Raw genomic sequence first — 71916 nt, forward strand, 5'->3', positions numbered from 1 at the left:
CAATCTCTGTCAAATTGTTCTAGGCTAGAGACTTTGTATTTCGATGATTGTCCAAAGTTAGTGTGTTTACCCAGTGGTCTGAGTTCCCTTGTCTCTCTTAAGCATATGAAACTGTATAGCTGCACAGCCTTAGTTAGTCTTCCAGATGATATATTCCATGGGTCTAGTCTCTCTTCCCTTTGTAAATTAATTATCTATGGTTGTTTCAACTTGGTTTGTTTACCTGATGATATGTTCAAGGGTCTTTCCTCCTTGCGTACATTAAGAATTGTATATTGTCATAGGTTAGAAAAGATCCCAACTAGTGTCACAGAATGCACATCTTTGGAAGAACTACAAATATTTGGTTGTAAATCACTAAAGCATCCCATCCCAGATTTGAGTAAATTGCAGGGCCTTGTTAGTTTATTACAACATTTTTTTTTATAAGGTAGTTTCTCGCAAAAAAATTGCTTTAAAAGGTAGTTTCTCAACTGATTGGAGCTGAACTGAACTGAACTGATTGGAGCTGAACTGAACTGAACTAAACTAAATTGAGCTGAAATGAATATTTTATAAGAGAAGGAAATCAGGAGCCGAACTGAACTTAACTGAACTGATTGGAGCTGAACTAAACTGAACTGAACTGATGATTGGAATTGAACTGAACTGAACTGAGCTGAAATAAATATTTTATGAGAGAAGGAAATTAAGAGCTAAACTGAACTGAACTGATTGGAGCTGAACTGAACTGAGCTGAAATAAATATTTTATGAGAGAAAGAAATTAAGAGCTAAACTGAACTAAACTGGTTGGAGCTGAACTGAACTGAACTGAAATTAAATAAATGTGAACAAGCCTTTAGGGGCTTTAGATAATGTTATTTTACTCTTTATATCCATCACATCAACTCTTCATTCTCTCTATCTTGATATTTTTTTTTTATCATACTTAACAAATTTCTATAAATCCTATATTAATTGGCTAATTGTGAATAAATACTACTTTTAATCACTATGCGAAATACATAAGAAACAAAAGGAATTAAGTTTTTTTTTTTTTTTTTTTTGGACATAATAGAGTACATGCAACAAAAGGGTGTTTCTCTAATCTCTACTGAAAAAAAAACTCAACCGAAAAGAAACGCTTAATTTGCTACTGCTACTCTGCTAGTCACTATTATGAAATTGTGATTCACATCTACCCTTACCAACCCAACTAAATAAGTGACTATGACACAGATAAATAACGAATCAGCTATCTTAAAAAGTATTATTATTATTCTATATATGGACATATGCAATAGAAAAAAAAATGTTCTCACTAATCATCTTTAGACTAATTCAATTTCAGGACTCAATTCTAAGTGGGTAGGATGCAGTCCCTTCTCAATTATCGACGAGAAATCATTAAACACGTAGTCCTCGATCCTCCCTACAAGTGCAGCCCAATAGTAAAATCAAATACTTTAGATCTATACCATTATCTCTTAAATATAATAATGGGCGCATGATCAATGTCATTGTTTTGATTGTATCAGCAGAATCTCCAGAGATTTGATGATGATCACGACGCGGGCAAATTAAATTAATTGTAGATTTTTGCTATCAAGAGATTCTTAACTCTTAAGGCGATAACTACCCTGGATTGTAGAATATTAATACTTCGAATAGGTATATTAAGCATCAAATACATTAGTACATTGTATGTTGGATCTTTTACCAAAGTGGCTAATTTTATAAAAGTATTTACCAAAACGACTAATTATAAATTTTAATTCCCAAACTAGCTAATTTATTAACTTTGAAGGAATTTATCTATTTCTTATATTCCTTTGAACTGGTTTGCTTCAAGTTATGGTTTTTTTTTTTGGTTTAATTTTTTTAAAAATTATTTTTTTATATAAATTGTTTTTCTTTGGGAAATTCTAACGCCATAGTTAAAATATCCCATTAATTTGACCAGTAAAATTCAATATAGTATATTTGCAACAATTCTCAAATTTTTTAAAAAAATTTACACAAAATTAACAATCACTCAAAAAATTGATCCAAACTTCCAGTCAAAAAAATAAATATATTTTTTAACACATAAAGATATTAATATATTAAGGTCTAAAGGCCCAAAGTTTCTAATGCATTTAAAGGGAGAAAAAGGTGCATTAGAATAAGATAAAAACCTAAAATTTGGAAAGCAAGTAGGAACAATTAAGTCTTGAATATAAATAACTAGAGTTATACAACTATTAAACATAGAATCATTTTATTTTCTCCGAAAGTGTATTTATAATTGTGCATATACCTCTAAAATAAGTAGTAATAAGATAAATATATAGCTAATAATTTTTTTTTTTGGTTTTAAAAAAAAATCTTTAAGAAAATTAAAATAAAACAAAAAAACAAATTAAAAAAATAATAATAAAGTGAACCAAACCGGTTCAAAGAAAATTAATAAATATATATATTAATTCCTTCAAAATATAAATTAGCTAGTTTGGGAATTAAATTTTATAATTAGTCATTTTGGTAAATACTTTTGTCAAATTAGCCATTTTGGTAAAAGATCATTGTATGTTTGTTTATTACCGTATTTATTAAAAATAAAAATAATAAAAAATAAAAAAAGTACATTACCTCCATTTATATTAATTGCAAATTTGCAACAAAAGAGTTCCATTTGTTAGACATATATAAAAAATTTCTTTATTATAATTACAACAAAAGTGTATCATTTATGAGACATATATAAAAATATTCTTTAGTGTTGTGAAACAGGATAGTATATTTGTTAACAATTTATGATATTTACAATTGAATATATATATGCATCAGCAATGTGATAAAATCATAACTATAAAACCATACGTCATTGTAATCTTATATTTCATAAATCCACGATGTTCACAACATTACCAAATGTATTATATATATATGTTAAGTTAATTTTATACATATAAAGTATCTTTAAGACTGTAAATTCGATCTCTTTAGGTAAATTAAACAACATATTCCTTCTTTCTCATAAAAGATGATACAGATTGATTTCTCACATAATTTAAACTGATTTGTTAGCAAGTATGTCAAATTTGATTGTGTCAATATGATATGATATCAATATTCAAACATTAGTAAAGTTTGAAGTTCTCTTTTTCTTCATCCCAAAACTAAAATGATTCGAACTAATATTAACTAATTAATAATCAAAATAACTTGACTTAAGATCTAACCAAACCAAAAGTCTATTGAATCCATTTTGACCCACAACATAAACCAGGTTAGACCCGAATCCAAACTCACCTAAACTCTATATGGCTTGACCCGAATTTTACTTAACCCAAATTCGATTTGTACCTAACCATACTCGAACTCAACTTTGACTCGAATATAATCAAGCTTGACCCAACTTGATTTGACATGTTAGGATAACATTACCCGTCATCATCCAATTCAAACATCCCAACCTATCGTGACAAGTCAACCCAAATTCCATCCAGGTACCCAATTTGAGACCTCTTATTGATATCTAAGTATCAACAATAATTTACTTACAGAGTAATTACCGAGTGTAATACGACAAAGTTTATGATTATTAAAACATTATATTTCTCTATCTGATGTACATACATCGTAGAAAGATGAAGTTTAAGAAGAGCATTCCTTGTGGTTGGCTAGATACTAAAGTGGACGTTAGCATGTGGACTACAATTTTTATTTTTATTTGCATGCAATTAATTTGTCTGCATGGTGGGTCCGTTTTATTTAATTTTTTTGTTAGGGTTTCCCTTCATTACAATTGTTTAGATCTGAATTTTAGAATATTGATGTTTTTGGTACCTCTTTTTTTGTCATTTTATTCATGCTTGCTTTGTTTTTTATTTTTATAGATCTCTAATTTTGTGAGAGCTTCACTAAGCTGTAAACATGCACTTTAGGTTCTTAGAATAAAAAATTAAGGGGCATAACGGTATTGGAAATTATAATTGGTGTTAGTCATATTTTAATTAGACCAAATTGTGATGATTAATTAATTAGGTAATTTAAAAATCTTGTTTTTATAGGAAGATATTAAGATTAATTTTTAAAAGTAAGATATTGAAGGTAATTAAAAAAGTGATGTATATGTGAATATGTGATATACTAGACATTAATACGAATATAATAAGATCTTAATAATTATATTACTTCTTATAAATTAGTGTTGATTTATGCATGGTCAAAGTTAATTTATTCCTAATACAGAATTAATATGTGATGTTCCTTTGTTGAAGAATAGACCTCTTATATATCACCACTTGTAAGTGTCCCACATTGGTTGAAGAAGAGATAGTAAGCTCTGTTCTTCTGAGGTCGGAGGTTAACAATAAAGTAGAGTAGATTTCAACAAAGTAGTGCAAACTGCATAGCAGAGCTGGGCAGATTTCAACAGAGCTCATTTTATAAGGCTAATTAGGAGCTACTCCTCATATTGGCATATGATTTTAGGATGGAACCTCCTTTGGACCTGTGAAGTTAATTATCTCTCTTGATTTGCGGGACCGGCTCAAACCTGTATTTAACATCCTTCATATTATCCTAATATCAAGAATAGTTTATTATCTTTTTTACATTATAATTGTATAACTCTTCATTTTTCCAGGCTTTACATTTAACAAATCATACATTTCAGTATTACACGAGCTAAAATGTTAATTTATTTATAAAACACAAACAAAGATTGAAATGATATATTTAAACAGTGTAAAAATTTAATCGGACAATTATTTGAATACAACATACTCGCATCTTACATTCTTAGGGCCTGTTCTCATTGACTGAAATGAGCTGAGCTGAACTAAACTGATTAGAGCTGAACTGAACTGATTAGAGGTGAACCGAACTGAACTGAATATTTTATAAGAGAAGAAAATTAGGAGTTGAGCTGAACTTATTAGAGCTGAATTGAACTGAACTGAACTTATTAAACCTTAAGTGAACTGAACTGAAGGAAATTAAAATGAAAATAATCGTATCAGAACACGTGTCACACTCTACACTAGTTTCTTACATAATAGTACATGTCTACATGAATATTTATGGAGTAGAAACGAGAGGGTACATACAAAAAGTCAAATGTCAATATCAAAATGTAATTTCGTTCCTTTTCACCTGACACTCAAAATCACGCAGCAAAATAAACTTTAAACCTTCTAATTTTATTTTTCAATTTTCTGTTTTACCAAAAATAATACAGTAAACCAATAATATTGCAAATAATAAAATTTAGAAAAAGACCATCACATGACAGAGAAAGCGACGCAAAGAAGACTGTTGTTTGCGACAGAAAAAGAAATTCAGAAGAAAGAACAAACTCACACTCAATACTGTTAAGTGTTTCTTAACAGAAATAAAAAAAATTAAATAAATTAATTTTACCTCTTTCTCTCTCTCCCTCCATTAACAAACCTCCATTTTTTCTCAATTGTACAGTAATATTTTCAACACTTCCTACGTTTTTTTTTATAATTATACTACAAATTAATTTATAGTTTATGCAAATTCATTATTTTCATAATTCAATAATTTATCCTTTTTTTTTTAACCTAGATTATTTAATTTTTATCTGATCCGATCTTTGCACATTACTAGTTGTGCAATTCGAAGTTTGTTTTTCCGATTAAATTTCGCCATTTTTCGGAATTTCTGTTGAAGATCGGATTATACTTGGCACAATTTTTGGTGGAGGTAATTTTTTATTTTTTCTTAATTGTTTGTTTGTATGATTAATCTTTGTAATTGAGTGTTGCGAGTTGTAAATTCCACTGAATAAGTTTTGTATTTTTTTCTTTCTAATTTTAGCATTGAAGATGTAGAATTGGTACAAATGGGATCACTTAGGTTATGAATTTTAGTAGGTGGGTTGTTTGAGACTGTGAATTGAAGTGAAAAATTATCTTTCTTTTTTTTTTTTTTCAGGGTAATTTATTAGTAATTTGGGGATTTTGAATTGCCAATTTAGTAATATTATTGATTGAGTGGATTTTAATTTGTGTTTGGAATGAGCAGGTGGCCAAGTAAATTTCTATAGCTGGCGTTGTTGATGCAAATGCCAAATCTCCCATCCCCTGAACCAGGAGAGCTCGTATCGACTTCGCGGCCGAGGTTGATTTTTGTTTACTCTATTGGACCTTTGTTTAGCAAATTAGCATTGTTTTTGTTGATATTCCCTGCTTTCAGATTAATAGTTTTGTTGATAGTGTGATTTGAACGAGTAATGTGACAACTGAATCTGGCCGGTAGGAGCATGTGCTAACTGAGGAAGAATAAGAGGGAAGTAGGTTCTTGAGAGAAAATTGTAATCTCCATGTATAATGTGTTATGTTTGTATGTTAGTTTGGTAATTTATTCCATGCCATGTCTGAAATTCGGGTATCTTGCATACCCTTAGAAAAATAGGTGGAAGTATGAACCTTAGAATGGATAGTTAGAGTTCTTTGAAATTTCTTAGTTGCTGTTGGTGTTTTTTTTTATTTTTATTATTATTATTATTTTTTATCGTAAGGGATGGAGGAGGAAGATTTTTGTGGGTGACTCTACGGAATAATCACTTTTAGCTCATGTAGCCAACCCCACTTATGGGGTTAAGGCTTTGATTAATTGATTGTTGTTGGCGTTATTTTTCATTTATTTACAATTGCTGATTTTTGACAAGGTAATTGCATGATCGATTTCTCAGGGAACCAAATGGAGCAGCACAAATGGATGAAGAAGAAAGTACTATGGCTACAGTTGCTCGACTTGTTGAGCAGCTGCATGCCAACATTTCTTCACCTCATGAGAAGGAACTTATTACAGCACGATTGCTTGGTATTGTTAAAGGGAGGAGGGAGGCAAGGACAATTATTGGCTCCCATGGACAAGCAATGCCATTATTTATATCTATACTCAGGGCTGGCACTCCTGGAGCTAAGGTGAATATTGCAGCAACTCTTAGTGTTCTTTGCAGAGATGAAGACTTAAGGTTAAAGGTGCTCTTAGGCGGGTGTATACCTCCGTTGCTTTTGCTTTTAAAGTCAGATTCAGTTGAGGCTAGGAAGGCAGCCGCAGAAGCAATATATGAAGTATCAGCTGGTGGATTGGCTGATCACGTGGGTGTGAAAATATTTGTCACGGAGGGTGTTGTCCCAACTTTATGGGAACAGCTAAATCCAAAGAATAAGCAGGATAAGGTAGTCGAAGGCTTTGTGACGGGAGCCTTGAGAAATCTTTGTGGTGACAGGGATGGCTACTGGAGAGCTGCACTTGCAGGTGGAGGTGTGGATATCATTGTGGGCCTTCTTTCTTCTGACAATGCAGCCTCTCAATCCAATGCTGCTTCTCTTTTGGCCCGTCTGATGTTAGCATTTAGTGATAGTATACCCAAGGTAATAGAGTCTGGAGCTTTTAAAGCTCTGCTCCGACTCGTTGGTCAGGGAAATGAGGCCTCTGTTCGTGCAAGCGCTGCTGATGCGTTGCAGGCTCTTTCTTTAGAGTCAGATGAAGCTAAGAGAGCCGTTGTTGATGCTGGCGGGGTTCCTATTCTTATTGGTGCAATAGTTGCACCTTCTAAAGAAGGCATGCAAGGGGAGTTTGGTCAGGCTCTTCAAGGGCATGCCACTGTGGCTCTGGCTAATATATGTGGTGGAATGTCTGAATTGATCAAATATCTTGGAGAGCTTGCCCAGTCACCTCGGTTAGCTGCTCCAGTTGCTGACATAATTGGAGCACTGGCCTACTCTTTGATGGTCTTTGAACAGAAATCAGCCAGGGAAGAAGAACCCTTTAATGTGAAGCTGGTAGAAGACATTCTGGTCACATTGCTTAAGCCTCGCGACAATAAGCTAGTCCAGGATCGTTTACTTGAAGCTATGTCTAGTCTCTATGGGAACATTTATCTTTCAAAATGGCTTTCTTATGCAGAGGCAAAGAAGATACTAACTGGCCTGATAACAATGGCTACTCTTGAAGTGCAGGAACACCTGATTGGTTCTCTGACTAGCTTGTGCACAGATGGAGTAGACATCTGGAACGCCATAAAAAAGAGGGAAGGAATTCAGTTGCTGATGTCATTGTTGGGGTTGGCCAGTGAGCAACATCAGGAGCATGCTGCTCAGCTGCTGGTAATTTTAACTGATGAAGTTGATGATAGTAAGTGGGCTATAACTGCAGCGGGAGGTATCCCCCCGCTAGTGCAACTTTTAGAGGTAGGATCTCCAAAGGCAAAGGAGGATGCAGCTCATGTTTTGTGGAATTTGTGCTGCCACAGTGAAGATATTCGTGCATGTGTTGAAAGTGCTGGAGCTGTCCCAGCTTTCCTATGGCTACTGAGGAGTGGTGGACAAAAAGGGCAAGAAGCATCTGCCAAAGCACTAATGAAACTTGTCCGGACAGCTGATTCTGCAACCATCAATCAACTGCTTGCTATGCTTCTGGGTGAATCTCCAAGCTTTAAAGGCCACATAATCAGGGTTCTGGGTCATGTGCTCACTATTGCATCACACAAAGAGCTTGTGCAAAGGGGAAATCTTGCTAACAAAGCACTGAAGTCTCTTGTCCAAGTGCTTAATTCTTCAAATGAAGAGAACCAAGAGGGTGCAGCTTCTGTTCTTGCTGATCTCTTTAGTTCTAGACCTGAGATTTGTGAAAGTCTTGCAACTGATGAGATTATTCAACCTTGCATGAAGCTTTTGACTAGCAAGACACTACTTGTGGCTACCCAGTCAGCTCGAGCCCTTGGTGCATTGGCGCGGCCTACCAGAACAAATACTTCAAACAAGATATCTTGCATATCTGAGGGAGAAGTCAAGCCTCTAATTAAGCTGGCCAAAACTTCCTTAATCAATGCTGCTGAGGCTGCTGTTGCTGCACTTGCCAATCTTCTTTCTGATACTCGGATTGCATCTGTAGCACTAGCCGAAGATGTCGTCTCAGCTCTGACAAGAGTATTGGGAGAAGGTACTGTAGAAGGCAAGAAAAATGCAGCATGTGCCATATACCAATTACTGAAGCACTTTCCAGTTGGGGCTGTGCTAAAAGGGAATTCTCAATGTCGTCTCACTGTGCTTGCTCTTGTTGAATCACTAAATACAATGGATCTGGAGGAGATTGGTGCTGCGGATGCCTTAGAAGTCCTTTCACTTTTGGCTAGAACAAAACAGAGGGCTAATTTTACATACCAACTCTGGTCTACCCTTGCTGAAATCCCTTCAAGCTTAGAACCTCTCATTCATTGCTTAGCTGAAGGGCCTCCTGCAATTCAAGACAAGGTGATAGTAATTCTTTCTAGGCTATGTGGAGATCAACCAGTGGTGCTAGCCGACATGTTGATTGCTAAATCAAAAGCTATTACTTCTCTAGCAATAAGAACAATGAGTTCATCTTGCTTAGAAGTCAAAGTTGGAGGGACTGCATTGCTTACTTGTGTTGCAAAGGAGCACAAAAAGCAGTCAATGGATTCACTTGATTCTTCAGGATATCTAAGACCCTTGATATGCTCTTTAGTTGACATGATAAGGCAAAATTCTGGTTGCTGTTCGTTGGAAATTGAAATAAGAACTCCAAGAGCCTTGAGACAGAGAACATCTTTTCAAGAAGAGGATGAGTGTGAGGTTCCTGATCCAGCCTCTGTATTGGGAGGTACAGCCGCCTTGTGGTTACTTTCCATAATGTCTTCATTTAATGAGGAAAATAAACATGCTGTTATGGAAGCTGGAGGAGTAGAAGTCCTGTCAGAGAAACTCACAAGCTACACTTCCAATCCACAGGTATAACTTGACTTTATGTGTGTGTGTGTGGGGGGGGGGGGGAGTTGCTTTATATATATAAGACAGTTTACTAGTAGTTGAACCTAATTATTATGCATTTTGAGAGTGCCACCGAGATGATCATGCTATGTCCCTAATATAAGTTTTTGTTGCTTCAGGGTAATAACAACTGTTATATCTAACGAATGGTAATCACAAGTTGTTGATGAATTTAAATACTGGACTGGGTGTTTATTTATTTATTTATTAATTTTTCTAATACAGTAAATCAACTGGAGTTCCATGCTATATAAAGATAGACTTGTGAATATTGTATTTATCTTGGTCAATTGTTGTTTATATAGGTTTAGTTTCCAACCAACTCTGTATAGATAATTGTAAGCTTTTGGAGAATAGCTGATGGTCTCATGTCCATAAAGAATGAGATACGTAATGCATTCTTGCTCATTATCATTTTTAGGGCATGGTTGTTTAGACTGTTGGTCTTTTTTTATAAGTATTATAACTCTATATGCACAAGTTAATTAAAAATTACGCTGCTCATGTTTGCCGAGTCCACTTGTTTGATTTTATGCAAAGATTTAGATTCCTCAGAATTCATGCTGCTGGCTTGTTATTGCTGTCATTTGTTATAATAGTTTGATTCTAATTTCTGCAGTTTCACATTAAAGATAAAGTGGTATATCAGTATTCATATAGACACCCTAACCTATCTTCTCATGTCAAATAATTGAAGAACTTCTGTTTGCATTCAAATTGGTTTTTTTTTTTTTTTCTTTTTTTTTTTTTTTTGATTTTGTTATTTTAAGATGCTATGATCTACTTTTAAATCATCACAATCTGTTGATATAAGTCTGATGACAATGATGCTCATATTTAGCTACTTCTTTTACATTGGCAGGCCGAGTTTGAAGATGCCGAGGGTATATGGATTAGTGCTCTGCTTCTCTCTGTATTATTCCAAGATGCTAGTGTTGCTTGTGACCCTGCAGCTGTCTGTGTCATACCTTTGCTTGCACTGATGCTGAAATCTGATGAAATGATTGACAGATTCTTTGCCACTCAGGCAATGGCTAGCCTTGTCAACCATGGAAATAAGGGGATAATGACAACAGTTGCAAACTCAGGTGCAGTTGCTGGCCTAATAACCCTCATTGGTTACGTGGATACAGATATGCCAAACCTTATTGCCTTAACTGAGGAATTTTCTTTGGTAAGGAATCCTGAGAAAGTTGTGCTGGAGCACCTCTTTGCGATAGAAGATGTGAAATTGGGTTCTACTGCACGTAAAGCTATACCATTACTGGTTGATCTTCTGAGACCGATGCCAGATAGACCCAGCGCACCTCCTGTTTCTGTCCACTTATTGACCCTTGTTGCTGACGGTAGTGATACAAATAAACTTATTGTGGCAGAAGCAGGAGCTTTGGAAGCTCTGCCAAAGTATTTGTCATTGGGCCCTCAGGACATCACCGAGGCTTCTATTTCTGAGTTGTTGAGGATATTATTCACCAACTCTGAGCTATTAAAGCATGAAGCTTCTATAAATTCACTCAGTCAGCTAATAGCCGTTCTTCGTTTGGGGTCAAGAATTGCTAGGCTCAGTGCTGCAAGAGCTCTGCATGAACTTTTTAATGCTGAAAACATCAGAGATTCTGAATCAGTCAACCAGGCCATTCAGCCTCTGGTTGACATGCTTGATGCTACATCTCATTCTGAACAAGAGGCTGGTCTTCTTGGACTTCTCAAGTTGACTACAGGAGACACTTTGAAGGCTAATTTGTTGATAGATATTGAAGGCAACCCACTGGAAAGTCTCTGCAGGATTCTGTCCTCTTCTGCGTCATTGGATCTAAAAAAGAAAGCTGCAGACCTGTGTTTTGTTTTGTTCAGCAGTCCAAAAATAAGATCGACGCCAGTTGCCACTGATTGTATACAGCCTCTTATATCACTTATGAGATCTGATACTGATTCAGCTGTGGAATCTGGTGTCTGTGCTTTTGACAAATTGTTAGATGATGACCAACAGGTGAATAATGCATCAGCATATGATGTTGTGGATCTCCTTGTTTCTTTGATTTCCGAGTCTAATTATCGGCTTACTGAGGCCAGCATATGTGCTTTGATTAAGCTGGGGAAGGACCGAACTCCTCGCAAGCAGGATATGGTCAATGGTGGAATTGTTGATAATTGTCTGAAAATTCTCCCTGCTGCTCCTAGCTCTCTTTGCTCAACAATTTCTGAGCTGTTTCGCATCTTGACTAACAGTGGCGCAATTGCTAGAAGCTCAACAGCTCCCAGAATAGTGGAACCACTTTTTAGTGTCCTGCAACGTCCTGATTTCAGTATGTGGGGACAACACAGTGCTCTGCAAGCACTCGTGAATGTCCTGGAGAAACCACAGAGCTTAACAATCTTAGAACTCACTTCTAGTCAAGTTATTGAACCGTTAATATCGTTTTTAGAATCACCGTCTCAAGCAATTCAGCAATTAAGCTCTGAATTATTATGTCACCTTCTTGCCCAAGAGCATTTCCAGCAAGATATAACAACTAAAGGTGCAATTATTCCTCTTGTACAGATTGCAGGAATAGCAAATTTGAACTTACAACAAACAGCTGTCAAGGCACTGGAAAAAATTTCTCTGATTTGGCCAAAAGATATTGCAGATGCTGGAGGTTTATTTGAGCTCTCCAAAGTCATAATTCAGGATGATCCTCAGCCACCTCACTCTTTATGGGAATCAGCAGCACTAATCCTCTCTTATGTTTTAAATGTGAACGTAGAATATTACTTTGAGGTGCCGCTGGTGGTTCTAGTGAAATTGTTGCACTCATCGCAGGAAAGCATTGTCAGTGTAGCTCTTAGTGCTCTCATTATACAAGAAAGAAATGATGTCCGCACTGCTGAATTAATGGCTGAAGCTCGAGCTACAGACGCTCTCCTAGACCTGCTAAGATCACATCAGTGTGAGGAAGCAGCTGGAAAATTACTGGAAGCCTTGTTTAATAATGTGAGAGTTAGAGAGATGAAGGTTACTAAATATGCAATTGCACCTTTATCACAGTATCTCCTTGATCCTCAAACCAGATCGCAACCTGGCAGATTGCTTGCAGCTTTAGCTCTGGGTGACCTCTCACAACATGAAGGGCTTGCTAGAGCAAGTGATTCTGTTTCTGCTTGTCGTGCTCTTATAAGTTTGTTGGAAGACCAACCAACAGAGGAAATGAAAATGGTCGCAATTTGTGCATTGCAGAATTTTGTCATGAACAGTAGGACAAATAGACGTGCTGTTGCAGAAGCAGGTGGCATACTTGTTGTTCAGGAGCAGCTATTATCCGCTAACTCAGATGTTGCCATCCAGGCAGCTTTGTTGATTAGGTTTCTATTCTCAAATCACACACTTCAGGAATACGTATCAAATGAGCTCATAAGATCTCTCACAGGTAACTTCCAATTTAACCATCCATAATTGTATTTGTATACGCTTGTCAGAATCAATCAATATCTCTTATTTAACATTTAGGTGGAGTTCCAACTAATTGTATTTACTTGTTCAATAGCAATTACTTAGAGAACTGAAATAATACGAAAGAAAAGAGAAGAAAGAAAAAAAAAACTACTATAGCCCTGTTTGGCAACAAGAGATTAGTTGTGGTTAGTTGTTAGCTGATTTTATGAGCTGGTTTGACTAGTTACTTGTATTAGTAAATTATTGTTAGCTGATAGCTACTTTATTGCATAAAATGACCAAGGATATACGGACATTTTATTTTTAGTTTGAGCAACCTTGATAAAGGGTAGTAAATTTGATCAACATTAGGATAAAAATGCCATTTCCTCTCAACTACCAAAACCTCTCTCACCAAAAAGCTTCTATTTTTAGGTCTTTCAGAATTAGCTTTTTGGACGCAAAACTCTTATCAATCCTCTCGACCAAACACTCACATTAGAGGTAGCCTCTGTTTTGCCCTAAACCTCTCTTTTTTCCTTAAACCTCTTCTAACTACAATTTGTCTTAAGAGTATTAAAAATTTCCTACAACTTGTCTGAAGAATATTATTGAAAGACATCATTGGTACAAAAATGGGAAATCTGTTGCAAACCTAAGAACTATTTTGCTTCAGTTAAATACAGGATGTAGTGCCTGATCCTTAAATATTGTAATTTTACCTTCCTGGCTCCAACCAAACACTAAATTGTCATGCAATTAAGCTCGTTAGTTATTTGCCCCTCTTCTTCCCTAAATTCGCAAACTTTTATCATAAGAAATACTTCAATTTTTCTGAAATCCTTTATTTGAGATCACTGTAATTTGATTTCTCTAAAATTCTAAAGTTCATGATGTGTGGATAATGGTTCTGCTTTTTATGAAGAATTTAATTCTCTTTTTACTATTGGTGTCTTGCAGCTGCATTGGAGAGAGAATTGTGGTCTTCAGCAACCATCAATGAAGAGGTTTTAAAAACGATAAATAAAATTTTCACCAACTTCCCTAAGCTTCACATATCTGAAGCTGCAACTTTGTGTATTCCCCACTTGGTAGCAGCATTAAAATCAGGAAATGAGGCTGCTCAAGAATCTGTGTTGGACACCCTATGCTTGCTAAAACATTCATGGTCAACCATGTCCATAGATACTGCTAAATCACAAGCTATTGTTGCAGCTGAAGCAATCCCGATCCTACAGATGTTGATGAAAACGTGCCCTCCAAGTTTCCACGAGAGAGCAGACAGCTTGTTGCATTGCTTACCAGGGTGTTTGACTGTCACAATAAACCGTGGTCACAACCTAAAGCAGGCTATGGGAACCACAAATGCTTTTTGTCAATTGATAATAGGCAACGGCCCTTCTCGGCAAACCAAGGTAAACATTTATAACTGTATGAGCCTTAATTAAAGAAGAGGTGACCTTTGAAAAAAAAATTCTGGTTTTGACCACCTCTTATATTTATCAAGTTTTTGTTATGATAGATCTTTGATGTTTTACTGCCATTTTGAAATATGGGAATTTCAGTATTTTTCGAACACCATGGTGATTTTCTTACTATGTGTATGCGGATGTATTAAAATACTGCCTCATTTTTCACTACTAGCAATATCGAGATATCTAAATATTATTGGAGATGGAGAGTGGGAGAGAATGTCATTTTTGCCAGTGTGATTCAGAGAAAAAGAGTGTATTTAAAGCTACCAAAGGTGGATTGATCCGTATTTTCCCTACAAAAGTTGAGAATTATGTGCTAAATTTACGTATTAAAAGTTTCCAACATAGGTAATGTTGCAAGTACTGTGAAATGTGAGAAGTGATTTGTTGCATGTAGAAATGAAATTTATACATTCTTTGTCTCTCGTAAAAAACAAAAATAAATAAATAAAAAGGCATTATAACCCTAAGTAGATTCCAGTGATTGTTTGTTTATCATAAATTTGGCCCCCAGAAGCACAAACTCATTCGAAAATTTTCTCTACTGAGCTTCAAAGAAAATAGGAAATCATTTCCCTTATTTTCTTAGCCCTGTGTCTTTGCAAGTTGTAGCTCTTTCCGTTAAGTATAATCTGTTCCTATCTAAAAAGGCCATTGCATATACATAACACATACCTGCATTCTCTACATGTTGCATAAATTTCATGGAACTGTTTTCTACCGGGTGAGTTTCCTTTAGACAGATAAGCTCATTGTTATGAGATTGTAACTTGCTCCTTGTGCTGGTTTTCAGGTCATGAATCATAGCATATCTCCCGAGTGGAAAGAAGCTTTTACATGGGCATTTGATGTGCCACCGAAAGGACAAAAACTTCACATCATATGTAAAAGCAAGAACACGTTTGGAAAGGTGACAAGCGTTAACACTGACTGCTTTTATTACTAAACCCAAAAAAGTTATATTACCTAGATCTCTTCTTTGACCCAACAATGTTAGACTGCTAGTGTTCAGTCAATGACTGCAACACTAGTTCTGACAAGCGAGGGGCTTCATTTATACAGTAGATCATTCGGATAAAAATTATTTTTGAACTTGTATCTCTTGTTGTTAATTGCGGCCTAGAAGCCATAAATCTGCTCTAATTGTTACTTTCTGATGATATGGTCCTCTTTGCAGGCAACTCTAGGTAGAGTCACTATTCAAATAGATAAGGTAGTGACAGAAGGAGTTTACAGCGGCTTGTTCAACCTTAACCATGATAGCAATAAAGATGGATCCAGAAAACTCGAAATTGAGATTATGTGGTCCAACAGATTGTCCAATGATAGTCTGTAAACAAAAAATCATTAGAGAAGGAAGTTCTATGAAGCAAGTGAAGTTGCAGCAATGCTGCCGGTGAAGTTTTGGTGGTGTGCTGTCCCTGTAAATCCAGAATGTTCCTTGCATTGTATGTACTCTCCTCTAGTCTCCTTTACAGCATACAGTTTTGTAGTGAAGATTTTGATGCCAATATAGAATGTATGATCTTCATCAAATGTTGAGGTGAGAATGATCCATACTTCCTGCAGTATGAGGAACTTTTACGATGTTTCAAGTTGGTTGTACAGCTGAATTATAGATGCTAGGAAATCCATTTCTGGATAAGTTGTCCAGAAATTATATTCTTGAAATCAGAAAGGAGAAAAAAAAAATGTATCACTAGCCTTATAAAGTACTGGCAAATTGGCAATCTGATCTTGCAAAGTTAGAGGTGAGAATTGTCTTGTGTTTGTATCTTACCCCTTGGCAACTTGTTTATGTATAGAAATAGAACGACCATCAATTGGTTGTATTAATTATATGAAGTAAATAGTATCAGAAAGCTGGTCACTGTTGCAATGTATGGTTCACTGTACACTTGGCCAATGAAGGCCATACTTGAATTGTTCAAATGAAAGTACCTGTCCTAATTCCTGTCCATCTTTGCTGTGGAGAAAGTTCACTGATATTTATCGCTCATGTTTATTTCAGCAGAGCTATGGCAAGGCACTTGTCGTCTCGTGGCACCATCAGTGTAAATTCTGATGGCTTCACTTGCCAAGTTGCCATGTGTTAGTGAATTTGGGCATATTATTGCTGATATGGGTTTCTTTTAAGGTGTGGTCCTTGGACTCTCCCTGAGTAGTTTGTACAATAGGTACAATCCCAATCCCCTAAGGTTCAATTGAGCAACAACATTGTTCATTTCTGGGATTTGCACGTTGGAAATGGAAGAAACCTTAAAAAACCTAACATTACTCATTTTAATGCACTGATGACTTTCATTATAAAAAAAAAATTAAAATAAATAAATAAACAGCCATATTTTTGTTTCCTGTGTTCATATTTTACTATTGAGGGAGGTATGGATTAGGAATTTAGGATAGCATAATATCTACCTACCTTGCTCATCTGTAAAACAAACAAGAAATGACGTAAAAGACTAAAGGGGTTTCATGCCAAAATCTCATTTCAAGCTCCCTTTTTGTCCAGAGAAATACTTCGCACAGTACAAAAGATTAAGCGTTTGAGAAGTTGCCTGCACTGATCATAGAGATTTGCAAAAACTTTGTTGTTACATTGCTTGCCTAATATTTCTCCAACTTACAAACTTGAAGCCACAATAATTTACTCAGGTGGACAACAAAATGGACAAAATACATTCCGACCCTTGAAGAGGTACCTTTACATGTCCCTCTCAGCTCTCCTTTACATATTTGTTTTGGAGGGTGGAAGGTTAAGGTTCAAATTACATGTTACACATGAAATCTTGAACCAAATCTGGAGCGAAAATGAAACAACTACTAAGCAGGTCAGATAGCTTTGTGAGTAAGTGCAAATGTACAACGCACATGCTTAGGCAGATAAAGGCAAACATCTCAATTACTTCGTAGGGAAAATCTACTTTGCAGCCGCGACCAATGCAGAACGAGCTTTCGTGAATGAGGCAATGAGAGATCCAAGCTGCAATTTATCGCTACATCCAAAACTTAGTCTATACCTGCAAGCAAAATGAAGTGTTATCAACAAGGTTTCCACCAGATGGCTGTTATGCTCAAAAGATTAATGCAGTACCAAAAATGGAAAAACCTTACAATTGGCAAGACTGCAAGAGGGTCACAGAAATTAAGTGGGAGGGAAAAAATGCTTCCCTCTAGTGAACAAATACTGAAAAACTTTATTAAGGTGCGAATGCAAAATCCATGAACTTGAACAGACCAACAATCAAACTACACCTGCACAACACCTATGTAAGAGAAACTCTTATTTTCCCAAAGAACCACCCAAGTTCAGTTAAGTATGTATTGGGAGGGGGGTTCTTGAAAGACTGCCAACTCTCTTAAAAATTATAATCCTCAAATAATAAGCAATATAAGTCTCTAGTGACCACCTTTCTAGTATAAAACATTTTCTCCGCCTTTTTATGATACTTCAATCTTATACTCTTATCGCTTAACTCTAATCTTCATTTTGTTAATATTGTCCCCTATATGCCTCCACTAGTCAAATGTCCTCAATTTTAATTTTGTTTTTGGGTTTTGGATCATATTTGATAATCTCTAATCTTTGCTCAATCCTCTTCAAAAACTCTTCTCTTCTACAGTTCTACTTGGCCCTAGTTGCTGAATTCATGAATTCTAGAAGTGCAGGTGTTCCTTATGTGAGGCATCTCCCCCAATATCCAGTCATCACACAGTTCTTTTGTCAGAGTCAAACTAGGTTTAAAGATCTGAGTTCTTCGCTTGCGGGATTATTGACAATTTGCTAGCTTCAACTTTTTCATGGTTTTCCATCTTCTTGTCGACTTTCATTACAGTCATCTTTGTTCTGGGTCACTAGTCAATAGTCATTGCTTACATGGGTGGTTAGCCTTCTGTCCCTATCATGACCACAAGTAAAAAAATAAATAAAAAATAAAAAAAAAACCTCTGGTAGGCTTGGGTCTGGGGCTAGGATTCCATTGCCAAGGCAGGAGTAGAGGTCGGTACACAGTGATTTTTAGTGTCCTATAGAAAAAGGCATGCGGGACTTAAGAAAATTCATAAACCCCTCCAAGCACCTAATTAGTCAGCAAACTTGGTCACTAAATTCCAATGCACTTAATAATCCTTTAGGATTGTATTAAGGGCTACAAATCTACAATCACGTAGATTCCATGCTACAATACTTCAGACAATCTTCAATAACCAATCATTCATGTGGGCATTACAATCAACCATTTTAAGAAAACACTAAAAACAAATTAAGTGTCAACTTAAATATACCATGATGCTCATAAGATGTAACAATTATTGAAAAGAAAAAGAAAAACAAAAAAGAAAAAAAAAAAACAAAAAGAAAAGAAAAGAGATGCAACAGCACATACTCTATATCAGCCATATCATTAATCAGTTGAACTCGAACATCTGCCGGCATTTTGATTCTAAAAACAAACCTGGTAACACCACCAATTCAACAAGTTAACTTAGAGCAGATTAGAAGATGGGTGTATAGATTTTAGATAGAACACTTACATTGTTACTTCTCTTATGATGTCCACCAAAGCTAATCCTTTTCGGGTCTTAATTTCAGATATTCCTAAGAATAGTTTAAGGATAACAAACAAACAGAAATGCAGATAAAAAGATAATCAGCTTGGCTTAATAAACACAATAACACACAATTAACTAGGATACGGCTGAAGCTAGTAGCAAAAGTCTCATTGAGAAGCCAATGTGATATTTGTTCAATATCTTTCGGCAGAGGATTTCCAGTGCACAGGTAAACTGCTTCTTCTGTTATTTGCGGTGATGCCATGTGTGTTGACTGCAAGTATTGACAACAAAGAATAGCTTTAAAAAAATGAAAAAATTACAGGTCAACATAGTTGTAGTTTCACCCACAGAACTTTATCTTGTGCCCATTGATGGCAAAAGGAGTACTACTAATCAGCAATTAATGAATAGAAAATTTTCACAAAGGTCACATTAAAAAAAAAATGAGGAATGACGTTGGATAATGTCCCAATTTGAGGCCCAGAAACAAAATTATCACAAGCTGCCTAATAACTATACATTAGAGCCTTGGAGGTAATATCTGTAATCACTGCCAAAAAATCAAAGGAAATTCAAGAGCAGTGGATATTCAGTAACAAACTACTGTTAGACCACTCAAAGAAAATTCTATTTAGTCTAATATAGTCTAATCATCAGACCCGATGCGATTTTGGACTGTCTTTCTAGGCATGATAAAGAAAGTTATTATTTAGGCCACTCATCCTGCAATTTTAAAATTAATTAAAAAGAGGGATACCTGCAAAATGTTCAAAGCCTTTCGCATATCCCCAGTACTCAATCGCACTAGTGCAGCTAAGCCCGACTCCGTTACATCAAGCCTATTTAAGAAAAAAAATATTAAGTGAGATTGTAAGCTTTCTCAATGTAAATATGAAACATCCAAACAATAAAATCATAATCAAAAGAACCATCAAGCAAAAAAATAGTCATAAACCACAACGCGGTCATGTAAAGTTGTAAAGAATATCTTAAAATCAAAAGAATTGCAATGGCATCTCTTTTACCTATGGCATGACCTACTTAATTACATACTTAGCATAACAGCAGAAGTTCACCCAAGTACCACAGATTCATAAAATAGTGCAAACAGTTTTATTATATTTTTACAGAAGGCTTGGCATTTGTACGCTATAAGAATGCTTACTCACTTCAGGTTACTATGAGAGAATCTACGAGAAAAGAACTAACGTATGCCTATAAATGTTACGGACACTTGTGATCAGAAAAGGAAAACAACATTGCAGCATAATGACAATAAAATAGACCAAGGGCCAGATTAGACTTAAACTTTAAAGAGTACTGTCACCATATTTTCCTTTCCCAAACAAGAACAGTCTGAACAATCCAATAGCATAAGATATATAACGAGCTGTAAAGACTCATAACAGTCAGAAACAAGAAATGTAGATCGTTAAGGCTTAGAGAAAGCTTTGACAATCCTTTAACATGTTCAGCTTTCTTCTATTGTTATTGTTCAATGGGATAGGTGGCCTAGTATTATAACTCACCCTTCAGCCTCAATGACATGTTTAAGCCGCTCACTGACATGGATAGAATCAAGAGGAGCAAACCGGAAGCGTGTGCATCTTGACTGGAGTGCAGAAATGACCTTGTTTACATTGTTACAGATTAGCGCAAATCTCGTGCTTTTAGTGTATTTCTCGATCACTAGATCAAAAAAAGGCACCAAATTAACATGGTTGCACAGGGAAGGGGCAAAAAAAAAAAGAGGACGACAAAGAAGTGACTTTAACATACCTCGACGTAAAGCAAATTGTGCATCCTTTGTCATTGCATCTGCTTCATCCAGTAAAACTAATTTCACATGTGCCTTTGAACTGCCAATATCAGAGCAATAGCAAATTAGCAAAGATCATCAGTGAAAACATTTAGTGCGCTGCCAACTCGACACTGAGGTCCATGACCAAATTTACCAAAGCATACACCAAACAACACAATTAAAATATAAATTAATTTCTTTATTTTTTTTTTTTTTAAAAAAAATGTAATCAACTAGAACCATGGCAAATGCATTTACAATCCTGAAAATAAAACAGATGGAAGATGCTTGGATCCATTTTAAATCATACACACCAAATATAGCACATGTAAAACATCTCGTGTTCACAATTACAGATGAGGGAAACAATTATTATATATTTGAGTAATATAATAAAACGGAAACCGCTGAAGCAGGTATTCCCTCTAAAAATTCCCTTCTTAGCTCATTTAGACTAAATAATGAGTTATGATTGCAAAAGATATTATAGAGGGTTCTCAGCATTCATAAACTAAAATGTAATTCTCATTGCAGTCATAATTTTAATGCCTTGAAAATTAGCTGATTGTGACTCGAGTATTACCAAGTAATTATCCACAAATCATTTCACTAAATGCCTGAAATGCCTATAATATAAATGAGCAGTACATGTTGTGTCAATGCCATTACTTAATCAAAGAGAGCCTGCAAAATATATAAATGTGCATGACCACATTGCCTATGGTATCTCTATGACTCTATCTATCTACCTATCACCAATCATGGCATAACTCGTAAACTGAAATTACAAAGACGGGGGACACTTAAGACCCTTAGAAAACAGCACTTGAGGACTTACAGTCGGTTACATACTTACATCCATCAATTAGGCATAAATCATACATATAAAAATAAAAAATAAAAAAAATAAAAAAATAAAGAGAGAGAGGGATCTACATTGCCAAACTCTATACTATAACTACAAATAACACAAAAAGGTATAGTAAAACATCCTTTTAGGACACCTCATCACTTGGAATGCTATGCTACACGTACTTGGATGCTCATGTCTAGCACGGATTCATCTCTAGGTGTCCAAATTGGCTATTTTGTGAATTGAAAAGTTTGTGTACTGTACACCATGGACATAAAATGACATCATCCTAAATTAGACAAAAAACTTAACAAAGAAAAAACAGGATAGCTGAAAGCAGCCAAGCCCACCCGATTAACACTATATCTACAATTGTAGAACACTCCGCCTTACTCTTACTAATAGTCTAACACTAATATGTTTAAAGTTTAAACCCCAAACAATGTGGTTTCTTGCCATGTTACTATCATGTAAGAGCATCTTTAGTGGTAAGCTACAAGGCTTGTAGCTTATCTTGAAACATCAAATTTTGGGCTAGTATATTATTAAGCTACTAGGTGCTCCAATGGTGAGAAATAAAATGTTGTAGCTTGTAAAAATAAATAAATTAATTAAATAGTTTTAATTATACACGTCATAATATAAGTAGGTGAAGTGTTTTTTGAAAAATCAAGCAACGTAGATTGTTTGAGCAACATTGCTCGATGTAGCTACATCAATATTGTCACTCCAATAGTAAGCTACATGCTTACGATATAATTTAATTTGCAAGCAAGTCCTTTTTGTAAACCATTGGAGATGCTCTAATCACCCCTTCCCCCTTCTTACTCAAAAAACAATGTCAAAGAGGTTTCTCAGCATCATATCACTCAGAATTTACTTTCTAAATTTCACCTCACACAACCAAAGCCATTGATAATCAATCAACACAACATATACAAAGAAAAACAAAAATAAATTCCATCAAAAATAGATGATTTTATGAAAAATAACAAAATTTACCCAAAGGAGAAACTTTGGGTGCTGGCAAAATCCTGAATTTGCTGACGAACAACATCGATACCGCGCTCATCGGAAGCATTAAGCTCAAGAATCATGTTATGGAACTGATTCCCATACAACTTCCTGGCAACCGCCAAAATTGTCGACGTTTTCCCTGTTCCTGGAGGTCCATAAAGCAGTAAATGCGGCAATTTATTCTCACTCGTCAACCTGTCAACTGCACCCAAAACACACTCAATCAGACCAAATAGGGGGAAAACAAACCCTAATTTGCGAAAAAATCAAACACAATCAAACGAAAATTGGGAGGATTACTTGTATCAATAATGTCACGATGTGCAGCAACGTCGGCGAGAGACTGAGGCCGGTACTTTTCGACCCAAAGGCCGGATTTTCCGTCGCCGGGAACGACGACGTTTTTGCCTTTGTTAGGCTTGGTGATAGGTCTGGGAATGTTGTCGTTGTCGGGTTCGTCGACGTCCATTAGAGAGATTGTTTCCGCCATTGATGAATGTTTAAGGTTTAGGGTTTTAGGTGAAGAAAATTTGGGGAGTTTTTTTAGGGGAAGATAGTAGTGAAGTTGAAGAGAGGGAGTGGTAACTTTGAGGGTTTGGGCTGGTCGTTCCCCAAATTGGCGCCAAAATAGTTTATTATTATTATTATTATTATTATTATTATTATTATTATATCCCTCCGATCATAAAATAAGTACTCCTTCCGTCGCTTAATTACATTCTTACTCTGTAATTTAGGGACGGAGGAAGTAAAAATTCATCTGATTTATTTTGATTAATATTTGTAATTTATACATAAAAAAATATAGATTTTTAGAAATTTATTGGAATCGTCTCAAATATCTAGCTATCAACATGTAACAGTGTAACTACAGTGGCATAAATTAGGCTAGTTTGTCATGAAATTCCTTTTAGTATTTCCGTTTCATATTAATCGCATTGCTAGATCAAAATCTTAGGAAAAAAAGTATTAAGTGTGGACCAAAAGAGGAGTTTGCTAATTTAAAATATAATTAATGGAGATATATTTAACTTTTAGGTCATGTGTCCTTTCACCTTATTTTTTTTACTAATAATTAAACTGAAATTATTTTAATTGATTTATTATCATTCTTCATTAAAGTTATTGATTTCTACTAAATTGAAATTATTTTTACATATACAATATTATTTTTCTATGATGGAAAAATAGGGTCTTAGACCTTGTTTAGTTCAACTTAGGCCTTGTTTAGTTCACCTGATTTTAGCTGGTCTGGTCTGGTCTGATCTGCTCTGATCTGATCTTATCTTATCTTATCTTATCTGAACTTATATTTTCTGATCTGAACTTATTTTTTCAGATCTGATCTGAACTAAACTTATTTTTTCTAATCTGATCTGAACTTATCTTTTCTAATCTGATCTGATCTGAACTTATTTTTTCTGATCTGAACTTATTTTAATTATTTCAATATTATACTTTTATTTTAATCAATATTAATGTTTTTTTTAAACATATTAATGTTTTATTATTATTATTATTATTATTATTATTTATTATTATTATTATTATTAGGAAAATTATTATTATTATTATAAAATATTTTAGATCCCTTACAAATATTTTAAAAGAAACCTAAAAGTATTAATATTATCAGATAGTATAAGGTAATATACTTGTAATATTTGATAATTTTATTATTTACATTATCCAACATCATAAATGAATTTGTTTATAAGAAAGTATTAAAATGGGATCCTAAAAAACCTAAATTGCAGATTAAATTTGTCATAGCTTTATAGGGAATTTTACAGATTTTTTGGTAATGTAAAATGGTTGACTAAATTGAATTGAAAATTATCATTTCATATTTCAATATTCCGGACAACTATGGGTAACACCTCTATTTTCCTATATAAAACAACATCTTAGTGTCATAATTTTCACACTCTAAATCAATCTCCTAAAATATTTTTCTATTCATTTGTTCAATAGGTTGTTTGTCTTTTATCTCCATCATAGGTAAATACTTCAACACTCTATGTCATTAATTTTATCATTTGTCCATTGTTTTTTAGATAATGTAGGAAAATATACATTTATTTGTTTCATGAATTTTACATTTGACCTAAGTAATATCGATGAAAATGTAAAGCACAATTAATATTTTATTTTCAGTTCATTCATTTCAAAAGAATCCTTTTGATTATAATCCTGGTGCCGATTCAACATTAATGTCTATAATTTATGCATGAAATATTGATTCCAAAGTGCTCTTTATCATAGTGTAATGGCTGGTTGGGTAGCATGGTTTGAAGAATGTACGGAGATATTGTTAAACATATGCTTAGAGATGAAAGAATTTAGATATTTAAAGCTTAATTGGGATAGAATAGTGAGTACTTTGATCGTAAAATGTGGAAATCAATTCAATATCAAACTAGTAACAAATCATTGGAATGATTTGAGATGTTTTGGACAATTCAAATCTCAATGGAAAATACTCACAATGATGTCAAATATGGACACCAAACATCAATTGGCGATTATGGTTGCTGCATTCACACTTCACAATTTTATTCGATTACATGAGTTGGATATACCCATTGATAGTGGTATAGAAATCGAACCAAGAGCAGATTATGATTTGTTTAACGAGAATCGTAAGGCCTAATGAACGAAGTACAACTTAATATAGCGAATGAAATTTGGAACTTCTTATGATGGAAATTATATTTGTAAACATTTATGATTTGGAGCTTATAATGAAAATTTAATTATTATCGTTTATTGTTTGAATAATAATAATAATAATAATAATAATAATAATAATAATAATAATAATAATAATAATAATAATAATAATAATAATAATTGATTAGGGGATTTTGCTCCCACCAATCGGAATGCGCCACGTGGACCAATCAGGTCCTGCCAAGTGTCCCCCAGTTGGAACAGTCAGGGCTTCCCACATGGCACGCGCTTATTCGTCCACCTTAGACCTGTTATGTCAAGCCATGTGGCATACTCCATGCCTAATGGAGAAACCGGCCACCCAGGCCCAACTTCCGAGGGAAGCCCAATCGGCCCTAGGGTTACCTAAACCTACGATGGGCACGTTTCCCAAGGTTATAAATACCTCCCTTAATCCTCATTAAGGAGATTACAGAAGGAGAACAGAAACATTACGGAAAAAATACATTAATTACACACAGTAATAACCGGCTGATCTCGCTAACAAAGCAGATTACCTACATTAAACACTCTCACCTAGAGAGACCAAATCACTTTAATTTCCGCATTAATTACTCCTTAATCAGGTACTAACTTGACCGTTGGAGGCGGAGCTCACAGGAGTCTCCGTTATTTTGCAGGTACAGGCGTCCGGTTCCAGTCTCGGAATTGTAACTCTCCCGCAGGACATCAGAAAACCCCGAAACAATAATAATAATAATAATAATAATAATAATAATAGTAATAATAATAGTAATAATAATAATAATAGTAATAATAATAATAGTAATAATAATATGTAATAATAATAATAATAATAATAATAATAATAATAATAATTTGTATTTAATTTGAACTTATCTGATTTGAACTTATTTTTTCTGATCTGATCTGATCTGATCTGATCTGAACTTATTTTTCCTGATCTGATATGATCTGAACTTATTTTTTCTGATCTGATCTGATCTGAACTTATTTTTTCTGAAATAAGTAAAAATAAGGTGAACAAAACAAGGCCTTATTTGTACTTATTTCATAAAAAATAAGTTCAGATCATATCAGATAAGAATAAGTTCAGATCATATCAGATAAGAATAAGTTCATATCAAATCATCATTTATGTGCAGCTTTTTTTATTGCTAAAAATCTATAATTTCGTAATGAAATAAATAATGAAAATTACATATCAATAAATCACACAATTACGAATCTAACAAGACCCTACTTAATATAATTTTCCTTATAGATTATCAAACATTTAAGGTCAAAGTTTAGTTAAATTAGATAATCAGATCATATCATATCAGACCAAGTCAGATAAGTTCTGATTAGCAAAATTAAGTTGAACTAAACAACCCTAGTTATTCTTTGAGTATTTTACCTTGTAGTTTGTACGTACATAATTTTTTTTTTTATTATTTTTTTTACATATTAAATTGCAGTTGGTAATTGGCTTAGATGGTAAAATAATCATTTTTGTTAATAACCTCCTTATCCTTATGTTTTTATATGGAGTAATGGCACATTGGAACTGGAAGGGAAGCTTTTACCGACTTGAGCTATATACAATTCATTTTTGTATATTTAAATATTATAACATGACTATAATATTTACTAATGTATACAAAAAAAAAATATTACTTATCAAGAGTTAGATTAATTGATTAAGTATGATTGGGAAATCACAAATCACAAACTGGTCATTACTATCCGAAAAGCTAATTGTATGGCGGATTGGCTAGCAAACTTTGGTGTGACCTTTAATTAGAAGTTAGTCATTTTTGAGGCGGTCTCGGAAGAGACTTAAGAGTAATTTTTGTTAATTACAAATAAAGAAAGTTAGATAAAACTCAGATGGTTAGAAATTCCCTTCACTTACATTATCAAAATACAAAGTCCAAAACAGAGAAAGTACTCCTATTTGTTATGCCGTTAAAGAACGATTCTCTAATTGCGAATCTCCAAAAGAAAATTCAAGATATAGAAATTTAAAAAAAAAAAAACAAGAGGGTTACAAGCACAAGACAGTAACTCCAAATATTGCTGTCAAAATATTCATCTCCACCAGATAAATGCACACACAACACGAGAGACCCCACCTTCTGATTTTCTGATCCAACCCACCCACCTAATATTATACGGGGTCAAATACTGTAATTAATCCAATTTTATCATTCAAGTACTCCATAAGTTAAACATGTTAATACTGTATTTTTATGGGTTAGACTTTATTTAATTTTTAATACATTTCACCATAACCAATTAACCATCACAAACAATACCCTTGTCTTGAGCATCATGAGACAAGAAACTGACACTTTAGAGGAGGAGTGCTGGAATATTATTTGGAATTCTCCAGTTCAACAGCGCATCAGAGCTTTTCTGTGGTTATCATGCCATGACCGTTTGCTAGGAAACCTAAACAGGTATAAACGCAAGCTCACGGACAACCCCAAGTGCTATAAATGTGGTGCAAGTGAGGAAAGCACTTTACATATCCTAAGAGATTGCTCGGCTGCAAAAGTAGTCTGGCGCAAAATCCTTTCCCAACCTGTTTTTGATATGTTCTTCCAAGGCTCATTGAAGGAGTGGATAATGAGACATAGCAAGAATATGGATCATTTAGACACAGAAAGTTGGGCTACATATTTTGGGATAGCAACTTAGTGGATATGGAGGTGGAGGAATTGTTTTGTTTTTAATCGACAAGATGAAATCCCAATTGACATAGGGTCTTTCCTGCACATTCGTTATGATGAAGCTAGGAGAAGCATACTGGGCAACATTGATGAAGACAGGAACATTAGTCGAAGACAATACAGGCTGGTATGTTTTGAACTGCGATGGTGCGGCAAAGGGGAGCCCAGGAGCAGCAGGTGGAGGGGCTATAATCTGTGATCACTTAGGGGGTTTTGTTTCAGCTATTTCTGCCAATTTTGGCATATGTAGTGCCTTTAGAGCTGAGGTTTTAGCACTACATAAAGGACTGAAAATAGCTAAAAATCTTCAAATTCAACAGCTAGAAGTCCAATTGGACAATTTATCCAGTGTCCAGATCCTGCAAAACAGAAATATAAGTCGAGGAGAGTGCTACTATGAACTCACTCAATGCCAAGAGATGCTCAAGGATGCTAGATGGAAGATTAAAGTTGCCCATATTTATAGAGAAGGTAACCGCGCGGCGGATTGGTTAGCCAACCGCGGAGTCACTCAAGACACCAGAATTTATCTAATTGAGTCGGTCCCTATAGAGCTTAGTAGAATTTTAGCGGAGGGTGCTAGAGGGGTTTCATTACCTCGCTTAGTGCCTCCCTAAGATTAGATTAGCTTAATTGGTAGTTTTTTGTTTGTTAGTTTTTTGATCTTTTCTGTTTTCTTTTCGTTTGGAATTCTATTTCCTCATTTGAATAAAAAAAAAAAAAAAACAAACAATACCCTTGTTATTTACAAGGGTTTATTATTCATTTGGAAAATTTCTTACCTTAAATTTTAGAGGTTTGAGGTTCGAATCTTACTACGTATTAGGGATTTTCTTATCTTTCCCTTTACTTTTAAGTGTCTGGTTTGTACATTTTGGATAAAAAAACCGATAGGATTGAAGTTTGGTTAAGATCTTTCATATTTTCCACTCTTTCTTTTATTTATGAATTCACCTCACGAAATCACAAACACTTACGGAATAACCCCTTTATTAGAAACCGAAATTAAATGGAGCGATCTAAAACGAACCCATAAACCACAACCAAACAAATAAATCTAGAGATTCTCCAATTTTTTTTTTAAAAAACTAACCCCAATTTTTGGAGGGACACTCAAATAAACAATCTGATACTGTTAATAAAACCTTATAATTAAGGCGGCAATGTCAGTGAAGGCACGTGACCTCCACTCCTCCCTCCTTTTTTCCTCCTTCATTCCAACAATCAAAATTTAACACAGACAAAACAACAGTCTTTTAGAGAGAGAAACTCAAACCAGAAGAGAGAGAAACTGAAGAAAAGCAGCTTGAAGCTGCAACAATGGTGGGAGAAAGCTCTACTTCTTCCAAATCTCCTCGTTCCACGTCACCTTTCCGATCAAAAAAAGGCTCTCCTTCACCATTTTCTTCGCCGGCGATTAAGAATGTCGCCGGACGCTCGGCGAGTCCGTCGTCGGAGAGAGCTGAGTTTAGTAAACCTAAGGAGAATGTCACTGTTACTGTTCGATTTCGTCCTCTCAGGTTATTGTTTTTGATTTTATTAATATTATTTTTTTGGAATTTTTTTGAAATTTTTGATGTGATTTTTGGTTTTGTTGTTGATGATAATGGTAGTGCGAGAGAGATGAAGCAAGGAAATGAGATAGCGTGGTATGCGGATGGAGATTGTACTTTTCGGAATGAGGTTAACCCTAACATTGCTTATGCATTTGGTCAGTTCCTTTGCTCTTTTTATTTCTTAAATTACTTAATGTAAAGTGAAATGTATAAAATGTGTTGTGGTAACAATGTCACGAAGATACGTGTTCGCAATAGCACGTAGTGCTAAAATGAATGAGTAAATGGAGGATGAGGATCTTTGTGGACCGTGGAGGACCTTTTATGTAATGTATCTTGGTTCATGTAGACGACCCCGTAGTTTTGGGAATAAGGTTTTGGTATTGTACTATTGTTGTTGTTGTTGTGGATAAATGTGTTATGTTGATGTGATGCAACGGTTGAGCTTTTTTTTAATGAAAAGTGCATATTTGCCTGAAATAAGGTGTATGTACAAAAAATAATATACTAGTATTTCAAAAGAGGAAAATACCTTTTATAGAAAGTTTTAGTTTCCTTTTGTGTTTCTTATGGGGAGAGGAAGTTTTTAGTCTTCACTAGTTAGAGGTAAGGTTGTGTACGTCTTGATGTTTACCAACTTGGCCGCGAGGAGTAATTATTGGGTCGTAAATTGTGTTTTGTGTTCACTTGTTAGAGGCTAAGGGCTCTATGGTGCCTCCCCTCCCCTCAAAAAAAAAAAAAAAAAAGGAAAAATTGTCAATAACCACCCCTTAAATCACCAAAAATAAAATTGATTTTACCACCTATTTTTTTTCTTTATTTTAAATAACCACCTCTAAAAGTGAAAAACATTAGAAATTAACACCTTTTAGCATTGGTCCGATCATGTTTTCGACTATTTATAAGCTAATTTTTGAAGGTTCTTCTTCCTTCTTTAGTGTACTTTCTCCACTTTTTGTCCTAGTTGAATTAAAATTTGGCTAAAAGTGATAATTTTTTTTAATGTTTTTCACTTTTAGAGGTGGTTATTTATAATAAAGAAAAAAGGGGTGGTAAAATCAATTTTGGGTGATTTGAGGGGTGGTTATTTACAATTTAAAAAAAAAAAGGGGGGGGGGGTCTATGGTGCCTTCTTCTTATTATTTATAAATGCACCCTTTTGGTTTGTGATTTTCTTGATTTTATTTAGTTGTTTGTATATGGTAAAACTTTGAAATCGTTTATTTGATAGAAATTTATACCAACTATGTTGCTCGGACTCTTCATTTCACATCAAGTGCCCATGTCAGACCTCGACTCTTGGACTTAATGGCACTTGGACACTTCACTTTTAGTTCAAAATCATGGAGATTTTTTCACAAATAGCCAAGTCGGATGCTTGGACGTACCCATGTTGGACATGGGTACCCGACCCCAAGTAACATAGTGAACCAAAAGTGTATTAGTCCTATTTAAACAGAAAGTATAAAACTTTTTTCATATAATTGAAGGCTGCCTTGTCGATTTGAATCATTTTCTCTAGTGACTTTATTAATTTATTAATGTTCTATTCTCTTCATTATATAAGAGGTATTTAGCAAGTTTTGATTTCCCTGATGTACTTTCTGAATATTCACCCATTTTTCTCTAATTAAGGTGTATTAAAATGTAGTGCTGGTAAATTTATAGAATTTAGCTCTCAATTGCTGTAATTATGCTTGATGCAGATCGAGTATTTGGCCCTGCCACAACCACACGTCATGTATATGATATTGCTGCTCATCATGTTGTGAGTGGTGCTATGGAAGGAATAAATGGTAATTACTCGTTCTTTCTAAAATATGCTGTGAATGTCAGCAAAATTGCCTGTTAGAGCAACCAAATGTTTTTCTTTTGTTTCTTTTTAATGGCAAAGCAACAAAAGATTGCTATTGCCCTTCCATTGAGGAACCATGGATACATGATCAATGATAGTGATATGCTGTCTCTTTCTAGTCTCTTGCTTTCTTCCTGCTCCCAATTCCCTTAGTTTCTTCCCCACAGTGTGAAATTGCCCTCATGTCTGGTTTATAATTTTGAATGTTCATGTTCCTCCTTTGAAATGTTTGAGTTCTGGGGTCAATGTGAAGTTTCAATTTATGCATTCTGAACGATAATGTATTAGTCCATGATGTGAGTTGAATGCTTAGTAGTTGGAATGTGGAATATGTTTCATGTTATGACTCTCAGCCTACAATGGCCTTGCTTTGTGCAGGTACTATCTTTGCATACGGAGTTACTAGTAGTGGGAAGACGCACACAATGCATGTAAGTGATTTTCTTAGTTCACTAATTTTACTTCTTAAATTTTAATTGTTTCTTTTCATCACTTTTATCCTTCTATTTTATCATTCTGATGAGGAGCATATGTTCCGATTTGAGATCATGAATAACACATTGTAGTTCCTTTTGGACTTTTGGTTAATGTAGTAATTCAATGTGATTTGAACTGTTCCAGGCATTGGTTTCCAACTGTGAAATTATGTGAATATATCAAAGTGAGTGATCAGTATTTCAGTGCCTCCATAGTATTCAATGTTTCATCACATCGTAATAGTAAATGGATGAAATATGATATATAAGGGGGGTGTGCAGATAATAAAGATCTGATTTTCTGTAAAAATGGATTACAAGACATGTCTGGTTCTTTACCCATTCTTTGTCAGTGTTTATTCAAATACGATGATGTGTTGGATTTCTTAGCCCTTAGAACTGCCTAAAAGAGGTCATTAAGCTACTTTAAAGAATTTATCTCGAGTAGTCATCCATTTTAAGTGTTGGGTATGTGCTCAATTAGACATGGCTGGGCAGATATGACAGTTGGGTCTCTTGGGTTTAACTAAAATTTGTAGCAGATGTCCTTTACTAGTCTCCTCAGGAGTTTATGTGTTGATTTATTCACTTCAAGCAGGGCCTTCTCGATGATTATAAAGCCTTTTTGCAGTTAAGACAGATTTGGGCCCTCTACAACTTTGCCCTTAAAGTTTCTAAGTTTGATATAGCCAAAGGTAACCAACCACTATCTGAAGAAAAAATAACAATTAAGCTGTCATATGATGCTGATTGAGCCAACAGTCTAAATAATCACTAAAACAAGAAGGGCAGAGAAGTTTAAGGTATATTACCTTTCTAGAAATCACCATTGATTGAATATAAGAAATATTAGCTTTTGCAAACAAAGGACAGAGTAGTATCCCCTAAAAAAATAAAAATAAAAACAAAGTACAGAGTAGTAAATAATATATACCGTAATACCCTTATGGGATTCGTTACATGTTAAAATATCTAATGTACTGTGATGGAAGAAATTTGAGATCTGGAGTTGTGGGGAAACAGCAAAGGAAGGTAAGCAATGATTACCAATTTACCATAAATTATTAATGAAAGGTTAGTGAAACTAGAGGGCTTTTGGAAATCTAAAGATTTAAAAAAATAACAATGTATAGGAGTTTGTGATCTAGAATCGCAGAGATCTTGTCTCAATGTATAGAATACTTCATTTAACGAATTATTACTGAGCCATACGTAATAAGTTTTGCTACTTAATGAAACTGTATTAATAACTGAGGTCCTTCTATTTTAGGAGGCCCTGTGCTGCCACCCTGGCTGCACCAGCCAAGAGCCAGCCTTGACTTCAAGCTGCTGAGCTGGGAACAGCAGGAAGTGTGGACAAAGATGCTGTTTTATTGTAAAAACAATTTTGTGTTCTTCAGCCTTGTTGTGCTAGGATTAGAACAAAATAGTCAATGACTGAGGGTATAAATTAATCTGCAATCTGATCCAAGTGAGATTTGTCTTCCATTATATGAAGTTTCGTCTTCGGTAGAATGTCACTCTTCACCAGTTAACCGTTAGAGGAATGGATACTTCAAATACTTGCTGTTTGTAAGGTTACAAGTTGTGTGCATTACGGATAAACATAAAAGTTTTTTTTTTTTTTTGTTTTTTTTTTCTTTTGGCGTGTGTATGTGTTTCCTTGTTAATTTTTGAATGAGATAATTTTTTTCTTTGGAGTTGGGACTTAAATTCCCAAACTCTAGAAGACTTGGAAAAACATAAAAATTTCATTTCTGCTATATGAACACAAGGAAATATGCATACCTTTTCACTAGAAAGCTTATAAAATAGAGTTTAGATGACTAGTTAGTTGTTCTGCTACATGGAGCAATTGGCTTTTGTAGTCAAGGACTTACCAAAATTTGGGGGCCATCTTCTAATAAACCATCTGATTATGTAATTCTTTGGATTGTGTAGTATGATGCTCTTCGAGCTTGCATAAGTTGCTATGTTGATGCTGTGATTTTGATTACAGGGGCTGCAGAAGTCTCCTGGAATCATTCCATTAGCAGTGAAAGATGTCTTTGAAATCATACAGGAGGTACCTCATTATATTACTCATTGATTCTATACTGAAAGCTTTACTCTTTATTATCTGTATGTAAACTCCACATGGGTCATGCGTTTCAGACACCTGGCAGGGAATTTCTTCTTCGGGTTTCTTATCTGGAAATCTACAATGAGGTTAGTATTTCTCTAATATTCTTTTTGAATGGCTGAATTACTACAAAATCAACCTTGTAAGATACTAGCTTCAGTAACTGTTGGTATAATAGCCGGTTGGTCATGTTGATGTTTAATCCTTGAATGAATTGATACAAAGAAATGAGTAATGAAAGATAGACAGATGAATTAGATATGAGGGGTGTCTTTTATGGTGCTCCCTAAGTCCCTACCATTCTGTTTTGATTCAAACATTGCATAATGAAGATATGCAGGAAGCAGCGCGTTCGGAATCCGTGATAGAAGTATAAGAAAGTACTGTCATATATGCCATTTAGTTGTAAAACAACCCTCCTCCTTCTGGGTTTTCTGTTGACTTTAAAAACTCATATTTCCATAATATGCTAATATCTCTGAAAGTTTACATCCTTGTATATATTTGAGGAGACTGAACACAAAATTTTCTGCAATGGAAAAACATTTGTTGTTGAAGAATCACTATTGTTTTGTTATTGGAAGTTCTCATTGAAAACAATCTCTTCCCTGTTTTGAGCTGTGAGCATCAGCTCTTAATTAAGAGTCTGCCCTTTTGCAAGAATTGTTTAATGGGTTGGGATATCATCATTTAATTGTACTTTCTCTGTTCTTTGGTTTTGCAACGGTTTCCTTTTTATAAAGTTTTAACATACTTGTAACATTACATTTTTTTGGATCTGTGTTGCCTTTTTCTTCATCACATCTGTCCATGTTTATCTCTCTATTTTTCTCCTCATCACATCATTGGTCTTTGGTCCCATCATATGACTTCTTAAAATGTGTGTCCCCCACATGTTGCAATTTAAAAGAATGGAGGAAGCACATAATTCCCTATTTTTTTTATAAAAAGTTTATGCATCAATTTGAATAGTCTAGAAAATCAGATTTTTAGGCTTAACATCTTTAATTTAGGGACATTATGGTGGTGCTTTTGTCAATGATTTTGTATGTCTACCATTGAACTTGTTAAACTACCTCGTTAATTCTTTATGTTGCTCTTTTAGGTTATCAATGATTTGCTGGATCCAGCTGGACAGAGCTTACGAATTCGAGAAGATACTCAGGTACAGGTGCTAATATTGAAGAGTTGAAACTGATTATGTTACTAGGATCAAAGGGACATGGAACGGTCTACTTTATGAACAAATCTATTTACAGTTGCAGAAGCTGTACAAAATGATGTTTTATTATAATAAATTACAGATACTTACTGCAGGATCTGAATTTAGTGTTTTAAGAATAGACAAGTGGGAGGATATGAGAGGTTTTTTTTTTTTTTTTTTTTTTTTTTTTTTTTTTTTTGTTGTTGTTGTTGTTGTTGTTGTGGAAGAAATTAATATACGATCCCTAATTCCCTACTCTCTCTATTTTGAAATGATAGATGAGAATACATTTTAGAGAGATGAAAAAAATGTGACCAAAGGTTTCAAAAAAAAAAAAGTGACCTAAAATGATGTCCAATTATGTTTGACCCCAGAATTAGTACAATGACTGTTACCAATTTCTAAACCTTTTACTCGTCTTCCAGAACCTACTAATTCTAGTATAATACGAATGAACTAATTACAGCTGATATATTGATTGCATAAAAAATTTCTTTATCTTCAATAAATTTCATAAAGTGATCACCACAAGTGTCAATAGAAGGTTCTGATTGTAAAAGAATAAGTGTCAAACTAATAAACTGTTCTATTTGCTCTGGATGTTCAAATATGTAGTGTTTCTTCCCATTGTTGTCTTGATGATATGCAGGCTATAACTTTTGCAGGGAACTTACATCGAAGGAATTAAAGATGAAGTTGTACTCTCACCCGCTCATGCATTATCCTTGATTGCTACTGGTGAAGGTATGCTTGAGTTGTATTTCAGTGTCTTCTGTTGAAAAGGTAAACCTATATTGGTTGCTTTCTGAACGTGTTTGCTCCCTGAGGGCTGTTTCTGACATGTATTTTACATAAGTGTTCTTAATGTTAATAATATATGTCAATATATGTCCTTTATGTTCGTGGATTTTATTCCCCCTGATTTTATTGCTGCTGTAATGTTGTCAATAGTTGGCTTTTTTCAAGATTCACAATCAAGCCCCTGATTAATCATCTGAATGGTTTTATTTCTAATATTTCCAGCGCATAGACATGTTGGCTCTAACAACTTCAATCTACTTAGCAGTCGAAGTCACACCATTTTCACTTTGGTAAGTGTATATTTTATGCAAATAGGTTTCTGGCATGCATGCCCGGTATCATTCTGGATCTGCCAATAGGTATGTGGTTGAGGGATCGTGCCTTTCAGCAATAAGAGAAAAGTTTGGTATATCATAGGTCCTCCATACTCTGCCAAGTTGGGACCCTTTGTAGATGTATTTGTAGTATGGAGGTGATTTTTTCTTGACAGCAAACAACAATGCAACACCCAAGGAATTATTATGAAAGTCTAATTTTCTGCTTAGGCTTTGTTCAAAACCATGTAAATAAAGCAAATTTCAGGAAAAATTATTGAGATAAGGGCTTCCAATATCCAATCAACTTACTAGTGATGCAACTACAAAGTCTTACTTTCTCTATTATATTTAGAGGCTACGTTACAAGAATGTTAAGCAAAAAACTTAGTAAACAAATCAACACTATAGTGCTACCTGACCAGGCCTTCCTCTGTTATGTTGTTGCTCATTCCTAGCTGACATTCCTGTGGTATGTGAAACCCCCTTCTGTCTTTTGCCCTCTTCATTCTGAACTTTTTCAATTTGTCTAAGTTAGACCATAGTACACATAAGGCTTGATCCAACGGGGTGGAATAACCCAGAAATGATTTATAGCAGCATTTGGAAGTGGATTTACTCACTTAGTGACTTTGTTACAATATACTCCTTTGTTCTGGCTCAGGAATCAGGACCATATATGATGGGAAAACCCTTCAATTTGGATCAATCCCTGGACACTCCTGCATATTTCTTTTTGTCCTCGGCCCTCGGGGCTCTGAGTCTTGAGTTCTGAGATGCATTGCAACTTGATACTGTTGCTAGTGGTGAATGATGTTGAATTTTGTACTCAAATTTAAATATATTAACTTGGTTGGCTCTGTGAAAGTAGGCTATTGTTTTAAAACTCTGTTTATCCTTCATGTTCTTGACTCAAATATGTCATTAAAAGTAAGGGGGTCAAGGATAGATAATTTGCCATGTACCTGTGAATTCAAAAAATTGGAAGTTATAGCTGTAACTCGTAACATTTGTTTGCTAAAGATTGTGAAATAAAGCCTTATACCTTTCACAAACATTGGCTACTTATTCAAGGTGAGTTTGTACTGTCCATTGTTCAAGTTATTTACCTTGAGTATCGTGGCCATGATGGAATTTTTCTCAGTTTTGAATTTTCTTGCGTTATGCTTTGTTAATGTTTCATTTTTATTCATAAGATCATTGACAAAATTGATGGCCTTTCAGACCATTGAAAGCAGTCCACATGGTCAAAGTCAAGGGGAAGAAGACGTATCACTGTCTCAATTGGCAAGTCTTTCTATATATATCATTGTTCAATAAGATACATTATTTAAGTTTTATATCAAGATGTTTTAGTCACTTTTTAACCCTTTTAAAAAAAAAAAAAAAAAAAAAAATTTCTCTATCTTTACAGCATTTGATTGATCTTGCTGGGTCTGAAAGTTCGAAGATTGAAACAAACGGTTTACGTAGAAAAGAAGGCTCATACATAAATAAAAGTTTGCTAACTCTTGGCACTGTAAGTGGTTTCTTTGCCCTTAAGAAGCAAGATATTTATGTAATCATCCAAATAACTAGTTTAATTAATCATTGATTTATTGCCTGATGGGAAACCTACCCATGCTGGCAACTTAATGAGACTCTTTCCATTCAAGTCAAAAGGTGTGGAACATAGATAAAGAACTCTTGCTGGACATCCTGTAATTATTCTTCATACTTGATACTGTATATTTTTTCTGGTTTGACATGGCAAGTTCAGATCTAATAGTTTTTCTTACATGACTGCTTGTGATATGCTGTCAATGATTATTATTTGCTATTGTAGTTTGAATTTTTGTTAATGAATCTTCTGTATCATTGCAGGTAATCTCTAAGCTAACTGATGGTAAGGCATCTCATATTCCTTACCGTGATTCAAAGCTCACCCGTTTGTTGCAGTCCTCTCTCAGTGGCCATGGACGAATCTCAGTGAGTTAATTTCAAAATACTAAGTATTGAGGCTGCTTTCACCTAAATATTGATTTTCTTATTTTGTTGACAATTGTTCATGTGCTTGATCTTATTGTAGCTTATCTGCACTGTGACTCCTGCCTCTGGCCACAGTGAAGAAACTCACAATACTTTGAAGTTTGCACACAGGAGTAAGCATGTAGAAATTAAAGCTTCTCAAAATAAGGTAACTTTAGGAGAGCTTCTGTTTTGTATTTCTAACATGCTATCATAGAAATATTGCTACATTAGTAATGCTTGTTTGTCATTGACTTTTATTGCTGGTAGATATTGGACGAAAAATCTCTCATTAAGAAGTACCAAAAAGAAATTTTAAGCCTAAAGCAAGAGCTTCAGACACTAAAGCATGGCATACCAGAGGATACATGTGTGAATGTGTCAACGCCAGAAGATTTGGTTAGCCTAAAGCTGCAGGTACATGCCACTGGACTTATGTGTATGTTCAGCAGTTTAACAAGGATATTGTACTAATTAATGACCTTTTTTTATCACTCAGAAAACAATTAAGGTCAAAGGACTGATTCTCATACATCAGTCCCTAACTTGTGTATATTTGTGTTCTTCCCCTGCTTTCTTTTGGTCATCACATAACTTTCACGTTAGTCTGGTGGTTGCTTTTAGGGATGTCACCTATTCTATAACTCCTTAAGACTTTTATGGTTCTTTGTATACTTCAGTATGCTTAATCTTATCTCATAAGTCACAACTCTCTCTTTTATAGTTTTATGTGTGTTTTTGTGATGGTTTCAGTCAACTTTGGAAACATCCTTTCCATATAGACAATCATGATGGTATTAATGTACTCCTAAAAAAGAAAAAAAACTTAGACGGTGATGCAATATTTATGAATTATAATTGAGGCTAGAGTGTTCATATAGCATGAGGAATTTTGCCAATCAATTCGGAACCCTTAGAGCTTCAATATTCGCGCACTAAAATATCAATTTTTTTTTTTGTATTAACTCAATTCTTTCTATTCCTCTCATGGATAGTGATGATATTAGCTCTGTCACATTTGCTGATATCTCATTTGGAGTGCAATTTTAGAGTTTCTAAGTTATAGTTATATGCTAACTGAATCAAACTTAATAGTTAACACTGTTCATGCTGTAGCATATACAGGCTTGACAACTGTTAGTCATTAGTTGCATGATTGGATTGTTTGGGGGCCGGGGGGGGGGGGGTTCTCTTGTAATCTTAAAAATTTGATTGACAATTTTGTGTACACGTTTTTGTATAGTGAACAGTGTTGCATATGTGCAGAAAAGTATGGGAATCTCGTTTTGTGCCTTCTTTCAAATAATTTCCCCATGTCTTCTAACTTTCTCCCCTCTCTCCTATAAAAATGTTTTCAAAGCTGGAAGCAGGCCAGGCTCAGTTGCAGTCAAGCACAGAGGAGGAGGAACAAGCTAAAGCAGCTCTTACAGGAAGAATTCAACGGCTCACAAAATTAATTTTGGTTTCAACAAGAAATACTCCAGGAACAACACATGTCCCTCAAAAGTCTGTCTATACAAGAAGGCATTCCTTTGGTGAAGAGGAGGTGCTTGATTCAGCACTAAACTTCTCTATTCTAAAATTCTGAATTTGTTAACTTTAACTCTTATTATAATTTGTAAGTCTTGAACTGGATGCAGCTTGCACATTTACCAGATAGGACAAGGGAGAATGCTATTTGTTGTGATGATTCTGGTGGTGGAAGTCTGGATCCCGAGGTTCAAATTGATGGCTGTGCCAATCCAACCAATCTACATGAGATTGTTAAGGATTATAAGAAGAGTAAAAGAAAAGGAATGCTTGGATGGTTTAAGTCAAGAGTAATTATTTCTCCCATCTTTTTCTCAGAAATTTCATTTCTTGATTGGCACGGCCACATGAATATGAGAACTATGCTTTTATGTATTGAAATGCTTGCAGAATCTGTTATCTATTGGAATTACAGTTTTCTTTCTTTCTTTGCTTCTTCATTCATTCTTAATCTCCTCTTCTAGTCTATTTGGTGTTATCCTCAGTACAAATGTGCTTTTCACTTATGTCTGGATCTGTTTTTTTGTCAAATGTTACTACTTATTGCAGTGTGAAAATTTTAAATCAAAATAGCTGCAATTGGATTATTCAATTTGTTGAAATTCTGTTTTGTTTAAAGAAAATGATGTCAAATGAGAATCTCTGCAATGTTGATTAAGTGATTGTAGGGATGGAACTGGATCTAAGACTAGACCTAGAACTGTTTGGATCCAAGATCCTAACCCTACTCATAGACAAACTAAGCTTTATTATTTTTTTTTTACATTTAATAGAATATTTTATTTAGCCTTTTGAAATATGGCATTTAACTTGCAAAATTGATATATCCTGCCGTACATCTCTCTTTGTCAACTGTTATCACTCTAAAGTGTTAATATTATTCTTTAATCATCTCACGCTATTTACTTCTATCTCCATCACTTTAACATTCCAACATTAACTTAGTGTTTTTGATAGTTTGCAAATTATTGAGATCTATTGATAGTGATGAGTATTAGAAGGATAAAAGTATTACTTATAGAGTTCGGGACTTTTCATCTTTCAAACTATCCTTAAACATTTTTTAATGCATTTGCATTACATTTTTTAACGCATCTGCATTTACTGCATAGGTTATATATGATTTTATGCTAAAAAAATTAAGAAAAAAATCAACGTGTATGCAAATAAAAAGTAAGTTTTTTAATTTAAAGAAGATTTTGGTTCTTTGTTTCACATGCACCACCATGTTTCCTAAAGGCACCATCTTCTGCTGCACATTGTAAAATCTTGTGGGAATAAACCAACATGAATAGCTTTTTAAAATTCGTTTGATATATTTATTGTTAGATTCTATTATTAATCATCATAAGGTTTAATCAATAAATTCATGCATTTTTCTGTAGAAACCTAATCTTCCCGGCGGATTGTCTCCAGTTGCCACTGATGACGGTCAGTGTTCAACTAGTGGATTTCCTGCAACGGCTTTCAGATCCTCACAAAATAGAGTAATGGTTTCTGATGTAAAAGAAAAACAGAGGAAAGTAGTCAATAAGAAGCAGGGTGATATTCCAATTACGAACTCGTCTCCAGAAAAGGGTCAAATCGACGAATTCCTTAGCACTGGATTTGAGATTTCTCATATTAATTTGGTGAGAAATCATCTAGTTTTTTTAAGTAATATTAAATCATACACTTATAATAGATCAAAATCATCTGTGTTGCTTGTTTTTGTGTACTTCTTTACCACCGTTTTTATTGGCTTTGTTTGTCCTAATTTATTGCAGAACATCTTAACTGATGTTTTTTTTTTTTTTTTTGTAAGAAACACCGTAACAGATTTGAATTGCCATTTTGGTATGGTGGTTGATGTTAGGGTTGGTGAGTGCATAACGGAAGTAAAGATGTGTTTGATTGAGAAGTATAAATTAAATTGAAAATTGACAAGATATTAATATATATGAACACACGATTTTATGTAACGACGATCACTTTTATTCTACTATTTGAAAATAAACTAGTACAAGTATCCTTTAAGAGTTTATATTACAATATGTCTCTCTCTATATTAGGAAGTGGATTCGTAAAGAAGGTAAATAGTACAAGGAGGTGTAGTGTAGGAAGGCTTGTGTATGGTATGGCTTCTTGTGTTATGTTGTGTTCGATAATTGAATGCCTATGACCTATATTTATAGGTGTAGATGGAGCTTGGAAGAAATGGCTGGAATATTCTAGAAATTCCTCCATCATTCTTGTATCCATAATGTTCTAGAAATTTCACGAACATATATTATATTCTAGCTAATAGCTTCCAATGTCAATAATGCTCTAGAACATTCAAGTAGGATATTATTCAAGAGAAATCAAGAGCAAGTAATGACCTTGCTTGATTATTCCGGAAGCTTCTATAATATGTACAATACTCTACCAAAATAATGGGCTTATAAATTTTGGGCCATACCCAACAGTAGAAAGAGCTTAAACATCCACATTACCTTTTGGGGTTCAAGGATCTTAACCATTTTGGTTTATAAGAGAGCCTAAAGTTCATTTTGGGGATTTTTTATGGGGTTGATGCCGATGGATGTGTTAGCCCTTATATATTTATTTACCACTAACACCTACTTCCAGTTATCTGCAAGTTAACGGTCTATTCAAAGCTTTAAAATTAAATGAAGTGTATATTATCATCAGCTTAAGTTGTAATAAAATTACTTTTGCTGACAGCTGACTCACTCAATACTGGCCTTATAAACATCTTTGGGTGTTACCTTCCATCATGCCATTCCTTCTTTGGCTTGTTGATAATTTTAGTACCAAGAGCTTGTTAATTGTCGATTAGCATAAGTGCAAGTATTATGTCCATTGTTAAAATACTGATTCAGAAGAAATTGTTTTTTTTCTCAAGAAGAATATAAAGATACTGCCCTTCCTTCAGATTAAATTTCTTGGTTTGTACTGGACCAAAATTTTAAAATATGCATTTTGCAGACTGGAACAACAATTACTGATCAGCTGGATGTCCTTCAAGAGCAAGTAAAATTGCTGGCTGAAGAGGTTGCACAGTGTACCTACTCTCTCAAAAGACTATCAGGGGAAGCGATTAACAGCCCAGAAAAGTATCGTGATGAGGTATAGTTTGTGACCTCCTGCACCAGCCAGATCAGGATTTTAAATCTTAAACAATAAAAAGAATGATGGTTGTAATGTTGTATTCATATCTTATCGGTATGTGATTAATAAAGGTATATACATTACAGGAGCAAATACGGAAGTTGACGAATAAAATCACTGAAAATAAGCTGCAAATACATCAGTTGGAGCAGTGCATAATAGTATCACTGGAAGCAGCTCCACAAAGTGTGCCTAGGTCTGAGCTGTCTCAGGTATTAATTATACTTCCTCCGTTCTCTTTTACTTTCAATGGTTTGACTTTCACTTTTGCCAATGCATATCTTCAACTACTAAAATCACATCATTAAGTAAAAATTATAAATTATTGTTAGTTTGAAAATATACATTGAGACGAGTCTAACAAGATCCCACTTGATTATACTTTGCCTTACATATCAAATCACTAAAGATGGTCTAACAGAAATTGTCAATAGTGGCAAATGTCAACAATTTGCTAGTAAAACAGAACGAGTATAATGATATGTCTTCTTATCAGAAATGGTTTACAAAGGACTGATAACTATGACCCATAAGAAGCAATTATATTAATTAAAGCAAGACTTATTTTGTTAAAAAAACAAAGAAATCAAGTGGTATGGTCCAACCAAATCATCAATTTAGTGCCTCTCACAAGGCTATTAGCTGTAGCGATGTATAAAGGAACACATATTTATATCCTTACACCTGCTCACACCTAGATAAGAGAATCAGCAATTCATGCACTTGACAACTGAGTGTTGAGTCTGTCCAGTGGCTGCCTAGCTGTGAAGTAGAATATCAAAACAAATTATAAGAAATTATGATCTGCATTTACCTCTCTCTTTTTCCATCTTTTCTAGTAAACACGCATTAGTTCAGGGTAGTAGCTGCCAATCTTCTAGTAGAGTAATGCTGTGCACTTGTGTAACTTGTCTATCAACTTGACTATACCTTGACTACGGGTTGGCATTATAGTCAATTATGATGAAGCTGCTGCTGTGTGCTTAAGAGCTATGTTGTCTGTTGTCAAATATGTATGACTACGTTAACCTGATACCCCTGGTTTACAAAAAAAGAGTACATGATCAAATTTTTAGTATACGGCTGTTCTTTTTTCTTTTCCCTTTTTTTTTAAAACTTATTATTATATTATTTTATCGATGGAGCTTTTACTTTCACAAATTCACATCATTGCTTTCTCATGTAGGCTTTAGCTAAAATTGCTACTCGGCTGAGTGAGAAAACCTTTGAACATGAGGTTGGTTTGATTCATCTAGTTTTATATTTTTAATCATTCTTTAACTTTTTTTAATTTATTATTAAAGGTCCTCCTTTTCTTCTCCTTTTGGGAAAGTAACAATAAACTATAATGATATTTTATTGATGGTTTTCTGTGGTTGTTTGCTCAGATCGATTCAGTGGATAAAAGGATTCTTCGGGAACAGTTACAAATGAAGGTAATTATCGTGCAATTTTTATACTCTTTCTGCAAATCTAATTAGTTTGCTGAGCAATCTCCATGGTTTATTAGATCTCAGAGAATGCTGAGATGCAAGAAGCCATCCTTCTACTAAGACAGCAACTTAGCACATCGTCAGATATTTGCTCCATCTTTCCCGAAGGACAAAATCAGTCTGCTATGCTCAATGCTTCTGCTTTAGATTCTAATCCTATCAATTTAGATGAGAGAAACAAAGGAGGGAAGGAATCACCTCTTGATGCAACTACACCTACTAGCGTGATAAGTTTGAATCGGTTCTTTGGTCAGGATGATTCAAAAGATTGCAAGAATGCTACAAACTCAAATTTACAGGTAATTATGCTGGTTACTTTTTCTGTTTTTTTGAATTTATAAGCCCATCTTATTGCTTTTTCTCAACTGACATTCACTAGGACCAAAAGAGCTACTTTCTGTTTGAAAGAGAGAGAGAGAGAGAGAGAGAGAGAGAGGAGCTATTAATATTGTTGTTTAGATGGTCACTTAGATTGTTTTTTTGCTTCTTAGATTTCCAATATTGAGAATCTGAAGCAAGAGAATGCAAGATTAGCTGAAGAAAAAGTTGGACTGGAAATTCATAGCCAAAAGCTGGCAGAAGAGGCTTCATATGCAAAAGAACTGGCTGCAGCTGCAGCAATTGAGCTTCAACATTTGACAGAAGAAGTTACTAGGTTGTCATATCGGAATGCGGAGCTGATTGGTGAGCTGGGTTCCACGAAAGAGGTCAATTCTGGTTCTGGTTGCTGTCAACCTTTGTCTGATGTGAAAAAAAAACAATAGTAGTTATGCTGACATTGATGCAAGCTCTAGGAAACTAGAATATGAACAGTTGGTTGAGTACTTGCAGAATGAGCTTCATACTAGATATCAAAGAGAAGCCATGCTAGAAGCTGCTTTATCCGAGAAAGAGCAAGTAGAGCGTGAGCTGGATAAACAGCTTAGCGAGGCAAAGAGACACGAAGAAGTTTTACAGAGTGACTTAGAAAATTTGTGGGTTCTGATAGAAAACATGAGGAAATCTGGCATAGAAACTGATGATGGCTTATCTCACAGGATTGGTACATCTAATTATAGATCAGCCGAGGTTCCAGTTGGAATTTCCTTATCAGCAGGAAGTCAAGTATCTAGAAATTTGGACAAGATAGGCGCAGCTGGTGCCAGCAATTTGAAAGAAATAGAAAGGTCCAAAGAGCTAGAGAAGCTTATTTCATGACTGAAGGCATGTAAACAATGACTAGATTTTTCAAGATTATTTGATCTTAATCTTAATTGACCTTGAATGTGATGTATGTAAAAAAAATCCATATGCTTAATCACATCAATATTCTCTCTGTGTATATACTTTTGTCAGAAAATGCATGTTAAATACGTAGTTATTTTTTCCCTTTTTTATAAAGTGCCTTTTGACTTTTATATCTTGATGAACTTTGTTGCTCCCTAATAGGCCTTGTGATTGTTCAATATTTGCATTTTGTTCTCGGTATGATCCAGGTTATTCTCTCATAAGTCTTACGTCCTTATCTCCAGCTATTATAGTTTCTGCACCACATTATTATATTCTTTGATTAAATTTACTAGAAACTTGTCCCAAAATCTTGACAGTGCATTATATTTGCTATCATATTTGCTATCTAGATGTATGTTGTCCTTTTAGTATGTACGTTGTGCAGGTTGAAGGGTTGTGCATTATATTTTCTTTTCATATACCTTGTACCATCTGTTGTAGGATGGCTTGTACTTTTAACTTATATCTTGATTTGGTACATGTTTATAGCAATCAAATGCACTGCAAGTGCTAATGAATAATATTTTTTTGTTTACCCAAGTGATTTTTTGATCCTCCTTTTTATAACCAGGGTGAAGATTTGTCTGGCCTCGATATGGCTACTCTTGAAGAACTGCAAAATGTTCATGTGGAGGCTATAACTAAGATATGCCAAGCAAAGGTGAGAAATTTTATCCTTGCGTAACATTGAGATGAGAATCTACATAGTGGCATTTCTTAAATTAGCTTAAAATTATAAGCTGATGAAGGCTGTTTGTCAAGACAGAAACTGTAGTATTTCCCATGATTTTTTATGTGACAGAAGAACCCGAGACTTTGCACTTGGCTTCAATTGTGTTTGTGATTCTTGTACATTGACATCATTTATACTTTTTGGTGGTATATTGCAGTGCGCTAATCATATATTGTAGCAGGCCAACAGATACCCCTTCAAATGGAAATTCTCTGAACTTGAGGTTTGTTTCTACTTTCTTTTACAATCTGGAGTCTTTATTTGCTTGAATTATGATCAACAAGGATGCTGCATTTGTAAGTTGTAATAATGCTGGTTCACCATAAATGATTGATGCTCTCGGCACTTGTATAGGTAGGGGGTTACTGGTGTAGTGGTTTTGGTAAAAATGCAACATCATCAGAGAAATTTGAAGTTCAAATTTCAAATGTAGAGTGGCAGGTAATGTTTCTGATACGAAGTTAGTTGTTTTGAGTACATGTTTATTAGAGGGTTTTCTTAGGTTGTGAATAATTCTGTATGGGATGTACTTTTCTTCGTCTGCATTCATTCTTCTGTCACGAGTCAATTTTGATTTCTTCTCTCTTTTGATTGTGCAGGATCTTTTGGACAGTATATGCACGTCATGATACCTATTCTGCATTCTGAGATTTACCACTATTACCAGGGACTTAACCAGCATAATGTACGTATACTAATTTCTTTTGGCAAACATGCAAATTTTGTACAGTCTCAGACCCCAAGAATGTAAAGCTTCTTGTGAGTGATTGACGTATCTTGGGACTTGCTGATCATTTTTTTTTACGAGAGCATCAATACATGTTATTATCTATTGAGGCATATTTGTAATAATCTTGTGGCTTACTGATGTCTTCATGTCTAGAGTAAATTATTGAACTAAACATTGATCAATGTAAATGTATATTTATATACTTCTAATTTTCCAAAATGAAATTTGTTATTGAAACCTGTAAACTCCTCAGTAGTTGATTACTTTGTTATCTTACCTGTAATCCTTTCCATGATATTATTCTGAAGAACTCATTTGGTTAGCACTAATTTGATTAATGTCCATCTTCATATATTTTCGGCAGTCAGTTGTCTGCGTGTAGCAAACTAGCAATGTCTGCTGCTGTGAAATGCCACGGAAAGTTGGCCTTTTTTCTTTTTCTAATTCTTTTTCTAACTCCTTATTTGATTATTAAATACGCATTTTGGCCCTATACCTCAAACCTCTTTTAAAAGGATTCTTCATACCTGCGAAGGCCGGCGTCCCCTGCCACCAACTGATGTTCACCTGTAAGCGTCAGTTAGCCGTAAACATTGAAATACTACTTCCGTTGTAGGTTATGTGCAACAATTAGACATTTTCCTTCTCTGCTTTATGTCAAATCGTTGTACATAACCTGTAACGGAGGTAGTATATAATTGTGCATGGGCTGTGTACCCCTGTCCATGACTCAAAATGGTTTATAACGCAATAACCAGAAGTAGACCTCTTGATATCCGGACATCCACCCCAAGTCCCCAATCTATGTTGATGCTAAAAACTGCTTATGATTCGAATTTCGAACTTGACCTAATAATTCAAAAAATATTTCATATATATACAAAGTATTTTGTTACCTAGAATGTATCCAACAGTGTATTGAGGAACTCTAATTGGTGAAGATGTCAATTTTTTTAATTAAAATTTATATTTATTATTTAAGACAGGGGTCATGTAGTGGCTTATTCTAATGCAACAGCCAAATAGCCAATATACGGCTGTGTTATTGGTACCCATGATCATAGCACTTCGGGCAGTTCGGCCTGCAACCTTATTAGATAACACCATCAACACCTGCATTCATCTAGTTGTACATCTTCTTCTTAATCATTTTGTTCATTATTTATTGATAAATTAAAAATGAATTATTTGATACTTTCTTTCATGGATAAATATTCATATTCTTCATATGGAGTTAAATATAAATTATAACAATTGAAAATTAACCATCTATTCATTGAAACGATTCCAACAAGTATTCACGGGACTATATTTTTTCTTATATATAAATCACAAAGTAAGACAAATAAATACTGAAAAAAGTAATAATTGAGTAAGTATTTAAAAACGGAGAGAGTATTAATCTCTTTCCCATAATTGCTTAACCAGTTTTGCACCATTCATGTGGTTACTTTGATGCATAATTTTTCACTAATGTAGTTATGGAATATTGTTGAATTAGTAGTAATTAATATTTCCAAAATGTCATATTGTTGTAGTTTTTGCTGATACATAAATTGTGGGCGTAAGTTGTGTATTGGTAAATATGCCTACTCATAGCCAAAATGGTTAAAATCCCGTAAAAAAAATGGTTAAAAAACATATATAATGTAAGAAGAATGGAGTATTTGACTGAGTATTTTTCAACACAAATTCTTGAATAAGATGAACTTTTATTAAGTTATAGTAAGATGATTTAAAGTTACTCTAAAAATATTTAAAGTTACCATTTATACTACAAAATTTACCATTTTTGTAACAAAAATTTTACCCTTAAAAAATATTTACAATGTATTAGGTTAATTGTATTAGCCCCTAAAGCATTTATTTATTAGAAATTATACATTAAAATACAATCAAATTATAAAAAAAAAATACAATCAAATTAAACTTATACAAATTAAAAAAATTGTTAAAGATACACTTAAATTGACCATTACAATAAAATTAACCCGTCTTACACAACATTTATTGATTTTTAATAATGGTAAGAAAGCCCTATAAAAAAAAAAAAAAAAAAAAAAAAAAAAAAAAAAAAACTTTATTAGTGTCTTGTATGAGTAGAGTATTGATTAGTTAAGTTGTGACTCTTGCGAGTTTTAAAATAGTAGAGTAACTAGTTTTGTCCCCGTGCAATGCACGGATTTATAAAGCATGATATAATAATAGTCAATTGAAATAGATTTAATTGAAATTAAATGACTGTAACACTTATTTTTTAATTTGAATTTAATAATGTTTACTTTAAATTTTTTTTAATAAACTTTTTTTTTAAAACAAAAGAAGAGCCTTTCGGAGGGAAATTTTTTGATAAAATCATGCCAAGTGTCCCTCCGGTGATTACTTTAGTATATAGTATAGATTGGGTTATTGGTTCAACTGTTCAAGGTTGTTTTTTGTTTTTTTGAGGGGAAGATAGTGACATATATTGACCAAAAAACACATACTCCATACTGTACTTTGTTTTTTTGGACTCGTACAGTACAAGAATGAAAAATAAAGAAAGACAAGTGAAATGTTGAATACATCCATACCTAGGTTAACCATTATTTAGTACTCATTACAGAGTAGATAATAAACTAGATAAAAACTACTTTGTAATCCGTAATTAGACATGTAAGAGGTTAATTATTTCATGCACTTGAGAGTATCGAGATTCGAGAATAGTGCTTTTAACAGTTTGTTGTGCAATATATTTTGCAAGTGCCTATAAGTGTTGTCGACCGTATCCATGGTTTTTTTTTTTTTTTTTTTTTTTTTAAGAGGAAGGACCCTATCAAGCCGAAACCTCTCACAAGTCTTTTCAGCCCGAGTTAGCAGGCTAGACAATTTGGAAGAGTGGGGGGAAGATAAGGGAATCCCACTCCCCCAAATTGTCACTAGTGGGGATTGAACCCCCAACCTCATGGTTGGGCGGTGCTCTCCTTTCCACTGGATCAAGCTTGGCTTGGTCGACCATATCCATGTGGTGTTTAGGAAAATTTTATTGATGATCTTGATTTGTGTATGCATATACTATTCAATTCATGTCAAGCCTTATCCTATTCACCCTAGACAATATAAATATTTGTATTGTGAAGGACATGACTAGTAAAAATCAAGCATGTACAATTTCAATTCAACAATAATCATGTGAAAATAACACAATCTCTATAAAAGGAAAAGATCACGCTTGTAATTTGAGTAAATCCCATATCCCATATAATTTTCCAGCTCCATTTATTGTGTTGTAAACTTCTCATTGTGTTGTTTGTTTGATAAATTGGAAATAAATTTTCTACTTTATTATTGAGTATTTTTTTTTTCTAGTTAAATATATACTTTGTATTATATTATAATCAAATTAAATTCTTATGGAAACATTAGATGAATTCCTTAATCATTCCATACGGTCAATGATTTAACAATTAACACTATGTTAATATTATATACAAAGGTCTTATCATATTCCATAACGTAATAATTTTCCTAATATATATAAAAGCCCACCTCATATCACAATTTTGCTCCATGCATAATTAATTAAGCCAAGCAATTTTAGTTGTTGGATTTCTCTCTCTTCTTTCTCTCTCATCCCTTTTCTTTGTTATTGTTCTTCTTTCTTGCATTTTTCATGGATTATGAAACAGAAAAATCTCATCAAGAATGCTATAATATTCCCAAAATTCGAGATTTTTGGAAGAAATATAAATCTCATGCTACAAAACGGTATCATCATGATGATGATCATCATCAACACAAACATCACATTTCATCAAATAATAAGATCAAGCCAAATGATGACTTCAAAACTAATCCTCATGATTTTGATGAAGAGTTTTTTAAGGTTTGTTTTATTCTTAATTACATGTAATTTTGAATATTTTCCCTAATTATTGTTGATGAAAATAATAGTTTTTCATGTTTTATTAATGTTTTGTTGTAATTTCATAAACTATTTTTTTATGTGTATGTAAAAAGGGTTATAATGATGGATGTACAATACATAGATGTATTGAAATGAAAAAACCAATGGAAGTATTTATTTCTATGTTCTTTAAAATTCTTATATTTTGAAGGGAACTTGATTTTTTTTTTTTAAAAAAAAAAAAAAAAAAAAAAAAAAACTTGTCCTTTATGTGGTCGAAAATGAACTTTTATGTTTCAAGATAATGAATTATTTTAGGGGAATAAGGAATTAAGTTTATAGTTGAAGTTAAATAAAATAAAAATCTCTTTATAAAGGTAACTGATTCGGTTCTTAAGATAAGAAATTGACTTATAGTTGAATATGGTGATCAACTTGGCAAGTCGAGAGATGTAAGGATTTCACATTTTTGTCTATATGCATGTACAAAGTTAGACGGTTGATATAATGTTTATTTCATTATAATTATTTTGCTTCTCAAACAAATGTTCTATAAATGAGAATTTGGCCAAATATATGATATACTTATAACGTGTACTCACCTAAACCTAGCTACCATAAGTTATCTTGTACACTAATTAATTTGTTTTATTTTTCTAATACTTATTTTAACATGAACTTTGACAGGCCACCCAAGATTGGCAGGCAAACCATGAAAAATTGCAAGATGTCAACCATCATTTTCACAAGGTCAACCAAAATGGAAATGAAGTGGAAGAGCTTAACAAAATGAGTCAAAAACATGGGCATGATAATGATAATTATTATCATAATAACTGTTTTAAAGCTTTTATTTTATTAAGTGTTGCCAAGAAAAAGAAAGGCCCATCACAAGTTTCATCTTTAGTTGATCTTCCAAAAACCCATAATTCACAACGGTTTGAAAGGAATTTTCCCAAAGGAAGTATTTTCCACTCAAGTCCTTCGTTAGGTAAATTACTTATCCCAATTATCTTAATCTTGTAATAATGCAAAATACCGTATCATATCATATTATATCATATCGTATCATGTTTTTGCAAAATTGAGTGCTCAAGGCTAAAACACATTTACTTATTTTGCTTATGCACTTAAACTAATTGCCCATGTAGATAAAACACGCCTTATGTAGTGACTAAATTGAGTGCTTATAAAGGCTTTGGCAATTTGGCGTAGTCATAAATTCATAATAGTCATGATTGCGAGTCTATGTACAATATGTGAGAGGTTTATATCTCCTCTTTCCCATTTGTAATTTGTAATGCCCTTGTGACTCATTCGTAAAAGAAAAAAAATAATGACAATCATAATTCAATAACAATTCCTTAAATTAAAACCTTTTAGAGTTGGTTCACTATTTCTAAGGGCTTTTTATGACATACTCTTACACGCAGGAAGATCAGGGAGTATAAATACAAGCAGAAAGGAACAAGGGACTAAGTCATCCAACATTTCAAGAGCACCTTCAACAATAAGCAGGGCGCCGTCAACAACTAGTAGAACAACCAGCATTAACGGCAGGAATGGATCCACCAATGGCATTGCTAGATCAACAAGTGATGCAGCAACCAAAGCGCGAAAAATGAATGTAAGTAGAAGTGGTCCTATGATCATGTTCTCCAACTCGAGTGGAATGTTAAAGCCTCCTGCTACTGAAAAGCAGCTTGAGTGCACACTAGAGGAGTTATATCATGGTTGTGTCAAGCACATTAAGGTTTCTAGAGATGTCTTCTCTATCACCGGGTACGTTTCCTAGCCTCTAATAAAATCATCTCATTCCAAATAAGTTCACTAAAGTTTATTGACAGTTATCATACATAACTCCAAACCTGCAGGCAGATTGTCCAAGAAGAAGAGGTTTTGACAGTAAACATAAAGCCGGGATGGAAGACAGGAACACGAATAACCTTCCAAGGAGCTGTCAAAGAAGAGCGTCAAGGAGAGTATCCAGGAGACATAATCTTCGTCGTTACAGAGAAACACCACCCTTTGTTCAGGAGGAAGGACGACGATTTAGAGCTTGAGATAGAAATTCCTATGGTGGATGCACTGACAGGGTGCAACTTATACATTCCTTTACTAGGGAAGGATAAAATGAGCATGAGAATTGATGAGATCATTTACCCAGGTTATGAGAAAACTTTTGTAGGTCAAGGTATGCCTAACCAGAAGAACCCTCATCATAAGGGGAACTTGAAAGTCAAGTTCTTAGTAGCTTATCCCAACAGCCTAACTGATGTACAACGGTCCGAAATTTTCAGAATATTGAGTAACTAGCTAGTGTTGGTTTCTCTCTACTGCTTTTCTTTCCTTTGTTTGGTATAGATTAGGGAGTGAGGTAATGATCTGAGGGAACTCTGTACATAGTTTGGAGAGTTTTCGAAATGTTTGGTTTAGGTTTTATGCATGCTGCTGATTCAAAATCGAATTATATAAATGAAAAACAGAATATCTTTGTAGTGCAGTAGTAGTATCCTAATCTTTTTCTTTAACAGTTAAACTCGGAATTCAGATGCTACTGACAAAAAAAAAAAAAAAAAAAAAAAAAACATAGAAATAACGTTAATCCGATTAATGATCCACTCCGACAACATAAATTTGGATTAGTTGCAGTCTGTTAGGAGCTAGCCTCCTTTTCTACCGTTGTTAAAATAAAATAAAATTAAAATTAAAATAAATAAATAAATAAATAAAATGTCCAAGGAATTAGAGTTTTATAGTGTATCACTTTTGCTGTATACAGAATATTAACCCAACTTAGATTAGAATACTAAACGTTGAGCTAAAGACTGATTTGATGAAACTGCTGATAGGTTAGACTGAAGTAATGGTGGCAATTTTCTGCTTCTGTTGAATTAAGCAACTAACGGCAAAATAACCAGAACTCAGTCATATCCACTTACATAAGATTATAAGAAGATAAAGCCATCATTTATTTATCTACGAAAACCAAATAATTATCGCGTTCAGATATCATAAATAGGATAGTGCTAATTACACAAATAAATGATGCACATCTCTAATTTACTTAAGCAGCTTACTATGCAGACTTTTCTTTACGAGCAGAAGTTAACCATCCCGCCAAAGCTTGAAATATGTCCAAGATACTTCCAGCCATCAAAGCACTCAATAGTCTCATTTTCCCACGGGTGTAAGGAGGGTAACGAGCAGGAGCATCACCCAGAAAGCTTCTGTAAAGAACGGCTTTCTTGTGACTGAAGGCGTCAAAAGAGAATTTTCCATGGTATGAACCCATTCCGCTCTCATCCACTCCACCAAATGGTAAACCATGAACTGCAAGCTGTCAATCCCAACAGAAGTAAAATGAGCTTTATCAAAGAGTAATGTGCATATATGTCGTATGATGCACCAAAATTACAATCATCAAATGGTGACTTGCTGTTGTTTGAAAACAAGTAAATGTTGCTTTGTAATTTGGGACAACTCATTTCTTTTTTAGTGATGTGCATCATTCATTTGTGTACTTAGCTTTGACGGGATGGTCAAGCAGTTTACTATGCAGACTTTTCTTTACAGGCAGAATAAATGTTACGGAGTACCAGGGACATTTAACTTGTAATGGAGACAAATAGCAGAAACTCTTTGTACCCAACTACCCACTAATCAATCAGCGTAAAATATTTTTCTAGCTTCTTTACTATAATGTAAAGTTTAAATTAATAGACTGAAGTTTATACTTTTCTGCCGAAGATAAGTAAAGGACATATTCAAAGCAAGTGACAACTTTTTTTTTTATGACAATGATGCAGGCATGCAGTGGCATAAAGATCAATAGTCTGGAACTCTTACATTATCAGATTCTGCCAACGTCAAATACTCAATAAAGAAGTTGAATGAAGAACCATAAAAGTGTTAAATAAAATTTGAGTTATGAGCACAAAATCTCACATACTAGAGTTTCTACTAAAGTGATTGAATTTGAATGTAAAACGTTGCAGCACTTACATGTATGGCCGAGTCATTAATGACCAAACCACCGGCAGAGACAGTCCTCACAAATTGATCCTTCAGATTGTTCCTGTTTGTGAATAAGTATGCAGCAAGGGGCTTTGTTCGTGACATTATTATTTCATAGCATTCTTCCAGCTTATCAACCTACAAACAAGCACATTAAGAAAAATCAATATACAATACTCAAGTAACTAACCAAAGGTGTATTATGATATGGTGATATGGTCCATTGTAGCTTAAAGGTTGGTTTCGAGTAAGTGTTTTCATCTATTGTCATGTATTCATGTACAATCCTTTCTGAGGAAAATCAGAAAGACAATAATCTATTAATTCAGACAAATCTTTTATGATTAAATCTTAAGACCTACATCTTTTTTTCCAATAATTAGTCCTGAACTCAAGTTATAAAGATATAGGTTTTTGTTCACAATGATACAAAGATTGGAAGCCGGAGTCTTCTTTGAGAATCATCAATTAAAAGAATACAGAAAGGATAGGAAAAATAGAAATCTCAATTATACCATGATAATGGGAAGTAATGGACCAAATATCTCCTCATTCATGATTTGAGAGTCTTGAGGGACATCCAGCAATAATGTGGGAGCAATTTTTCTGTAGCACATTGAAAATTTCCTCATTACTGTAAATAACTTTTTCTTGCAAAGTAATAAGAAATTAAGCATTAATTGCTAAGCTTACAGATGAGCTTTGTCTCTTTGACCACCATAAACAATTTTACCAGCTACTTTATCCTCATCTAGAAGCCTTGCTAAACGATCAAAATGGTTGGAATTCACAATTCGAGACAAATCAGGAGATTGCAGTGGCTCTTTACCATAGAATCTATCCAATTCACGTTTTAAAGTATCTACCTGTATTATAGCAACATCAGCGAAAAAGCAGCATATATAAAGATTATATCTCAGGTTCTCAGACCTGTTAATATTTCAGAATCTTACCAGTTTGGGAGCAAAGTCTCTTGTAGTGACAATATAATCAGGAGAGATGCATGCCTGCCCATTGTTGTTCCCCCACTTGCCTGCAATAATTCTTCTTACAGCAATCTACAAGCAAGAATCCCAACATGTGAGGAGAGAGAGTCCATATATTAAGGTGCTTGAATGCAAAAAAAAAAAAAAAAAAAAAAAAAAAAACAGAGCTCTTTACTTTTAGATTAACATCGGGATCAACTACTGCTGGAGATTTTCCTCCAAGTTCCAAGACAACAGGAGTAAGGTACTTGGCAGCAGCTGTCATCACTACACGTGCCACTTTTGCATTGCCTACAATTTCATGGAGCCAATTGTTATTAGAAGGTCACATTTATAAAGACAAAGCATCTATACAAAGGATAGCATAGCAGTAATGCTAAAAGAAACTAAGTCAATGACAAAGCTTAATATAGCCAAATTTTGCTCATTTATAACGACAGCTTTTGTGAGCGAAATTATCTTGATTAAAGCAATTTCCATGTAAAATTAGATTAGACAGCTACACCACTACAATGAATAGCAATCACTTGTCCAGTGATTCAAAGAAATTTAGAGAAGGGTACGTCTAAAAAGCTTGTATTAATTTATTGTTAAACATTTTAAAGCTTCTCCCAGATAAAGTAACAAGTCACCTGGGCCCTGCCCCACTATAGATTATTGTGAGACCGTCTCAGTCTCTCGGACAAATTTTGCCTTTAGAGAAGTGGCCCAAAAGTAAGACAAGTTCTATTAGAACAAGTTGACCACGCACCAAAACATTGCCTGGTAGCCAAATTACTACATAATTTAATTCTGAAACCAACTGCAAACAGCATTCTGATAAAAAAAATTGACAACAAAAATTAATAGCCTTTTATGTTTCAAGCTCAGAGATTGATTTGAGAGCTTATACAATGGAAAACAAAAACCAGCAATTTGTCAGGAGTGCATCAACAAAAATACATACAGCCACTATTTTATCCCATTTTGTAGTATTTCAGAATCAAACCTGTATAAAATATTTTATCCCATTTTTGTTCCAGAAGAGCAGAAGTTTCAGGAACGGCTCCTTCTACAACTCTGACTGCAGAACTATCCAGATATTGTCCCACATACTTTGCTAGCAATGAAGACGTAACAGGAGAAATTTCAGAAGGCTTTAAGACGACTGCATTACCAGCTGCTATGGCTCCAATAACAGGATCAAGTGATAACACTGAAGAAAGCAATCATGCACAAGGTAGATAATCACTCAGTTGTCCCACATACTTTGCTAGTAATAGACAAAAAGAAAACTATAGATTCAAATGCAGAAACAAAGCCCATTTATTACGCACCAAGCCACATAGAAACCATGACATATGACACAATTTTAAAAAGGGGGCAATGGCAGATGCACGGTATAAAGTGTCTCAAACTCGTATATTAAGTTAAAGTGATAAAAGTTTAAAATATGAACAACACCTACACAAGAAGTATACTATGAATCAGAATTCCAATATCACAGAGAGAAAAGTGCACAGCCTGTTCTAAAAAAGTGAGAGATAAGTTTTCATTCCATAGTCCATTGAGTTATTGGTTGCTAATTGCATGGGGTGCCTCATCAGTTTAAAATAGTATCTGCATGCTACAGTGAGGATTTCCATCCTCTACATGGCGTTCAGGTAATCCTTCACAAAAACTGTATTCTTGTTCCATTAGTGATTATTCAAATAAATAGATGAGATAACATGTTTGAAGAGGCAAAAGAATATACATCACATAATTCGGCTACCAAGCATTCTTTGAATTCAGCTGTTGTTGACAGAGAAGACTTGAAAAAATTATCAATATTCTAAGTTCTAACTGCAATCTTGGTTTAGTGAGATGAAGCCATTCATGCATGTGGACCGTGGAAGTCTCTTCTACTTTCTGAAGGGTCTATGAAGATAAAAACTGATCTTCTTTTGAGAGGAGGGCGAGGGGAAGAGACTCTTTTGGCTGAGCTGAGGTAGACAATAGATGTTACTCCTTCACAACTAAAATGTTAACAGGACTCTCTAATATCAATTTTCAATTTGTATTCAACAAGGATTAACCACACATCAGACATTACTAATGTAATATGGTTTGAAGTTTTTCATAAGAGTAATGTAAATAAATTAATTAATTAAATAAAGACACATTTTATAATCATAAGAGAAACATGTAGTGATTTAAGTGAGCAAAATTCCAACTCACGAATCGGATAATTCCACGCAGAGATAATCAACACAACGCCTAATGGTTCTGCTACTATTTCTGCTGATGAAGGAAATGCGAGTAATGTAGTTTTCACCTGAGGCACAACCCAGCTAAGTTCAGTAAAACTCAAAAGCACAATAGGCAGTGCGGTGCATACTACTACGTTTTCAACTGATACTACCAAGTTTTACCTTTTCTGGCTTCATCCACTGCTTCAATTCCTTAAGAGCCACTTTACATGAAGACTTCAGCAATGAAATCTGAAGTAGCAATTTGAAATCTCAGGTTAAACATTTACAGGGTATTTCTTTTTACTACCTCCGTTACATATTATTTGCAACGATTTGACATAAAGTAGAGAGGGAAAATGTCTAATTGTTGCAAATAATATGTAACGGTGGTAGTAGTCAGAATAAATGAGGGGAAAAAGTGGAAAAATTCATTATATATTTATATGCCAACGTAAGTAAAAAGAAAAAAACTGGAATAGTGAAATTCTACGTAGCATTCTAGCAGAACCTTGCTGTTCTCCCCACCTCTATGACTTTATCTTTTCATTGTAACAACTTTCCTGGTCATATCACAAAAGCATAAGCTGTGTTGCTCTATCTTGGAACAGAGAAGCTATCTCTATCAACTTTTTTGCACCCTTTTTTAAATAAATATTTTAGGGAGAGAAGTAACGGAATAAAATGTAAACAGAAAATACAGAGCAATTTGTGGAATGCACTTCAATTTACATTGTGGCCTAAGGAACAAATATCAGACCTATTAACAATACCATCCTTTTTGCAATAGCTAGAGCCCGGATTTTGTAGCTACTCATTCTCAGAATACCCTGAGACACTAAAGTGTGAATTCAAACCAGTTAAAGATTAATTATTAAGGTAAAATGGTAGGGGTAGGACACAAGATTGTAGTTATACACATCGAATAATTTAAGTCTAATATGCCCTCATCCCCTTCTCTCCTTCAGGTTTTAGATTCAATATGGTAGCTTTTTTATTCTGATATATGCATTAAATAAAGTCGATAAGTTTTTTATTATTGGCATTGCCATTGGAATTATAGGTATATCTTCCCCTAAGATGACAATACTCACCATAAAGAGTGGGAAGAACAAAAACAAATTGTGCTTACTCTATTAAAAACAATTGCACTTGAATGCACAAAGCACTAATATCAAGCAGCTATGACCTTTCTTAAAGGACAATTAAAGTAATTTATTACGTATTATTCACACCAACACAACAAAAAATTAGTTATCCTCACACCAACTACCAAAAGTAATGGTAAATTAATCACCAAGATGCAGAGATGTATAACATAGGAGAAAAGTCAATATTGATTATTTACTTGCAGCATCTTGTTCATTGCATTAGCCTCCAATTGACCATAACATAATTTCCTTCTTACCTAGCAAGCTAACAACTTCTGTCTGTTGGCCAATTATCACTTATCAACTTAATCCAGCACAAAGGAGGGCGCCCAAAAAAAGGAACAAAGAGAATAAATACTATAGAAGGCGCGTAGATTTTATTAAAAACAAAAATCATCTGAAATAAACTCGTTACAGAACACATGACTAAATAAGAGCTGTATCCAGCAACAACTTGGTAAGGACCAATACTTTACAATAAATCAAGAGACGAACGTTTAAATGATCCTAAGACTCAGAATCACATCTCGTCCACATCAATGCCATGACGTATAAAAGTTCCCAAGATACATAATCACATCTCGTCCACATCATTGCCTTTTATGACTCTTTCTAAGCCGCTAAACCAAAAAAAGAACAAATCCCCTCATGAAATAGACCTAACTTCATTAATACTAAAATCCGCAGCACCAATCAAAGAAAAACAAGGGAAGCAAATTAATTTGCCATAAATGCACAAAACTAACCCTCCATAAAAGTGTCAACATGTTATGTCAGTTTCAAGGATGCAAATCAAATAGGAGAAATACCAAGTAGAAATAAACCAGACCCACTGGAATTACATTAAATGCTCATTTTACAACTTTCTAATCAGTCATTCTCAGCAACAAAACACATGAGTTCACACAATCAGCATGATTTTATCATACTTCATTAATTAATACTCCATATAAATCATCGCAATTCGCGATCAGCAAACAAATAGTCTTGGTTTATTCAACGCGCAACATTATCGCATAAAATCATCCCTATTAACACAACATATAGGAAAAACATATACGTATAGTCTCATACCATAACCATAAACGTCAATTACGCATTAAAAATAACATTAATAACACCGATAGACGCGCGATTTAGCCGCAATTTCAACAAATCTCAGTGACAACAATACAATTTAAAAAATAAATCCACAATCCACGAAACTCAACAGCAATTTCATGCAAACATAAACAAAGAATGTAAATTAATACCTCAAATAAAACGGATTCAAATTCAGGTTTATTAAGATCAGAACGAAGAGCATCAACAATCTCAGTCTCACGTTCTTCAACAAATTTGACAATATTCTTCAACTGAGCAACTCTCCACTCGTAACTCCGAGTTTTACCGCTTAAGAAATTCCGTCGGAGCTCCGTCACCATCTCCGCCGCATCATCGCCGCCGAACGTCGTCGGAACCTCCATTAACAAACTCGAGGAGAGAGAAAATAATAGTAAAATAAAAAATAAAAAATAAAAAATAAATAAAAAAAAGCGTGATTACTATATTTCTTAAAAAGAAGGTAAAGGAACGAGTTGAGGAGAGTGAAACTCGCTGTTTGACCCGCGAGTTAAGGGAATGACTCGGATGAATTTAGAAGTTGGCAACGAAGAGAAAAAAAATAAGGGAGGGGGTTTTGATAAAGGGAAGGGGAGAGTGAACTGCACGTGCTAATTAAGCGTGTGAGGGGATTAAATTAATTGGTTTATTATTTATTAATAATTATTATTATTATTGGAGTGTGTTATTTAGATTTTTTTGTGACGTGTTTGGTAATTTTAAAGTGTTTGTCTTAATAAAAAAAAATTCTAATTTTTTGTTGGGAATTTTGGCTAAGGTTAGGCTGGGTTGTTGGGTAATTTGATAATAACTTGAATATACATGACGTCATAATGATTTTGACATAAGTTGATTAGGCATGTTCGTTGATGTCATAAAGTATGTTATTGAATTTTCTTGCAAGAAAATTACAAATACTGACTGTAGGAGTATATTTTTACAGTACTTAAGATGTACCCAAGAGCTACGAATAGTTTTTTTAACTCATTTGTTATATTCTCTCCAAAATCCTAGCCTTCATTGTTGAATTTTAAAGAGGCTTCCATCGATTTTAATCAGTGGAAAGCCTCAATCCTTGTTTCTTTATTAGTTTTTTAAGATTTATAATAATGCTTCCTTCTTTTGGGAGGAACTAATCTCCCTCGAAAGAAAGGGTTTCCGATCTCGTTCGAAAGACAAGGGGTTTTCGACCTCCTTCGAAAGACAAGGTTTATCTTCTCTTTTCGAGAAATAAATTTCTTAGTTTTGAATCTATGGTAGCAGATCTAATGGATTGTCGTGAAATTATTTCGTTGGTGAAAAAGTTATCAAGTTTTCGAATACGAACAGATGAATCAGAAGGAAAACATCCTCACGGCTACACAGGATCGTTAGATTGTCTCTTCAACAAGGCTGTAATTTTCAGCGATATAAGCGGGAGATGCTCCGCAGTGCAAGATCTACTCGACGATCGTAGTTTTTATGAAGGAAAATTCTATTTGATTCAATATCTTATGTATTTGTTAACGTCAAATATCTATTGTAGATGTCGTATGACTTTTAATTAATGAATATTTTTACTATTCAAAAAAAAAAAAAAAAAAAAAAAACTCATTTGTTATACTGCGCATATTGTTTTCATTTTTATAACCTTGAAATGAGAAGAAAAAATATTAAATGAGTAAGAAAATCACCCTTGGTTTTTACGTACACGCGAGTGTATATAAAAGGGTGTTGTATTATCTATACCAAACTCTATTTAGTATAGTAAATGGGATTTACATCAAGCTGAAAAGTTGGGTTATTTAGCTAAAATTAGAAAGTTACTAACATCCAACTGTCATTTAACAAAACATTGTGATTTTAAACAGATAAAAAGTCAAACAACCAACAAAAAGCAATACAAATAACGTATTACCCAACCAATAATATTAGTCGACAGCCAACAACCAATTATCAAACAAGACTGATAAGAATGATTACGATATTGTTGATTGATTGTTAACTCAAAATATAAAACAATTTATCACAAATCAACAGGTGATATGTGATTTGATGTTGCATTAATAATATGTGGGACGACTTATATACTTATATGCTTAAATTACAAAATCCAATTATTTTGAAAGTTTTAGTAGTAATTTATTTGGAGTATTATGTGATTGAAACATTGATTCTAGATCGACAAACCTCAATCTTGAAGCTAAATAGTTAGACGGATTATTAATTCTTCGACATAATTGATTGGTTGTTAACTCAAAATATAAAACGATTTATCACAAATCAATAAGTGATATGTGATTTGATGTTGTGCTAATTATGTGAGACGACTTATATCCTGAAATAGTTTAATCCGATTATATTTAAAGTTAAAGTAGCAATTATTGGAGTAATATGTGATTATAGCATTGATTCTAGATCGACAAGCCTCTTGAAGCTAAATAGTTAGAGGGGTTGTGATTAATCTTCAACATATATAGTTGATTGGTTGTTAACTCAAAATATAAAATGACATATCATAAATCAATAAGTGATATGTGATTTGATGTTGCATTGATAATGTGGGACGACTTATATACTTGTATGCTTAAATTACAAAATTTAATACTATAGTAGCAATTATTTGTAGTATTATCATAACATGTGATTGAAGCATTGTTTATGAAATAATATAATATAACTCATGGGATCGGATTAGGCAACGCAAATAAGGGGAAGGAGAGTTTGGTATGTATAAAATAAGGCCTAAGGAGGAAATTTTATATTAAAATCAATTGGTAATAGTATGAGTAATTTCTCTACCTTATACAAATAAACTAATTATTATACAACTAATACAAGTTCTTAAGAAAACATTAAAATGTGCAATGTCAACATACGTGTACAATAAGAAATAATGTATGTAGTAAGTCAATTATATAGATTTTACAAAACCTAAAATTCTTGACTAATTATAGTGAACAGTTATTGTCTTAGTCCTTTTATTTGTATTTATTTAAGATATGCTTATGTCAATTATCTGTTGTTTGTGTTAGGTTAATAGCAGTGTATCTGGGTGAGCTGGTGCAACTAACAATTTGGCACTTTGGTCTTACTAACACTGTCGTGTACTCATATATATGCATGTATGTAGACATGGCAAATTTTGAGACAATCGATCAAAATTGAGTTTCAAATGGGAAATTAGGATGTGAAACTGTACTCGAAAATAATTGGATACCAAATACCTTCTAAGTGCATGTTATTGTAGAGAAAATAGAATGAAAACAAATACAGCACTTCTTAAGGAGGAGCTAGATGTAAAATAAGTGCTCTCATTATTTATTGTTTGATTTATATACACATGATGACATTGAACATTTATCCTATCTCTTGTGTCGAGTTTGGGTATTGTCGTATTGAGGAGGGAAACAACTTTGTTATCACTAGGATGACTAACGAGCGCGATGTGCACGCATATATAGCTAGTCATGTCTAGAAATCTCTTTTAGTTTAGTTTATGTCACAACATTAGTAATTGCTAATTTAACATTAATGGGCATAATGGCTGTGTCAAAAAACAAAATAACATTAATGAGAGGGAAAATATGTAAACACAAATTTTTAATGGCATAAATATCCGCACACTATTCTTAATTAAGAGTTCAATAAAATAGTCAACTAATATTAATGAGGGTAGATAAGTACATAAACATTTAAAGGGTATACTCCACTGCTCCACACAGTCTTTCTCCCCTTTCCTCTCTCTAAAAACCCTAGTCTCTATTACAGAATTTTAGGAGGGCTTCCATCGGTTTTTACCAATCAAAACCCCCCAAATTTTGTTTTTTGTGTGCCTTTTCTCTTTGTTTTTATATGTTTTAGGTTTATAATAACTTTTCATCTTTTAAGAGGAATATTTCTCTCTCGAAAGAATGGGTTTTTCTTTTTCTTTAGGAGGATTTTTCTCCTTTGAAAGAAAAGGTTTTTTTTTCTTCTCTCTTTTGATGGAGGATTTGCTTTTTTATTTGGTGGATTGTTGTAAAGTGTTGTTTTATGGGTAAAGATTTGTGCGTGATCGAAAAAAAGGTTAATAATTCGAAAACTGTGAATCATAGTGATGTGAAAGGGTATATAAAGAAGGAAATTTTGTCAGATAACACCTTTTAAAATAGTTTTGTTGTGAAGAACCACCTTATAATTTGTTTTTTTTTGTTATAACACACCTAAAACCAGATAACTTTTGTAAAAACACACCCGAGGGCGGTTTTAGGCATGTTAACTCGGCTTTATGGCTTGACTATCACGTGAGAGGCACGTGCGTCGGTTTACCCCCCCTCCCTTCTAATTTTTACCTTTTCTTTCCCTCCAATTACTCTCTCTCTCTCCTCCCAATTACTTATCTCTGTCTTCCTCACCTCACCACTAGAGCAAGTTTAGCCCTAAGAGCAAGTTTAACCCCAAGTCTTAAGACTTGGGTGACATCATCATTTTGAGTCTTAAGATTTATACTTAAGAAGTTTTCCATTTTTCTTCAAAAATCTCAAACAAGTCTCAAGTTGAGTCTTGAAATTTCAAGACTCAACTTAAGACTTGAGATTGGGACCCACTTTATTTTTATTTTTATTATCCTTTTTTTTTTTACACTTTTCTACATATAACATGTCAAATAGTTAACCCTAAGACTTAAATATTTGACATATTATATGTAGAAAAGTGTAAAAAAAAAGGATAATAAAAATAAAAATGAAGTGAGTCCCTATCTCAAGTCTTAAGTTGAGTCTTGAAATTTCAAGATTCAACTTGAGACTTGCTTGAGATTTTTGAAGAAAAATGGGAAAAGTCTTAAGTATAAATCTTAAGACTCAAAATGATGATGTCATCCCAACTTTTAAGACTTGGGGCTAAACTTGCTCTAACTCTGCAAAGAAAGGCTACCATGGGAGGCATGCATTGAATGCTTCAATTCATGGGTTAATTTTGGCCAATTGAAAAAAAAAAAAAAAATCCCTCTCCTTTCATTTGTTACTCAATTTGCAAGCCTTGAACCTTCTTCCTAGATTCTCACGTGTCCATGAGATCTTAACAACAACTGGAAGACCGCAAAAGCACTTCTGGCCCCTCGACATTACTGCTACCTCCATCCTACAAAACATTGCTGGGAATAATTAACCCCCAAATCAAAAACCCTAATTACAATTTAAAACTCTAACTTACGATAAATCGCAAAATCAACTAAATTAATGGAATAAGTCTTTAATTAAAACTACTTACCTGCCTTGTAATCATGCCAATTGAGCATCCTTGCAGAAATTGGAGCTTAAAATTGGAGTTCAACTTTTTCAAAGGAGAGCCGTGGAGGTTTGGGTGGAAGAATAGGGGACATAGGAAGGTTTAATTGGGATGAGGAGAGAGAAAATTGAATTGGAGGAAAAGAAATGGTAAAAAAATTAGAAGGGATGGGGGTAAGTCGGTGCATGTGCCTCTCACGTAATAGTCAACGCCGTAAAACCGAGTTAACGCGGTAAAGTACTCCGTATAAGGAGGTACTCCCTCCATTTTTAAATACTTGCTTCATTTTTATTTTTTGCACTATTCATTTTTCCTATTTAGACTAATGTTTGTAATTTATACAAAAGAAAAAATAGTCTTGTGGGTACTCGTTGGAATCATCTCAATGAATAGATTATTAATTTTCAATTGTTAAAATTTATACTTATTGATAATTAAAGATATTAGTGATTAAATATTAACATCGATATGCGTGTTCAAGAGAAATAGAGCAAGTATTTTAAAACATGGAGCAACATTTTTAGGCTTTGCTCCGCCCTGAGTAATGTTTATAAGCCTGAAATGTGAACACCCAACTTGAAGTCTTGAACTCCAGCCCAAAAATAAACCGACACAAAAGTAGAATCCATTTTGACAAAAGCCACCTTGATTAAAAAATAAAATACTCGTAAAAATACAACCACCTACCCACTAATGACTACAGTATTTGACTAAGTACAGTATGATTCATCCCTTAATCTCGTTTTAAACAATTAATTAATAAACCCCAAAAAACGAAAAAAAAAAAAAAACGCGTGGCATCCCTTGAGCTTGTAATCCTGAAATCCAGTAGTAAGAGGAGAGAGAAAAACCACTGAAACAATAAAACCACCCTCTTCCCCACCCAAATGTCCGATTCTTTATCAATGGCGTCATCCTTCTCTTCCACCGCCGCCGCCGCTGCAACCGCCGCTTCTCGTCTTCTTCCTCCGTCTTCCATCTCTCGTCTTTCTCTCTCCTCCTCTTCTTCTTCGTCTTCCTTCAAATGTCTCCGATCATCTCCGCTCGTTTCTAACCTTTTTCTGAGACAGGTTTTTCTTCCATTTCCGCCATTTTTGACGCTGATTTTGAGGTTTTTTCTGTTATTTTTGTTGATTTTTTTGTGTTTTTTTTTTTTTTGTAGAGAGAAGGTTCGGGTTATGTGACGAAGACGAGGTTTAGTACCAAGTGTTATGCTTATGCTTCGGATCCTGCGCAGTTGAAGAATGCTAGGGAGGATATCAAGGAGCTTCTTCAGACTAAGTTTTGTCATCCGATTATGGTGATTTTCTTCTTTTTTGTTGATTTTTGTGTTGATTATTTGATTTTTGTTGCGATGTTTTTTGAGGTTTAGGTTTTATATGTTGTTGATTGGAGAATATATTTCGAGTTTTTACGACTTGGTTTGAATTTGATAGTCGCGTTGATAGTGTAATTTGAATTAGTGATGTGACACTATATTAGGACTGAGTGAGTGATTTAGATTATTAGATACTACTGTATTAGATAGGTTTGAGTTAGTTGACTGAGATAGGTGTATATGAAGCTAGTCTATTCGACTATTCGACTATTCGACTGTGTTTATGAATATTCGATGTGTGGCATTCGAGTTGAGCCTTTTGAAAAATTAGTAAGGTGAACATGATTGTGAGCTTTACTTGAGCTGCATTTGGTATTGTTATGGTAGTCTATTACAATGAGCTTGTTGTGTTAGTTTATGTTTTCGGTGATGTACTGATGTCTATTGCTTATCTGCTTTATAAACCTCATCAACTTAGTCAATTTGTGACAAAACTTGGAAGAGAAGTGAATTGAAATGAGTCAATTTGAGTACCACCATCTGTTGAAGGTACTACAGTTTCCACCATAGAATTTAATATGTGGGATTGAATTCTTTCATACCTCGCTCTCCTAGGAAGCTGGGAAAGAACATAACATTTCTCTAGATGATGAGAGGAGAGGTTTAAATAAGATAGTGAAATACTGAAATACGTGGTACTGTTTTCCATCTTTGACAATTCTTTTAACCAAAATTGGCAATATATGCTCCCTAATATCTTAAAATATCATTTGAACGCCAATCTAAAGATATCTTGCTCAATTAATCATCAAAATTAAAAAATCATACTATAAGTACTTTATAAGAGAGTATACTCCTTTTGTCCCTATAAGTCACATTTCACCCTAATTAAAAATTCCCATTTCACGATGTTGGGATGTTAGGTGTAGTTTATGCTGGTGATAATTTTTTTTTCTCTAGCCTATATAAAATGATTTGCATAAACAGAATAGAAATATTAGATTGTATGCCTTTTAGTTAACATATATTAGTGGCTCAGTTTGGAAATAGTCAAGAGAAAGTTTCACTTCTTCGGATAGCTAGGACTCAACTGACCCTGGCTTATGATCTGAAGCAAAGTGTTTTTGCTTAAAATTAAATGATCGTGTGTTCCTTTCAATAATTGTATCACGTTCATGTGGAGATTATTGTAATCATGTTTGATTGAAAACAAGTACTCCTCTGTTCTTTATTAACTGCATCAATTTCCTCTTTGGGAAGTTCTATATTATTTTTGTCAATACAATTATAAGAAACCTGATGCTTGTGTAGTTACTTTTGTACCCACTACTTCATTGGTTCCTCTCTCCCTCTCTTACTATAATGTTATCACATATTCACATGGGTATTTTGGACAATTCATGCTCTTTTTCCCCTTTCCTAGAACTTTATGCTGCTTCCAATTGATGCAATCATTAAAGAATGAAGTATACTTGTGTCTACTAAACAAAATTTCACTCTCTGCATTCATGTCAATGAAGATATTATATTTTGTTCAAGACTGAGCTAGAGGAAATAACCACTTTACTTGTAGGTTCGTTTAGGTTGGCATGATGCTGGTACTTATAATAAGGATATTAAAGAATGGCCACAGAGAGGCGGAGCCAATGGTAGTCTGAGGTTTGAGGCTGAGCTCAAACACGGAGCTAATGCAGGTAATAACAAGTTTTCCTTAATATTCTCTCTTTGGCAGTGGACTTCTTTTCCCTCCTTTATTTGAAAATATATGGTACAAGTATAGTATTCTAAGTGAAATTTCTGTCCACTTTGACCTTCTTCAATGCCAATGTTATATATATATATATATATATATATATATATATATATATATATATATATATATATATATATATAAAGGGAAACTTTTCTTCAATGGAGTCTATTCCTTAACAGGAATAAACCTTTTAACGAAAGAAGTAACGCTGTGTCTCTTGTGGTGTACTTTCTTCTCATAATATTTGTTATATGAAGGAAAACACAGGTTGATTAATTGGTGGATGTGAACCTGCAGGCCTTATAAATGCCTTGAAACTTCTCCAACCCATTAAAGACAAGTACTCTGGAGTGACATATGCAGATTTATTCCAGTTGGCTAGCGCTACTGCAATAGAGGTTTCTCATCTTTTCTTGTATTTATTTAAGTATAACAATTGAGAAGGATGGAAGTTGGAAATTTATTGATTAAATTGTTGGAACATATTTTAGGAGGCTGGTGGTCCTAAGATACCAATGAAGTATGGAAGAGTGGATGTGACAGGGCCAGAGCAGTGCCCAGAAGAAGGAAGGCTTCCTGGTAAGAGGAATTTTCACAGATCAACATCGTGATAGTTTGACAACAAAATTCAGCATAGCAGTGCCAAGGTTTTCCATGGTTTATCACCATGGACTTTCACTATGTACACCCTTTTGATAAAGCAATGGATTTGATTTAAGTACAGCTAGAGGACTATATATCCTCATAAAAATTCACATATTCCGTTTATTTTGTAAAAATTCAGACCAACTCCTATGTTTGTCCCCAACTTTAGACTTCTTGATCTCTCTCTTGCTGATATTTATGCTGCTTGTGCTTTTATGTTGCTTTGCTGCTTTTCTGAATGTTGAAATTCCCTTGTTCAGATGCTGGACCTCCTTCACCTGCTCAACATCTACGTGATGTTTTCTACAGAATGGGTTTGAATGATAAGGTTAAGAGCTTTTTTATGGATTATCAACTGTTACGTGAATTGGGCAATCATATTCATTATGAGCTGATTTTGTTTATAGGATATAGTAGCATTATCTGGAGCACATACATTGGGAAGGTCTAGACCTGAACGCAGTGGTTGGGGAAAACCAGAGACTAAATACACGGTAATTCTATAATTTACGTTGAATGGAAAGAACATTTACTCTCAGCTCTCTCCCTCTGTGGCCCTTTGAATAGCAATTTTAAGATGGGTATTTATGTTGTTGACACAGAAGTGTAATTCTTGTAACTGGTAATCTAGATGATTTTAGTGAAATGTGTCTAGCTATCATATTTCCTACTGGAGTACAATTCCTTGGAACAGATAAGTTACTATGCCATACGTTCATAAGTTTGAGAAACATAATGGTTTTACAGTTGTCTGCCTTTCTTTTCCTTTTCCCTTGTATCTGTCTATCACTCTATCCAATCTAATTGCATGATATTGCTGCATATAAAGCACATGTCTGAAGTCCAAAAGTATATCAGCCCTTGCCCCTTTTACTTCAGACTGGTATCCTAAAAATCAGCATCAGGGCCATCAGAGGCCCCGGGTATTTACACTATTTGTTAAAATGATGAAATTGCTCCCTTCTCAATCTTCAGAAAGATGGACCAGGAGCTCCAGGAGGGCAGTCCTGGACTGCGCAGTGGTTGAAGTTTGATAATTCCTATTTTAAGGTTTGTATCATTTCAAATTGGTTTAGTCATCACAAACAAGAGGTTTAGCTCTACTTGCGCTAATTTATATTGCTTGATTCAGGACATCAAAGAGAAGAGAGATGCAGATTTGCTTGTTTTGCCAACTGATGCTGCTCTTTTCGAAGATCCATCTTTCAAGGTAAAGAAAGCAATGCCTAATGTAATAGAAATGCAACTATTGTGTTGCTCATGATCCTTGTATTCATTGTACTGAAATAATATTATTGTAGGTATATGCTGAAAAATACGCAGCTGATCAGGATGCATTTTTCAAGGATTATGCTGAATCCCATGCCAAGCTGAGTAACCAAGGAGCCAAATTTGACCCTCCTGAGGTCTGTCTCATTTTCAATTCTCATGTATATGTGCTTCTTGCTTTTATCATATTTGTTTCTCCTCGTGTATACATTTTTCCTTCTTTTGGGATGGGTGAGGTAGTAAGCCTATGCCAAGTTTCCATAAGATAATGAAAGACGGAATTAGGAAACCCTTCTAGCCAGATTTTACCTAGTTTATCATTGCTTACAATATTATAAAGCTGGGAGTTGGGGAGGCTAATAGGCTATCAACACTATCAACTATTATATTAGTATTGACAGGATGAGCTCCATTACCAATGCAACCTCCTGCTCTATTTCTTTCTCAAAATTTGTGATTGAAAGATTAAGAGCTGAAATTAGAAAGAAGAACCTTAATTTCATAAACAATTGTTAAAGAGTTCAAAAAGGGCATTAATTGAATATATGACTATGCTTATCGCCCTCAATATCCATCAGTAAAGCCTTGCTGTAGTGCGTAAAGAATTCCATTGCAAGTGATTGGATCCTGCCATATGAGGAGGGATGAGAGAGGAAGGTAATTGGGGAGGACCCCCTCCACTCATTTGCCTGAGTACGTACCATGCTTCTGCTAAACAAAGTCTGATATAGGCAGGAGGTGCTACTCTTTTGGTACAAGTAATAAAGA

General features: G+C 34.2%; 5 protein-coding genes and 1 pseudogene across 8 annotated transcripts in view; 4 read left to right on the forward strand and 2 right to left on the reverse strand.

Moving 5' to 3' along the window:
• The first annotated feature begins 5207 nt into the window (after positions 1–5207).
• Positions 5208–16641, forward strand: LOC110724602 (protein CELLULOSE SYNTHASE INTERACTIVE 3-like). The gene is made up of 7 exons (XM_021904015.1): positions 5208–5699; positions 6021–6116; positions 6691–9757; positions 10659–13203; positions 14169–14623; positions 15477–15593; positions 15861–16641. Exons 2-7 carry the CDS (start codon positions 6055–6057, stop codon positions 16017–16019), a joined length of 6405 nt encoding a protein of 2134 aa, XP_021759707.1. The 5' UTR covers positions 5208–5699; positions 6021–6054; the 3' UTR covers positions 16020–16641.
• A 587-nt stretch (positions 16642–17228) lies between these two features.
• LOC110724603 (replication factor C subunit 3-like) lies at positions 17229–23597 on the reverse strand. 2 transcript variants are annotated; one of them, XM_021904018.1, is made up of 9 exons: positions 23209–23592; positions 22894–23110; positions 21017–21096; positions 20767–20926; positions 19995–20076; positions 19379–19508; positions 19217–19280; positions 19069–19137; positions 17229–17703 (listed from the first exon to the last, which is right to left on the reverse strand). In XM_021904018.1, the coding sequence occupies exons 1-9, from the start codon at positions 23396–23398 to the stop codon at positions 17604–17606; spliced, it is 1092 nt and encodes a 363-aa protein (XP_021759710.1). In that variant the 5' UTR covers positions 23399–23592; the 3' UTR covers positions 17229–17603. The 2 variants fall into 2 exon arrangements, with proteins under 2 accessions (XP_021759710.1, XP_021759708.1); XM_021904016.1 differs by lacking the exon at positions 17229–17703 and having other exon boundaries at positions 17775–19137; positions 23209–23597.
• A 5336-nt stretch (positions 23598–28933) lies between these two features.
• On the forward strand, positions 28934–47807 carry LOC110724604 (annotated as a pseudogene).
• A 3258-nt stretch (positions 47808–51065) lies between these two features.
• LOC110724606 lies at positions 51066–54036 on the forward strand. Its single transcript, XM_021904021.1, has 4 exons — positions 51066–51427; positions 52136–52439; positions 52882–53230; positions 53323–54036. The coding sequence occupies exons 1-4, from the start codon at positions 51215–51217 to the stop codon at positions 53762–53764; spliced, it is 1308 nt and encodes a 435-aa protein (XP_021759713.1). The 5' UTR covers positions 51066–51214; the 3' UTR covers positions 53765–54036.
• A 148-nt stretch (positions 54037–54184) lies between these two features.
• Positions 54185–61477, reverse strand: LOC110724605 (aldehyde dehydrogenase family 3 member H1-like). The gene is made up of 10 exons (XM_021904019.1): positions 61066–61477; positions 58845–58913; positions 58651–58747; positions 57440–57646; positions 56627–56742; positions 56419–56523; positions 56159–56331; positions 55981–56071; positions 55454–55603; positions 54185–54788 (listed from the first exon to the last, which is right to left on the reverse strand). The coding sequence occupies exons 1-10, from the start codon at positions 61276–61278 to the stop codon at positions 54528–54530; spliced, it is 1482 nt and encodes a 493-aa protein (XP_021759711.1). The 5' UTR covers positions 61279–61477; the 3' UTR covers positions 54185–54527.
• Positions 61478–66932: 5455 nt separating this feature from the next.
• LOC110724607 (probable L-ascorbate peroxidase 6, chloroplastic) overlaps positions 66933–71916 on the forward strand; it is a 5951-nt gene continuing 967 nt past the window's right edge. For 2 of the 3 annotated variants that reach the window (XM_021904022.1, XM_021904023.1), the window contains exons 1-10: positions 66933–67233; positions 67326–67463; positions 69055–69175; positions 69532–69632; positions 69726–69813; positions 70140–70207; positions 70287–70373; positions 70855–70929; positions 71012–71089; positions 71181–71285. In XM_021904022.1, coding sequence (XP_021759714.1) covers positions 67051–67233; positions 67326–67463; positions 69055–69175; positions 69532–69632; positions 69726–69813; positions 70140–70207; positions 70287–70373; positions 70855–70929; positions 71012–71089; positions 71181–71285 — 1044 coding nt within the window. In that variant the 5' untranslated portion in view covers positions 66933–67050. The remainder of the gene's footprint in view (positions 67234–67325; positions 67464–69054; positions 69176–69531; positions 69633–69725; positions 69814–70139; positions 70208–70286; positions 70374–70854; positions 70930–71011; positions 71090–71180; positions 71286–71916) is intronic. The other variant, XM_021904024.1, reaches the window with a different exon arrangement.

The sequence above is a fragment of the Chenopodium quinoa genome, unplaced genomic scaffold, assembly GCF_001683475.1.
Source record: "Chenopodium quinoa cultivar QQ74 unplaced genomic scaffold, ASM168347v1, whole genome shotgun sequence".
Taxonomy (NCBI): Eukaryota; Viridiplantae; Streptophyta; class Magnoliopsida; order Caryophyllales; family Amaranthaceae; genus Chenopodium; species Chenopodium quinoa.

Bases quoted from the DNA above. Each gene is read 5' to 3' on its own strand.
- LOC110724602 (XM_021904015.1), top strand. From the start codon at position 6,055: ATGCAAATGCCAAATCTCCCATCCCCTGAACCAGGAGAGCTCGTATCG. The intron at 6,117-6,690 runs GTTGATTTTTGT...TCGATTTCTCAG, and splicing joins GTATCGACTTCGCGGCCGAG to GGAACCAAATGGAGCAGCAC. The intron at 9,758-10,658 runs GTATAACTTGAC...TTACATTGGCAG, and splicing joins GCTACACTTCCAATCCACAG to GCCGAGTTTGAAGATGCCGA.
- LOC110724603 (XM_021904016.1), bottom strand. From the start codon at position 23,398: ATGGCGGAAACAATCTCTCTAATGGACGTCGACGAACCCGACAACGAC. The intron at 23,111-23,208 runs GTAATCCTCCCA...TTTTGGGTGCAG, and splicing joins TCGTGACATTATTGATACAA to TTGACAGGTTGACGAGTGAG. The intron at 20,077-20,766 runs GTGAGTTATAAT...TTTCTTAAATAG, and splicing joins CATGTCATTGAGGCTGAAGG to GCTTGATGTAACGGAGTCGG.
- LOC110724606 (XM_021904021.1), top strand. From the start codon at position 51,215: ATGGATTATGAAACAGAAAAATCTCATCAAGAATGCTATAATATTCCC. The intron at 51,428-52,135 runs GTTTGTTTTATT...GAACTTTGACAG, and splicing joins TTGATGAAGAGTTTTTTAAG to GCCACCCAAGATTGGCAGGC. The intron at 52,440-52,881 runs GTAAATTACTTA...TCTTACACGCAG, and splicing joins CCACTCAAGTCCTTCGTTAG to GAAGATCAGGGAGTATAAAT.
- LOC110724605 (XM_021904019.1), bottom strand. From the start codon at position 61,278: ATGGAGGTTCCGACGACGTTCGGCGGCGATGATGCGGCGGAGATGGTG. The intron at 58,914-61,065 runs GTATTAATTTAC...TTGCTACTTCAG, and splicing joins TTGAATCCGTTTTATTTGAG to ATTTCATTGCTGAAGTCTTC. The intron at 54,789-55,453 runs GTAAGTGCTGCA...TGGGATTGACAG, and splicing joins TTAATGACTCGGCCATACAT to CTTGCAGTTCATGGTTTACC.